Source organism: Phyllobates terribilis, unplaced genomic scaffold, assembly GCF_046119375.1.
Source record: "Phyllobates terribilis strain yellow unplaced genomic scaffold, ASM4611937v1 Scaffold_2__4_contigs__length_985480577, whole genome shotgun sequence".
Taxonomy (NCBI): Eukaryota; Metazoa; Chordata; class Amphibia; order Anura; family Dendrobatidae; genus Phyllobates; species Phyllobates terribilis.
In genome coordinates this window covers 189606015-189678103 of record NW_027362762.1, presented here as the reverse complement: position 1 = coordinate 189678103, position 72089 = coordinate 189606015, and the positions used below count along the sequence as shown (strand labels likewise).

The 72089-nt window shown below is 45.2% G+C and overlaps 2 protein-coding genes across 2 annotated transcripts; one reads left to right on the top strand and one right to left on the bottom strand.

Moving 5' to 3' along the window:
• Positions 1-4430: 4430 nt before the first annotated feature.
• PYM1 (PYM homolog 1, exon junction complex associated factor) lies at positions 4431-17794 on the bottom strand. The gene is made up of 3 exons (XM_073663690.1): positions 17569-17794; positions 11391-11484; positions 4431-7869 (listed from the first exon to the last, which is right to left on the bottom strand). Exons 1-3 carry the CDS (start codon positions 17693-17695, stop codon positions 7413-7415), a joined length of 678 nt encoding a protein of 225 aa, XP_073519791.1. The 5' UTR covers positions 17696-17794; the 3' UTR covers positions 4431-7412.
• Positions 17795-53965: 36171 nt separating this feature from the next.
• Positions 53966-55774, top strand: LOC141245196 (protein FAM200C-like). Its single transcript, XM_073669052.1, has one exon. The coding sequence runs from the start codon at positions 53966-53968 to the stop codon at positions 55772-55774; it is 1809 nt and encodes a 602-aa protein (XP_073525153.1).
• Positions 55775-72089: the final 16315 nt, after the last annotated feature.

Below are 72089 nucleotides of genomic sequence, written 5' to 3'. Positions count from 1 at the left end.
GGTGAAGTGAGAAAAATATATGCATGAATTAAATTTATAGGGTCAAATAACTAAAAATTAGCATGTGCATATGTATTCACCCTTTTTGCGACAAAGCCCCCAAAAATTTCTGGTGCAACCAATTATCTTCATAAGGCACATGCTTAGTGAAAGGAAGTCCACCTGTTGACTTTTGTGTTTTCATTGGTTGCAAGCCATAATCAACAGAAATAAACACTTGAAAGAGATCACTCTGTTTGTAATAACTCAACATGAGTTTCACTTTTTGTATTGATGAACTGAAATAAATTAAATTTTGGATGATATTCTAACTTCGTGAGATGCACCTGTACTTGGTCTTCATGGTGTTGTTCCATTAGTGGAGCCTTTTGCTTAATGGCGTTGTGGCCTCTGCGGCCTTTCAGAAAAGGTAAAGTGTATATACTGACAGACCATGTGACCCTTAGATTGCACACAGGTGGACTTCGTTTCACTAACCATGTGACTTACAAAGGTAATTGCTTGCACCAGAAATTTTTGGGGGCTTCATAGCAAAAAGAGTGAATACAGATGCACATGGTAATTTTTAGTTATTTGATCCTATAAATTTAATTCATATCTATATTTTTCTCACTTCACCAACTTGGACTATTTAGTGCTTATATAAGACCTAATAATGCGGCCGACCAATCACAGTAATAACAGTAGCCAACATGGCTATGGCAGTACCGTGTATGTCAGGCAATCCACACATATTATTGGCTAACCCTACACAAAACATGTGGGGCAGGGCGCTCAAGCACCCCGATGCTCCTGCTCGATACTCGATTGAGCGAGCATGCTCTCATCACTATTGGGGACGTGTTCAATACTTATTTCACCTGCTGTGTACATGCCATTGATTTATGCAACGTTTGATGATTTAACAGTGCCCATTTAGTACTACAAACACACTGTATTCTTACATACAAAAGTCTGAAAAATCTACTGGAAGCTGCAACACTTTCTATGTTGTGGACTACAAATCCAAGTAAAGGTAAAATGGAGACATTTAGTGCATGCATGTTAGCAATGCAGAACCCGCTTATTGATTCTACTTGTTCCCAATGTATTGAACAGATTCACTAGTGCTATAGCATAAAATGCACCTTTCAGACCCCATCTTAACCAGAGCCAGCATGGGTTTGTAACCAATAAGTCATGTCTGACCAACTTAATTTCCTTCTATGACAGGGTGGATCAATGAAACGCAGGAGATATACTATATCTTGACTTCAGCGAAGCATTAGACAAAGTATCTCATACCATCCTTATTGAAAAAAATGACCAACTATGGAATGGACAAGGCAACTGTTAGATGGAGTCATAACTGGCTTAGTGATTGGACCCAAAGAGTGGTCATACATGGTTGCACATCCAGTTGGAAGAATGTCTCAAGTGGGGTACCACATGGCTCTGTCCTGGACCCTGTGTTGTTCAACATCTTTATCAATGATTTAGATGAAGGAATTGAGGGTAAACTGATTAAAATTTCCTGATGACACAAAGCTAGGAGAGATAGCTAATACTAGAGAAGAGAGAGGATTCAAAAAGATCTAAAGAAACTGGATCTGTGGGCAGCAACTAACAATGTTTTTTAACAAGGAGAAATGCAAAGTCCTACATCTGGGCAAGAAAAATGAAAAAAGCATATACAGAATGGGAGGAAAAGGGCTAAGCAACAGCACATGTGAAAAAGACTTGGGTATACTAATAGATCACAGACTGAACATGAGTCAACAGTGTGATGCAGCAGCAAAAAAGGCAAACAGTTCTGGGGTGTATTAAGAGAAGCGTACAGTCTATATGACGTGAAGTAATTATCCCCCTCTACTCTTCTTTGGTCAGACCTCATCTGGAATACTGTGTCCAGTTCTGGGCACCACATCTTAAAAAAAAAAAAAGACATGAAGCAACTGGAGCAAGTTCAGAGAAGAGCGACCAGAATGGTGACCGGTCTGCAAAGTATGTCCTATGAGGAACGGTTAGCTTGCAAAAGAGAAGGGAGAGGAGACTTTTTAGCGGTCTACAAATATCTCAAGGGATGTAACACTGTAGAGGGATCAGCTTTATTCTCATTTGCACACAGAAAGACTAGAAGCAATGGGATGAAACTGAATGGGAGGAGACACAGATTAGATATTAGAAAAAAATCTTTGACAGTGAGGGTGATCAATGAGTAGAACAGGCTGCCACGAGAGGTGGGGAGTTCTCCTTCAATGGAAGTCTTCAAACAGAGGCTGGACAGCCACAAAATCTTTGTAAAGTTTTCACACTATATTGAATCAGTTCCGCAAAAAAAGCGTAGAGCTGCGGGGAGTCATGGCCACACCCGGCCATCAACATGCCAGAAATGCTATTTCAGTCCTCGACTGGGGTAGTATTTCTGGCACATGCCCCTTAGGAAAAGCACCAAATTCATTAAGTGGCATGAGCTTCTTTATGGATTTGACACCTTCTACTCCCACAAGACTGTCCGGATGAATCAGCCTCTATGGGCAGAAGGGTGGCTCAGTGGTTAGCACTGTTGATGTGCAGCCCTGGGTTTAAATCCCACCAAGGAAACATCTGCAAGGAGTTTGTATGTTCTCCCCTTGTTTGTGCGGGTTTCCTATTGGTTCTCCGGTTTCCTCCCACACACCAAAGACATACTGATAGGGAATCTAGATTGTGAGCCCCAATGGGGACAGTGATGATGTCTGTACAGTGCTATGAAATATGAGGTCGCCATATAAATCAAAAGTATAATGTTTTTCTTGCTCTTCCATACTAATCACAACCATACTCCTCAGTACATTATTATGTTTTCTGTATATACGCATTTGTTGTGAGACCTGTAAAACTACTGAAACAAACTCTAGTACAAAGATATACATTGGAGTATTGTCCTGTATTGCTAATTAATTAGGACCATATTAAGGCTATGTTCACATGTTGCCTTTTTGCTTCATTTTCTAATTCAGTCAGAAAAAAAACAAAAAAGAAACCAAGCGTGTGCATAAGATTACTGGTACTGTAAAAAGCGCCTTTTAATTTGCATAAAAAAAAAAAAGGTAGAAATAACTGCAAAAATGCAACGTGTGAACATAGACCAAGGTTTCACATTATAAAAGGGTTTACTGTTCTCTTCTAGAGACTTAAGGAGTTAACCCCCTTCAGAAAATGTTTCCTCGGATGCACAGATTATTTTTTTAAAGCAAAGAACCAAGCTTTACTTACCCTTGTCGGGTCCAGCACGGTTTTCGCTGCTGAGCTTGTCTGTGATGGTTGACTGCAGCAGTGACATGACGCTGGCAGTGCTGCAGCCAATCACCGAGCTCAATGGCTTTGCTGCTATAGATGGTACAAAGTCGCTTAGCTCTGACAAAGAATATCCCATCATCTCGGTAATCAAAGAAAGTCTGCTTTCTCTTGAAGAATAATTATTGAGACCATAGATTTAAGTCTTGTACAAAAAATAAAAAGCAACACCAGGTGTTACACTGAAAAGTAAGCTTTTGTCATAAGATGTTCATAACGAGCATGTAATTAACAATATAGAAAATGAATCAATGCTTGTTAAGGGGAAAAATATATTACCTGGAAGGACCCCTTTAACTTATACAGTACAGACCAAAAGTTTGGACACCTTCTCATTTAAAGATTTTTCTGTATTTTCATGACTTTGAAAATTGTACATTCACACTGAAGGCATCAAAACTAAGTCATGAAAATACAGAAAAATCTTTAAGGCTGTGTGCCCACGTAGCATTTTTCAAGCGTATATGCTGCGGAATTTCCGCAGCGTAAACGCTTGAAAAACGCATGTATATCCGCACCCCATGGTCCCCAATGGGATTCCGCAAGTTCTATGCACATGCTGCGGATTTTTCCGCAGCGTTTATGCCGCGTTCAAAAATCCGCAGCATGTCATTAATTTTGCGTTTCCGCAAGTGGAATTGCCTTTGTCCAATGCATAAAAAACGCAAGGCAATTCCGCATGTGGAAAACGCGTGATAAACGCGCGAAAAATGCGCGATAAACGCGTGCGGAATTCCGCATGCGTTTTTCCGGGAGAGAACTTGCATTTATGCAGCAGAAATTTTCTGCTTCATAAATGCAACGTGGGCACATAGCCTAAATGAGAAGGTGTGTCCAAACTTTTGGTCTGTACTGTAGGTTAATCCTTACAGAGGTTCGATGCACAAAATATGTGATTACAAAAGGACTACTTGGTCGCCGAACAATGATTTGTTGTAACATTTTAAACCGGGCAATGATTGTGAATCGGGTGATTAAGTTCTTTAAGACTATGCAAAACATTTAGCTCCCCCTAGTGCTTAATTATGGTATGTGCAACATAATGAACACTGACAAAACTCTTTGGTGCAACATGATGTTTATTACACCTTCTATATTATAAAAAAATACAACAAACAATAGTAACAAACAGTACAATACAGCTCAAAGAAATGCCACAATGACTCCACCCCCCCAACACAAAAAGAGGGAAATTATGAATGACACAAGAAGATACTAAAGAGGTCTGCACATTATGAAGAAGGTAGAGGATCCTAAATTACTGACACGGCATATGAACTCACATGTACATCACATGATTGTAACTTTACTAAAACATATATATGGACTGTATGTAAAACTTGACTGTCAGTTGCCATCAGCTTCCTAACTCATCGGAAAACCTTTGCTGCGGTCAGGTAGAGCTGCACTTTAAGACTTTGCAGGGTTGTGTGTTCCTGTATTACTGCTGCTGGTAGGAATATATAGGATTGTATGGCCCAGGATCAGGGGCTAGAATGAGTACTACAATCAGATTTCGAATAAGGTTTCCCCATCATAATGGATGAGGTCTGTGCACGTAGCCTCATCACACCTCATTCACAAAGACAAGGGAGGTCGAAGTCCATGACATGTAGTTATATTGCCGACCATGTGTTTTAGGATACATTTTATTGTTACATAACTTACAGAAAAGACATTTTTTAAAAATCATTTTTTTTTAAAAAGGATATTCAGGCGGACATCAACATCCTCGTTATCATGACTCTGGTTCATGTCACCTTTAGTTTGACCTATTATACGAAATCTTTTAAAAAAAAACAATCCCCTCCAAAACCAAATCTCATATGGCCATGCAGGTCTTCGAAATGCTAATCCAGTGACACCTCTATCTTTTCTCCATTGCCCCATTTCTGAGCGATTAGCAGTTTTATTCATAAGTGAGGCTTTAAGTGCTCTGGGCGTGACAGAGCATCTAACAAGCCACTATTCTCCTGAGGCCGTTTCCCTGTCAAGCACCAGCCCTTTTAGACTGATTGCTAGATATCTGTCCAATTTCCTTGCCTGGCAATTGATGTCACACTGACAGTGAGATATCAATCAAGTTGAAGGGACAGGTGCTGGGCAGGCAGTGACTTAAGTGCTTTGTAATGTTTTAAACACAGCCTCAATTGCATAGGAATGAAAATGATAATTACTCGAGGATGCAGCAACAGATAGAATATGTAAAGGTGTCAAAGGATTTACATTTCAAAGCCCTGTTTGCCCATATATTGAGTTTGGGGGAGGGGATGGTGGGAGAGCTGATCTGACAGATTCCCTTTAAAGACATTGTGACATTGCTATTTTGAGCCTTGAAGGCGGTCAGTCATTTTCAACAGTGTGCTCCCAGACTCATACATTGTAAATATTCACATCAATGTAGCCATAGATGGGGTTTTATTTTTAGGTTCCATTTTTGTCATTAACTTTACTTTATGGGTTAGTTGGATTTATTATATTTTGCAAAATTAAACCTTATTTAAAAGGCAATTTATTGTTTTAATCAATATTCAGCTGATATCAATGCCAACTCCAGTGGCCACTGTATTCCCCCCGCCAACTGTAAATGTCCAGAAGATTGCGCTAGTCTTGACACACTTACCGTATATATGGCAAACGTTGACAAGGGGTTAAAGTGGGCAGAACGAAAAGAACGATTTGATATATGAGAACCGGTCATTGCTGCTTATCATCCTTTTGGTGTTTTCTCTGCTATAGACGGATAGCATATCAATAGGAAAACCCAACCTTTGCTTTTAGGATCAGCAGGCGCTCCAAAGGTCGGGCCACCACTGACCATATTCCAGCAACTCGCCATAGCATAAGAATAACCCTTTAGGTATAAGTATTAAACTAGATTATATGAAGACGATTACCTGTGAACAATTTCTCGCTACAAAAAAAAATTAAAATTAAACCCCACAATTTGATAAAAAGCGAAAAAATGAGTACCTGTATACCCATATGATACTTTCATTATTGCTAAAATATATATCCTCTTCGACGTGCCAAGCAGAAGACGTGATTCTTTTTCTGTCAAGGATATTGTTTTTCCCCCTACAATATTCATCCAGAAATATGGTATGGAGGTAAATTGTACATTTTCATTTAGGAGAGATACATAATGTACTTTAACGTAATTATTGCTTTAATCTTGAATAGTGTCCAAAGCACTCTCTGCGATTCAAAGACCTTCTGACAAATCTAGAGAACAATCTTCCACTGGCAAAAGACAAAAAAGAAATGGGCATAAACACAAATTCTGTGTTACCCCGACAGAATTTTGTAGTATGTTCACACTACGTTTTTTTTTGCAGGCTTTTTTTAAGCAAGTTTTTGTGCTGGAAAAAGCTCTCACAAAACTGTGAAAAAAAATAAATAAAAAAGATTTCTATTCATTTCAGTGGAAGAACGACTTGCTGTTCATATGTCCAAGTCTTGAGCATCGTATAACCGCTTCAGGTTTCCAAAAACATCAAAATGGTTAAAAAAAAGTGACCTGGCCATTCTTCTGGTGTTTTCTGCTGGGGGCAGATGCTCCATACTTCACAGTAGAAGCCAATGGGAGGGCTAAAGAAAAAAAGGCCAGGAAAACATCCGGGTGTCAGTTTCATTCCTTGCTTAATAGATGTAAAAAAAAACAAAAAAAAAAACACATTCAAAAAGCGCCCCAAAACCCTTACGGAAAGCACCGATAAAAGTATTAATAAAATGCTTCAAGAGACGTTAACAAAAAGGTTAAATTAAAAAAAGCGCTGGGGTTTCCTGAAGTTTTTTCCGGTTTGCGACCAAAAAAAAAAAAAAAAAAAAAAGCCTCGTGTGAACTTACCCTTACACATGATCTCGTGGTCTTCAGATATCTACATGTGATAGCAGTTTTACATTTGTCTCTGTAGATTGGATCTTTTTCCCTCACCGAAGTGCTAATAAGCTGGAAATTAGATCTCCAATATTAGATGTCCGTACTTTTCCCATGAAACTACAATTGAACGTGGACTGAATGGAAAACAAAGAAAACATGAAACGCCTTGTGTGTCCTCTGGCGGTCTAGCCACTGATGGATGCCGTCTCTTCTACAAGTCCAGTTCCAGGTCCTCGATCTCTTCCTCAAGTGCTTTCCTCCTACCCAGCTTTTCTAGCTGCTCTTTGGAAGCCTGCTTTATCTCCCCAGTATCTATTTTCTGTTGTAGGTCCTCAACCTGACGAAGCTTCTTACGCAGGTTCTTGAGTTTCTTTGCCTTCTCGGCAGCAGCGTTTTCACTATTTGCTGTGTCCTTTTGCGCCTCTGTTTCTGAAATGCTAATCTTCTCCATGTCCTGCCTGGCCTCTTCCACTGCCCCTCGCTCTCCTTTTTCTTGCTTCCTTTTTTCTTTGCGCTTCATATTCCTTTTGGCCGTTTTAGACAAAGGAGTAGTTTCCGTCTCTGGCTTGGTGGACTGTTGAGTTTTGTTAGTCGGTGGTTCAACATGGTTAAGTCCAGGGGGGAGTGAGGGTTTGCTTTTGAAAAACTTGACATACTTGTTTTCATACCTGCAAGAATAAGTACAATAATTAAATTAAGGACTGTTCTCACCGTAGCGGTACACTTTAAGAAATATGTTCTGTAGACGGGGAAATTAGATATTTTTCTACGTACATGGGGGTGGTGGGGGTTTGCACTGTGTGTTTTTTACAAAATGTTTAACGTTTTCAATTAAAGAAAAAATGATTGAATTACACACACAAAAATGCATTTATTGTGTACAAAATTAATAACAGCAGGATGTGGTTATACCCACATGTTCTTTAGGAGTCAATAAAAAAAGTATAAGATGGGGAAAACTTCTAATTTTCTTCATAAACAGTGCCACCTAGAATCCCCTGCCAATCTCCAAGAGTCCTTTTTTGTCGGGAATGGGCAGGTGATGGAGATACTTCCTCTAATTACTAGTTACAGTGGTGATCTACGCATCACCGCTGCAGACAGTGATTGGCTACAGCAGTCAAATGTCCATAAGACGGGAACAAAATGCATAGCCTTCAGTTTCAGGGTGAGTCAGTGTCCTGGAGACATGATACACACCCAGAGGCGCTGCCCCCATGTTGAGTGACTTTGGATGTGGGTTTACTATTGTACCTAAAAATTTCAAGCCACTAATACATAAAAAGAAAACTAATCAAAGACACAAACAAAAGAGATTGAGAACATACATTCTCATTAACCCCTTTACAGCCTGTGCCGTATTAGTACGCACAGGCTGTAATCCCCCAGTTCAGTGAGGGCTCCGGCGCTGAGCCCGCACTGAACAGGGCACACGTCAGCTGATTATTACAGCTGCCATGTACCTGCAACAGCCGCGGGTGGAATCCCGATCCACCCGCGGCTGTTAACATGTTAAATGCCACTGTCAATCTCTGACAGCGGCATTTAACAGCACCGTGCCGGAAGCGCGTCACTTACCCCGCCCATCGGCGACCCCGTCACGTGATCTCGGGTCACCGATGGGTGGTCATGACAACCCTGGGTCTGCAGCAGACAACAGTGGTTGTCATGAGCGGGTCGCTATGAGCGCCACCTAGTGGTCGGCGCTCATAGCACAGGACCATTTCTGCTACATACAGGTGATCTGCTGATCATCTGTATGTAGCAGAGGCGATCAGACAAGTGCTGCTTCTAGTCTCCTATAGAGACTATAGAAGCATGCAAAAAGTGAAAAAAATTTTCTTTTTTTTTTTAAAAAAAAGATAAAAGTTTAAAATCACCCCCCTTTCGCCCCATTCAAAATAAAATAAAAACTCTACATACACATATTTGGTATCGCTGCGTTCAGAATCGCCCGATCAATATAAAAAAGAATTAATCCGATCGGTAAACGGCGTAACGAGAAAAAAAATTCTAAACGCCAGAATTACGTTTTTTGGTCGCCGCAAAATTGCAATAAAATGCAATAATGGGCGATCAAAACATCGGATCTACCCCAAAATGTTATCAATAAAAACCTTCAGCTCGGTGCGCAAAAAATAAGCCCTCACCCAGCCCCAGATCCCGAAAAATGGAGACGCTACAGGTCTTAGAAATTGGCACTATAAAAAACAACTGTGGTATTGCACTTTTTTTGCAATTTCACCGCACTTGGAATTTTTTCCCCATTTTCCCATACACGATATGGTAAAACTAGTAATGGCGTTGAAAACTACAACTTGGCCATATTGACCAAAAAATAAAAACGCTATGGCTCTGGGAACAAGGGGAGCAAAAAAGGAAAATGCAAAATCCCAGGGTTGCGAAGGGGTTAAAAATATTAAACAATTGCTCCGGTCTAAAAGAAAAATAATCTAAACTTTTCAGAAGTCAAGAACTGTCCTAATTGGTACGTTAACAGCAGACAATTATGATACATTCCTGAGTGTTTTGTACCCGTGGATAAACTACGTCCCACCTTCTCATCACAGCAGAAAATTACTTTCAATAAAGGAGAACAACAGAAACATGTATACCCCATCCCCCTGCAGAAGAACAGCCCCCCACCATTACCCACCAGTGTCAACCACAGTTGGTGAATAGCAGCTCATCAGTTCACACCAAACTCCAGCTTGGGGCATTGCTGGTAATTTCAGCTAATTGTTATTTATTTATTTTTTTAATTCCGACTTGACTGTTTTAGGTCACCTTATTTTCCTTCCTTCTATTGTAAAAATGCAAAACTTTAATAAGAATTGATAAAAACAAAAGAACAGATTTTACTGCACTCACTAATAATTCTAGTGCTGCGCATGTGACCTCTGTAAGGGCTCATACCCATCACCGATAAAACAAAACAAAAAAAATGGGTACGATGTTGTTCCTGAAAAGTTAGAGGAGTGTCATACAAGTGTCAATCGAGTACAATGCGATTTTTCTCACCTAGCATCTGAATGCAATCCTATTTTAACATTAGCTTTTACATAGAGTAAATTCTGTATGTCATTTAAAGATTACGTTTTCAAATTAAATATTCTTAAAAACATAGATAGAAATGAGTCAGAGAGATATAAAATATCTATACATACTAGCTGATGTTTTCAGTCCGGGAGGGGGACAATACCCATGGCCCCTTCCTAGCCTTTGCTGGTTATTAATTTTAGAGAGGACCCCACATCTTTTTTTTGGGGGGGTGGGGGGGGGACCACCATTTTAATAATCAGTAAAGGCCAAGTAGACAGCTATGAGCTGATATCAATAGCCTGGGAACCTCCATGTTTATTACCCCCTTACCAGGGTGTAAGCATCAGCAACCGGCTGATGGAGTCCTACGCCATTTTTTTTTCTGTAATTTAAAAATACACATACAGTAAGCTACACACGCACTGTACTAAAATATATATATTATATATATTTCTATTCTGATGGGTCACATTGTGATTTTTCTGTACTCGGCTGATGAAATGTCGGGTTTTCTAGGAGATGGGTGTGTAAAAATTGGATGGCACGCGCATGGTCCGAGTGCCGTGCGATTTATTATTTTTTTTAATCTCACCCATTGACTTGCATTGCCGAGTCTCATCCAATATACGCGGCCACGCGCTGCATGCTGAGATTTTTTTCTCAGTCCACTCTGAGGGAGGGGAACCCAAAAAAACACTTTACTCACCCTCCTCTGGTCCAGAGCAGTCTTCTACACTGCTCCCACCGTCTGCGGTGCAGATGTCAGGTTCACAGCGCTGCAGTCAATCACTGAGCTCAGCGGCTCTAAGTGGGGGATTCAGTCTACTCGGGCAGAGACGCTGAGCTCAGTGATTTGCCGCAGTGTTGGTGACATGACGTCAGCGCTGCAGTCAATTCACCGTGGGAGCAACGGCAGAGACTCAGAGTAAAGCACAATTTTTTTTTACAAAAACCGTGCTAAGGGACCAAGATTTTCTGAAAAGAGAAAACCCCCATAAGGCCTTCTGCCGTACTGCTGTGCCCCTGCTCCATAAGAGACTCTACACACTATTTAGATACATAAGATTGTTTTAACCTTTGTGCACTTTAATTTTTGGTTGCAAATCATACTTTTTGGTATATTGGATAAGGAACGAGCGGTACATACACAGGAACTTCTTCTTGAGGTACATATCCCTCCTTCACTTTTCTCTGCTTCCTCCATGTGCCATCGGGTCGCTGGGTAGCGGCTATGTACTTCCCTTTTATTTAAGAAAATGAAAAACACAAGTATTACACAATGAATAACGCACGTGTATAATTAGTACATTACAACATATATCACATAGATATCAAAAAATATCACTGGCATCCGTCTATTGCAATACATTTAAAGGGATTGTGCAATGTCTTGCAAATTCCACAGATGAGGAATAGACACCCCAAGGGCAAAAAAAAATATGAAAAAGAAAAAAAAAATTCTTCAGCCGAATATGTGAAAAGAGCCTGAATATTTAACCCCTTTAGTGCAAATGGAAATAACTATGTCCCCACTGGGGTCGGCAAGACTGGAGAGGGCTCCGGATCTGAGCCCACTCCACATTTGACAGATGCCGACTGCATTAAACAGACAGCATTTCTCTTAACAGCAGCGAATGGCGTTTACTCCAATTGCCGTCTTACCATCTAGATGCCGCTGTCAATTTCCAATTCTTGCCAGCAGCATTTAAAGAGGACCTGTCACCAACAATGAAACAAAAGTTTATTTTGTTCACTAGATCTTGGAATAATAATAATTTCCACAATTGGATGTGTTAAAACAAATGTTCCTGTCCTGAGATAATCTATAAATGTGTCCCTGCTGTGTACTGTGTAATGTCTGTATCTGACCGTACAGGAACATGGTCTGATCATACCACAGATCCTGGGCAGGGGAGGAAGAGAGTATACTGACATTGCACCAGGGGATCACAGCAGGTTTCTGTGAGGTAAAACATTGTTTAAAAACAGGCAAAGACATGTTTTACCTCACAGAAAATATCAACTGTGATCCCCTGCTGTAATATCTGTATTCTCTTTTGCCTCCTCCCCTGCCCAGGAGCTGTGGTATGATCAGACCATGTTCCTGTACGGTCAGACACAGCCATTACACAGTACACAGCAGGGGCACGTCTATAAGATTATCTCAGCACAGGAACATTTTAAAACTGAAATATGTAAAACCACAATGGTAGAATGGTTGTTTTTCTCCCATTTCATCCCAAAAATAATTAATACGAGTTGGTTAGTAAAAGGTGGCTAGTAAGGTATATGTACCACAAGATAGTGCCACTGATGATAACAAATCACGCCACAAAAACAAGCACTCATACGGTTACTTCAAAAGGAAAATTATAAATATTACGGCTCTGTGAATGCGAGGGGGGGGGGGGGACGGGACTTTGCCCTGAAGGCCCAAAGTTGATGAGACTTGAAAGAGTTAATGGCTAACAAAAATAATAAATTGATGTTTTTCAAGAAAGTTTATCCTAAAACCTCCTGTTAGAGCCTCTTACACAGCCAAACCAGTACTCCTACTTTGCACCGATGAGGCATAAACACGCAGACAAATGGAGCTTCCGGTTTGGCTTTTACCTTTAAGTCAAGTGGCAAGGCTCTTTTGAAGGATCAATACTGACCTACTTCTAATAGATTGCTCTAGGGTTTCTGTCCTTTTCACCATTGAAGAGGATATTTGCATATTCATATTCCCAGAGGAGCACTGAATGGCCTTTAAGTCTCCCTACGCCGACTTGAGGTTCTCCACAAAGAGAAACTTTCCCCTTAGGGTGCATTCATGCTACTTTACAGTACTCGGACCCATAGTCTCACAGATCCATTCACACTTCCGTTACAATGACAGATCCGAGAAGGAGATCTGTGATACTCTGAGCACGTCCTATTCTTATCCGATGTTGAGGATCAGAATAGGATGAACTCAGTGAATCTGTGTGCTGTCAGGTAAAAAAAAGCTTTTGAACAGCTGCTTTGTGTTGGCACAACCTGAAGGCTGTGCTAAAATTCTGCGATTTTTGGTGTTCTCACCCCATTTTCGGCCTGGCTGCGACAAAGTGGGCTGAGCTAGGGTGGAAAAGGGATGTGGCAACAACCACCTGTCAAATTCATAACGAGTGATGGCATTCACTATGCCACAAATCTTACTCTGGCAGGAAATGGAGTAGGATTTGTGCTGAGGCTTACACCACTTGTCTGCCAATCCTGATTCATGAAGAGGCATCTGACACCAGCACATCTCCTCATCAAGACCAGCGTGAACAGTGGTCTTGATGTCTTGGGCATATATTATTTTTTATAAATAATCTTTTCTTTTTTAAAATGCGTTATTTCCCTTGAAATTCAGGAATGTAAAACATCTAATTCCAGAAGTAGATTTTCCAACAGCTTCCTATATAGGAGATGTGTGCGCCTACTATAGAGGTGTCGCTCGACGTGGTAATGAGCTCACACCTCTGTCACATTTCACAAGGAGGTATGAGCATTGGTAGGACACAACGCTGATTTTCCAGAGACAGTTACGGTGGATATCACAGTGCCAGTGACATGGGAAAGGTTGTATCACATGAACAGAAAGCAGTGACGTTGTATAGCTGCCTGTCGTCATTAGCCATCGCTGGGGCTTTATGGATCCGCTTTTACCATTAGCAAGCCATTATTCTCTCTCTGGTCAGGTAAACATTTATTCATTAACTCCAATTTTGAAAAGATGGCGGCAGATGAAAATGCCGAAATTCTGAAGCCTTTGCATCTTTTTCACATTTTAAAGTGTCTGAGAAGACGACCAGATCCATCAGGATTTTCTCCTTATTGATGAACTTATCACAGAAGCGCACTATCCCACCGAGAACAACATCTACCAGGAGTTTGTATGTTCTCCCCGTGTTTGTGTGGGTTTCCTCCGGGTTCTCCGGTTTCCTCCCACGTTCCAAAGACATACTGATAGGGAATGTAGATTGTGAGCCCCAATGGAGACAGTGCCGATGAGGTCTGTAAAGCGCTGTGGAATTAATGGCGCTATATAAGTGATTAAAATAATAATATCACACCAATGTCTGACCCACTTTATGCAGACAAAATGTAGGGAGTCTTCAGCTAAGTTCTCACGATGAGTATTCTGTGCCTTTTTGATGTTGCAGATCTAACCAATTAGTTATATTAAGTTACTTGCTTTTTTTTTTTTATTACGTTCTTCAGCTGCAGTTTTTGTCTTTTTACTATGTGATGCTTTAAATACTGCTGCTGAGTTTTGGATGCTTCTTGTTACTTTGCTTTGATAAATTGTTACTGACAAAGTACCATGCGGATTCCATGCGATTTTAGGGCTAATTCACACAGTTTTTCACAAAAAGCACTCATACCTGTGATAGTCCATGGGGCTGTTCACATGTCAGTGATTTTTTTAGGACAGTTGGTGAGTGCAAAATCGCACAGCCATGTCCAATATTGATCCGACTCGGGAATGAAAGGGTCCGTGGAGGGGGGAGAGAAAAAAAAAACGGATAGCACTTGGTCCAAGCATCTGTCTGCTGTCCATTTTTCACTGACTGATAGGAGGTGAAAATATTTTTTTTTTCTCACCAGGAAAATCACCGACACAGATCGGTACGTTTTTCTCGTATGTAAAGAAAAAAAAGAAAAAAAAAAAGAGAGAGGTCTGAACAGTCTTACTGCGTTTCTGCTGCTGCGAAAATGCAGTTAAAATGCATATACATCTTTTTTATCCGTGGATTTCCCGCATCTGATTCAAGTCTAAGGCCACGGCCCCACTATCAGTATTCGGTCAGTATTTTTTCTCAGGAGTGGGTAATAAATGCAGAATTGGTGACTTGTTTCTATTATACCTTTTCTCTGAATGTTCCTCACCTGGTTTTGTCTCCCACTCCTGAGAAAAAATACTGACCGAATACTGATAGTGGGGCCGTGGCCTAAGGGGAAAATCTGCAAATAAAATGAATATTTACCACAAGAGAAATTGACATGTTGTGGATGTCAAACATGAAAAAAAGGACATGAGAATTAACCTTTAATATAAATATACTTTATGTCCGTATTTTCTGTAAGTTAGCATGTGCGATGTCTCCAGCACACACTCCCTGTAGGTATATCGATTTCTCCATAGCATTGTAGTGTTACACGGACTGAATTTCATTTCATTGAACCTGTCCCTACAAACAACGAGAAGCGCATAATTTATTTATAAGATCCTCAGCACTTTAGCTTGAATGGAACGTGGCGCCGGCTACAAAGACAACAAAATAAAGAAGAAACAGGAACCAATTAAACCTGGGTCATACACGGTAGATAAAGCAGATTGCCGCCAATAACCTAATGTGTAAGGAGACCTCCCAAAGATGATAACGAGATGCAGGTGAAAAAAAAAGATTGGGCATGTTGGATTTCAGCAAGCCCGATCCTTTGTTATCATCAGAGATATGCTGTCACCACAGGTGTCATGTCTGATATATAGATCATTCCATAGAATGACTGGTGTACTCTCACACTGTTATGATGCTATAGGGGAATGTAAAGTGCAAATAGCATCTTATCCAAGTAGGCAGGATTGGTAACCATATAGGATATGCTCACTTGGTGTGATTGTGTGTAACAACCACTATAGGTATCAGCTGCAGCATCCACGGTGAATGAACGTGCCAGGACACCAGGAAAGCGGAATTACTCTGCGCTGCTGAATTTCCAGTCAGTGATCCAGGGACCAAGAAATGTTTCAAAGTCAACAGACTCCTTCAGGACAACCACAAAGTCTGTTGACAATAAACCACTTTTAACATTTCTTGGTCCCTGGATCCTTGACTAGAATTACAGCAGCGCACAGTAAATCCGCTTTCCTGGCGCCCTCTTACACTGTTATTGCACACATGCTGACCCATCAAAGTTTAAAGGAGTTGTCAGAAAGGTTCTTATTTTCTGTACATAAGTTAAAGGGGTTTTCAGGAACTATTTTATTTTTTTATGGGACTAAAGACTTACAGGCAGGTAGTTGATACCTACTCACCTCTTCTGTCCAGAGCAGATCACTGCCGGCTCAGAGCAGTCAGACCGCCCCTGCGGCTTACGGTGACGTCACATCAACAGAGCAGCTGCTTCTCTTCCACTTTGCTCTGTTGACAGAGCAAGACAGCTGATGTCATGTCATGCTGACTGACAGCCGGCTCCCTGCTGCCTAACTGCAGGGAGCCAACTGCCAATCAGCATGGCATCAGCAGAGCAGCCTGGAAGCGGAAGAGCTGCTTTGTTGACATTAAATCAAAGGGAGCTGCACAATCGCCAGCAGGAGAGATCTGTGACTGCTCAGAGTCAGCAGAGATTGGTACCGGGCAAAATTGCCAGGTAGTTTCCAGCCCCATAAGAAAAAAACAAGATAGTACCTAATCCCACCTCGAGTCCCTGACCCCTCCTAGTCTAATACTGATGCCCATCAATGGCTGGATAAAGGTGTGTCCACACTGTCCTGCACTTAACCTACATGTGTACAGTGGAGCTTCTCCCCATATACTGGAATATCGCCATACTGCACTCTCCTACACAGAGGGTTACAGCACCATGATTTATGCCGTTCTCTAGAATAGATCACTATGGTGGACAGACGGCTAGACATTCATCCAGACGGTGGCCACTGCCAGCACATCAGGGCACAAGCGCAGTGTGTACGTGGCCTATCCTGTTTAAAAGGGGTTGTCTCATGAAAACAATCCCGGCTCATCTGCCATGTTAGATCACCAAAGAGACAGCGCTGTCCATGAACATCCCACCATGTAGGACCCCAGGACCACCCTGTAAACATTAGAGGCTTCTCCCATCAAATAATTTGCTGTGACTTTAATGAAGCAGATTGTGAACAAAGCATAGATTTTAATCAAATTTGAGGCAACTCAGACACTTGAGTGCTCTCACTGAGGGGTCAGATCCCCAAATAGTGGACTGTAGGACTGCCCCTCACTGCTGCCAATAGGGGCTGGATGGAGAGCCCTCCATAGATCATCTGCCGACACCAAATCCCTGCAAGGTACAAATGCAATAACACACACACACACACACACACACAAATATCTATACAGGCTGCAGGAGGGGATCGTGCAGATCACAGGGGGCGCCCGGAGCCCCTGCAGCAGCGCCCATTGATGGATGCACAGCAGCTCACCGCACTCCGCCATAAGCGCCATTCATCACACGCTGCAGCGCTACGAGCGAATACTCGTCCTGGAGCTGAACCAGAGACTGAACCAGAGACAGACCCATTCACACCGTCCCTCTCCCGGTGCAGCACTCACCGGACTCATCGGTCACATAGGGAGTCGCCATCTTGGTCCTCTCACCACGTTTCCTTCCGACACCTGCTTGCATGACGTCATCGGGGGGCGGAGGGAGCTGCCGCAGTGGAGTCGGGGCAGGATCCATGGCGGCTTACTACACGGACATTGGGTGATGCTGCAGAGAGCAAAGCAGGACCTGGAACCGGACACGTGATAGGAACAGCTAGCCAGTCAGTACACCGCTCTCTAATAGGAGCCGGCTGTTTACGTCACGTGACCACGCGGCTCTCCGCCCACTAGTACGGAAAGATAAGCCGACCAAGAAGGCTGATTGTGCCGCCATTTTACTTTAGTTACAAGCAGCATGAGAATCTGGAGGTTTTCAATGGTGTTATGAGTGAGAGGAGTCATGTGCAGCTGTGTAGTCCTGTATGATTTCCTGACAGTGATGTTAGCCCTTTAGGACCTGCTTTTAGTCTGTTGTGTGGCGCTACTTTCTTACATCAATGAAATTTTATTTTTGTATCAAACATCGCTGTATTAGGCCAAGAATTATCCCAGAGGAATTGTGGGTTTTATAAGGAGTTTTCTCAGAATCAAAAACTATATTGCTGTCCCACAGAGGTGGTCGTGTGTGCGCCGTTTGTGTGAAGAGGTGGTCGTGTGTGCGCCGTTTGTGTGAAGAGGTGGTCGTGTGTGCGCCGTTTGTGTGAAGAGGTGGTCGTGTGTGTGCAGTTTGTGTGAAGAGGTGGTCGTGTGTGCGCAGTTTGTGTGAAGAGTTGGTCGTGTGTGCGTCTGTCAGGACTGCAAATATTTTTAATTACATTTTGGCCCTTTTTGCCCTCTTTCAAGATGGTGTCTTTTGTCTCATGTGCCCCTTGTATTCCTGCTTTATAACTCCACCCCAGCCTCTAATCAGTGCTAGAGTATTCTGCCTGTGATCTGCTCCAGGTGGTTTCCTAGTTTCCTGCTCTGCCCTGCAGACTAGTTTGGATCTTCTGTTACCTGCTCTCAGAGACTCTGCTGCATTCAGTTTTTACCAGTATTCCTCCTTCTCCTGGCTGCTCATGCTGCTACCTCTGAGCCTCAGTCTTCACCTGCATTCTGCTAACAAGCTGGTTTCTGCTCTGACTCGCCTGCTTTAGATAGCTGCAGAGCACGGGACTGTGCTGCACTATCAGGGACTTCCTACCCAGGCCTCCCTGGATTATCTAAATATTGTATGGACTTCCTTGCATGGACTTGATAAGGACTTCCTTGTTTTCTAGCATCCTCTAGTGTGAACAGTGCTTTACAAACTGCTCTGCTAATTGCATTTCCCCTGAGTGTTTATGGACTTTGTGTTTTCGTCTGCACTTGTTTGAAACACCGTGTGTTTATAATATACACTTTGACACCTATAAGTTGTGTTCTGTTGTATCTTTTGTTCCACGCAAAAAGACTCCTGTGGTATCCATTATAATTATTACAGGATACTCTAGCCCAAAAAATAAGGAGTCTGCTGGAACAATGTCTGCAGAAAGCAAATTAGAGCAGGTGTATTCCGTAATTAGATCTCTTCAGAAGGAGGTGGAAGGTCTGCAAAAGAAACTTGGAGGCATTGAACGTAATGAACAAGCATTTGGACAAACTTTACAGGACTTAAATACCCGATTGGCGGCCCAGGAAAACAAACTTGCGGGCTTGGACTCCCAGTACGGATGGGCTTTCCAGGACATTAGTACTCAAATGGCGGCACAAGTGACTTTACCTTCTGGGATACCGCCACCAGCTAGCCCACCTAAGTTGCCTCCATTCAGATTTAATGGTGAACGTGACAAATTTCGTGGCTTTGTGAATCAGTGTATGCTATATTTTGATGTACATGCTGACCGCTTCCTTACTGATAGATCTAAGGTATTGTGTGTAATTATGCTGCTGACCTCACGAGCACTCGCCTGGGCGAATCCGATGATCGAGTCTCGTGACCCACGGTTAAATAATTTGGATGATTTCTTAGCCGCTATGGCATTAATGTTTGATGACCCTAACCGCCGTGCTACCGCTGAGTCTGCTTTACTATCTTTACGCCAGGGTAAACGTTCTGTTATTGAATATGCTACTGAATTTAGGAGATCAGCGGTAGATACTAACTGGGACAGTTATGCACAATTACCTATTTTTAAGAGAGGTCTCTCTAGCATTGTAAAAGATGAATTGGCCCGCTCTGAGTCACCACAAGAGCTAGAAATGTTTATACAGCATTGTGTACGCATAGACATACGCCTTACTGAACGTAGGCAGGAGAAATTGGCTGTATTCAATTGTATGTCTAACTTTTCCCTTCCTCCCAAAGAGCCTGCAGGTAAAACATCTCGGGAGGTAGAAGAAGCGCCCATGCAAATTGATTCTGTGCAGAGGCGTGAGAGTAATGAGCGCCGGGAGCACCGCCTGCGAGAGAGGCTATGTTTCTACTGTGGCCAATCTGACTACTTTCTAATCAACTGTCCCAAGCAGCCTAACAAGGTGTTAGCAGCGGTAGGAGAGTATGATAACACTGATGATGAATCTGACATATCTGAATGTAGCCTGCCATTAAATGCTGTATTCCATTCTCTCTCTATGACTACACCTCCCAAGGAGTTGAAGGAAAAGAACTCTCATTGTTCACTCCCTATTAAGATCCTCTGTTCAGGGCAGTGGATTTCCAGTGCAGCTATGATTGACTCTGGTGCAGGGGGCAACTTTATGGACATTACATTTGCCCAAAAACATGGTATTGAGATACAGCGAAGAGCCTCTCCAATTACCATGGAAACAGTGGATGGGTCACCTTTAATCTCCGGGCCTGTGGATCAGGAGACTGTACCTCTTAAGATTTTGTTGGAGCCTAATCATCAGGAGCAACTTTCTTTCTTGTTAATTTCTTCTCCTCCTTTCCCTGTGATTTTAGGCATCCCTTGGATGCGTTCTCAGAACCCGACTATCAACTGGGAGACCAAGGAGATTATTCTTCCGACTAGGAGCAACCCAGCGATAACTGAAGCTGTCCCTGAGTCCACGGATACAAAATCTACTGTACAGGTATTCACTTTACCTTCAGCGTATAAAGCATTCTCTGACATCTGTTACAAGAAGAAAGCAGATCAGCTTCCTCCACATAGGCATTATGACTGTCCCATTGAGCTGCTTCCTGGGGCGGCTATTCCTTTTAGCAATGTATATCCTTTAGCAGCACCTGAACTTCAAGCCTTGAAGGAGTATATTGAAGAAAATCTGGCCAAAGGCTTTATACGTCCTTCTTCCTCACCAGCAGGGGCGCCTATATTTTTTGTAAAAAAGAAGGATGGGACCCTAAGACCCTGTATTGACTATCGGGAACTCAATAAGGTAACCATACGGAATCGTTATCCTTTGCCTTTGATTCCAGAATTATTGGAAAGAGTCCGCCATGCCAAGGTGTTCTTTAAACTAGATCTTCGTGGGGCTTATAATTTGGTGCGTATTCGTTCCGGTGATGAATGGAAGACAGCATTCAGATGCCGGTATGGACACTTTGAATATCTGGGGATGCCCTTTGGTCTTTGTAACGCCCCTGCGCCTTTTTAACATCTGGCTAATGACATTTTTAGAGATTTATTGATCAGTTTGTGGTGATTTATTTGGACGATATTTTAATTTTTTCTGACTATCTACATGAACATGAAGAACATGTCAAAACTGTTTTGAAACGTCTGAAAGAGAACCATCTGTATATTAAGCCGGAGAAGTGAGTTCCATCGTTCTGAGATACAGTTTTTAGGTTATGTCATCTCTCCTCAGGGGCTGAACATGGAATCTGGTAAGATTCAAGCAATCCTTGACTGGCCAGTACCCAGGAACGTTAAAGAGGTCCAACGTTTTATTGGTTTTGCAAATTTCTATAGACGTTTTAGTAGAAATTTTTCTGACATTGTCCGTCCCATTACTTCCTTGACAAAGAAGGAAAAGCCCTTTAAGTGGTCATCACAGGCTCAAGAGGCTTTTGATCGACTTAATGTTTGTTTCACCTCAGCACCGCTGTTGATCCACCCAGACCCAGCACTTCCTTTCATTGTGGAGGTGGACGCTTCTGATAATGCTTTAGGGGCCATTCTCTCCCACAGAACTGGAGAGAAGACTCTGCTACACCCTTGTGCTTTTTTTTCCCGTAGACTTACTTCAGCTGAGAAAAACTACGATGTGGGAGACAAGGAACTGCTAGCTATTATTGTAGCTTTCAAAGAATGGAGGCATCATCTGCAAGGAGCCACACAACAGATCGTAGTGCTGACTGACCATCGCAATTTGGAGTTTCTCAGATCCGCTAGATGTCTTTCTCCTCGTCAGGCTCATTGGAACCTATTTTTAAATCAATTTAATTTTGGTATTTCGTACCGTCCAGGTTCTCGTAATGGGAAGGCTGATGCTTTATCCTGAATCCATGCTGCGGATTCCGTATCTGGAGCCCCTTCCAAGACCATTCTATCCGATGCCAACTTCATCGGAGTTATCCACGATCAGCACTTGTGGAAGGAGTTCAAGGAGGCCTATGATGGTGATGTATTTCTGGCCAATCCACCTGTTGATATTAATCTTGTCCTTAAGGGTGGCATGTGGTTCAGGGATCGACGTATCTACGTCCCTGAGGCCGATCCTCAAGTTGGTCCATGACTCCAAGGTGGCTGGTCACAGGGGGGTACAGAAGACACAAGAGTTCCTAAGCCGATTTTTCTGGTGGCCGACTTGCCTGAAGGATACTAAGGACTATGTTCTCTCTTGCGAGGTATGTGCTCGTTATAAGACTCCTCGTATGTCACCTACAGGTCTTCCTCAACCATTACCTGTTCCGTCCCGCCCATGGGGGTCTATCTCAATGGACTTCATTGTGGAGCTGCCTACATCAGGTGGCATGAATACGATCCTGGTGGTAGTGGCTTGCCTGACTAAAGCTGCTCATTTTGTTCCTTGCCCCGGTCTTTCCTCAGCTAAGGATACAGTGAACTTGGTTATACAGAATGTTTTTCGGCTGCATGGGGTCCCGGATGAAATAATCTCTGACCATGGAGTGCAGTTTACCTCAAGATTCTGGAAGGAGTTTTGCTCTGTACTCAATATTAATGTCTGTCTTTCTTCCGCTTATCACCCCCAGACGAACGGTCAAACCGAGCGTACCAACCAGACCTTGGAACAATATCTACGATGCTATGTCAGCCATCTTCAGGATGATTGGTTGGAGTTACTTCCATTAGCTGAATTCTCATTTAACAATTCTCAGAGTGCCTCCACTAAGTTCACACCTTTCTTTGCCAATCTGGGTTACCATCCGAGTATCTTACCTAGGTCTCTGATTAATGTTCCGGTTCCAGCTGTAGAGGAGAGGCTGACTGCGATGAGGCAAAATCTGGAGGTTTTGAAGGAATCTTTGACCTCAGCTCAGGAACGTTACAAGAAATCGGCTGATAGATTTCGTAAACCGGCACCCATGTTCAAGGTAGGAGATTCCGTGTGGTTATCCATTAAAAATCTGAAGTTGAACGTTCCTTCACAGAAACTTGGACAGAAATTCATCGGCCCTTTCAAGATCAACGGTATTGTGAGCTCTGTGGCCTGCTGTCTGAAGTTGCCTAGGACTATGAAGGTACACCCAGTTTTCCATGTTTCTTTACTAAAGTCTGTATCTCCTAATACCTTCCAGGGACGTGTTGTGCCACCTCTGCAGCCTGTGGTGATTGATGGGCAGGAGCAATTTGTGGTGGAAGAGATTATTGATTCTAGGTTTCGCAGGAATCGGCTCCAATATCTGATAAGATGGCAAGGGTATCCCCCTGAAGAAGACTCTTGGGAACCTGTGGAAAACATCAATGCCCAACAGAAGACTTCTCGTTCCATCAGAGATTTCCTGAGAAACCGGGTCCAGGATCGTCCTGAGGCCACTTTTTGCCCTCTTTCAAGATGGTGTCTTTTGTCTCATGTGCCCCTTGTATTCCTGCTTTATAACTCCACCCCAGCCTCTAATCAGTGCTAGAGTATTCTGCCTGTGATCTGCTCCAGGTGGTTTCCTAGTTTCCTGCTCTCCCCTGCAGACTAGTTTGGATCTTCTGTTACCTGCTCTCAGAGACTCTGCTGCATTCAGTTGTTACCAGTATTCCTCCTTCTCCTGGCTGCTCCTTCTGTATGAAGAGGTGGTCGTGTGTGTGCGTCGTTTGTATGAAGAGGTGGTCGTGTGTGCGCCGTTTGTATGAAAGGGTGGTCGTGTGTGCGCAGTTTGTATGAAGAGGTGATCGTGTGTGTCGTTTTTGTATGAAAAGGTGGTCAGGTGGTCGTGTATGCTCCATTTGTATGAAGGGGTGGTCTTGTGTGTGTCATTTGTATGAAGAGGTGGTCAGGTGTGTGTCGTTTGTATGAAGAGGTGGTCCTATGTGTGTCGTTTGTATGAAGAGGTGGTCGTGTGTGCGCAGTTTGCATGAAGAGGTGGTCGTGTGTGCGCAGTTTGCATGAAGAGGTGGTCGTGTGTGCGCAGTTTGCATGAAGAGGTGGTCGTGTGTGCGTCGTTTGTAAGAAGAGGTGGTCGTGTGTGCGTCGTTTGTATGAAGAGGTGGTCGTGTGTGCGTCGTTTGTATGAAGAGGTGGTCGTGTGTGCGTCGTTTGTATGAAGAGGTGGTCGTGTGTGCGTCTGTCAGGACTGCAAATATTTTTAATTACATTTTGGCCCTTTTTGCCCTCTTTCAAGATGGTGTCTTTTGTCTCATGTGCCCCTTGTATTCCTGCTTTATAACTCCACCCCAGCCTCTAATCAGTGCTAGAGTATTCTGCCTGTGATCTGCTCCAGGTGGTTTCCTAGTTTCCTGCTCTGCCCTGCAGACTAGTTTGGATCTTCTGTTACCTGCTCTCAGAGACTCTGCTGCATTCAGTTTTTACCAGTATTCCTCCTTCTCCTGGCTGCCCCTGCTGTATGAAGAGGTGGTCGTGTGTGCGTCGTTTGTATGAAGTGGTCGTCGTGTGTGCGCAGTTTGTATGAAGAGGTGGTCGTGTGTGCGCAGTTTGTATGAAGAGGTGGTCGTGTGGGCGTCGTTTGTATGAAGTGGTCGTGTGGGCGTCGTTTGTATGAAGAGGTGGTCGTGGTCAGGTGTGCGCTGTTTGTATGAAGAGGTGGTCGTGTGTGCGCCGATTGTATGAAGAGGTGGTTGTAACGGGTCCGGGAGGCGGAACCTCTGAGCTACTATACAAGGGGGCGGCCCTTGTACGGGAGCGGGTGGCAGTCTCCGGGTGAACGGACAGGGAGTTACGGCAAGTGATCAAGGCAGTCACCGGGTAAGGGGTAGGTACGACCTGTGATGGCAGAACCTCCGGGTAGGCTAGCAGGCAGATGGTAGACGAGTGCTCCCAGGTGAGCAAGCGAGAGTCTCTGGAATAGCAGGTGGTCACGGCACGTGACGGCGGAACCTCCGGGCTGGCAGGCAGGTAGGTAACGGAGAAGCGCTCCCAGGTGAGCGGGCAAGAGTCTCTGAGATAGCTGGTGGTCACAGCACGTGACAACGGAGCCTCCAGGCTGGCAAGCAGGCAGGTAGCGGAGAAGCGCTCCCAGGTGAGCGGGCAAGCTGGTCCATAGACAGACTGACCGGAGTTGTAAGGCAGACCGTCGGACCTCAGGCAAGCAGGCAGGTAGCTGATGTGCGCTCCCAGGTGAGCGGACAAGTTGGTCCTTAGACAGACTGACCGGAGTTGTAAGGCAGACCGTCGGACCTCAGGCAGGCAGGCAGGTAACGAGTATTCAGGCAGGAATCAGGCAGGTAACTAGCAGGAAACTGGCAGGAAACTGGCAGGTAACTGGCAACGGGACCTGAGGGCTGAAGCACAGGTGAGACACAGGTGCAAACAACATTGCTCGGGCACCTCCATTTTGGAGGAGGTGCCTTATATATGATGAAGTCCTCCGGCCATTGGCCGGGGACTCCTTAGGACGGCGCGCGCGGCCCCTTTAAGAGGAGGGGAGCGCGCGCGCCCTAAGCACAGGGGCCGGGAAGGAGCGCGCGCTGAGAGCAGAGCGGGAGGAGAACGCCGGGAAGGAGCGCGCGCTGACAGCAGAGCGGGGAGAGGACGCCGGGCACGGAACAGAGCGGTGAGGGGAGCAGCGTCCCTGCCTAGCAGAGGGCAGGGACGCCAGCGCTACAGTACCCCCCCCTTTAGGCCCCCCCTTTTTTAGGCCAGACAGAAATTTAGCTAGGATGAGAGGGGCATGGATGTTCTCCCGGGGCTCCCACGTTCTCTCCTCAGGACCAAACCCCTTCCAATCTACTAGAAAAAAGGTCTTTCCTCTTACCCTTTTGGTGGCAAGAATGTTTTCTACCTCAAACTCGTCCTCAGCAGAAACCGGAGCAGGAGGCGTACCTGTAGACTTGGAAAAAGAGTTAAGCACCACAGGTTTGAGGAGAGACACATGGAAGGAGTTAGGGATCCGTAAGTTGGCCGGGAGTTTCAATTTATAGGCCACCGGGTTGATCTGACTGATGACCTCCAGTGGGCCGATGAACCGAGGCCCTAACTTATAGGAAGGGATCTTGAGCCGGACATATTTGGACGAGAGCCAGACTTTATCCCCAGGGCGGAATTGAGGAGGGTCCAGACGTTTTTTGTCAGCGTGTCTTTTCATACGCTCGGAAGACAGAAGGAGTGCGGACCGGGTACTCTCCCATATGGAGGAAAATTTGTTAACAAGAGATTCCGCAGCCGGATTGTCCGCCGAGGTGGAGACGGGAAACGGGATCCGAGGATGCTGACCGTAGACTACAAAAAACGGGGATTTGGAGGAAGACTCGCTCTCGTGATTGTTGTACGAGAATTCGGCCCATGGCAGGAGATCCACCCAGTCAGAATGGTGGGCATTAACGAAGTGCCGAAGGTAACTGGTCAGGTTCTGATTGATCCGCTCCACTTGACCATTAGACTGTGGGTGGTAAGCGGAGGAGAAGTCCAGGGTGACGTCCAGCAATTTACAAGTGGCTCTCCAGAAACGGGAAGTGAACTGTACCCCACGATCTGACACGATGTGACGGGGCAGGCCATGAAGACGGAAGATGTGGCGGATAAAGTCTTTAGCCAGCTCGGGTGCAGACGGAAGACCTGGCAGTGGAATGAAGTGAGCCATCTTGGAGAAGCGGTCAGCGACCACCCAAATGACCGTACAACCGGCAGAGACGGGTAGATCAGTAATGAAGTCCATCGCTATATGCTGCCAGGGGGCAGCAGGTACTGGCAGAGGTAGGAGGCGGCCGGCCGGCAGGTGTCTCGGAACTTTGTTGCGGGCGCAGGACACACAGGCAGAAACAAAGTCTATTACATCCTTGTGCAGGTTAGGCCACCAGTAGTGCCGGGTAATAAGCTGGAGGGTCTTTTTCTGACCGGCTTGGCCAGCTAGTTTAGACGAATGACCCCAGTGTAGGATCTTCTCCCGATCAGGTACAGGTACGAACGTCTTACCAGGAGGAAGACGATTTAGACTCACGGGAGCCACCTGCATTACTCTGGCGGGATCGATGATATGTTTCGGATCCTCCTCGAGATCAGACACCAGAAAGGACCGAGACAAGGCGTCCGCCTTGACGTTTTTGTCAGCCGGGCGAAAATGAAGGACAAAATCAAAACGAGCAAAAAACAAGGACCACCGGGCTTGGCGCGGGTTAAGTCTCTGGGCATGCTGGAGGTAAGCCAAGTTCTTGTGGTCAGTGTAAATTATTACCGGGTGAAGAGCCCCCTCGAGCAGGTAACGCCACTCCTCCAATGCCAGTTTGATGGCCAATAACTCTCGGTCTCCTATGGAATAGTTGCGCTCAGAGGAGGAGAAGAGTTTAGAGAAGAAGCCACAAGTTACCATCCTCCCGGAAGATGATTTTTGAGTAAGTACCGCTCCGGCTCCAGAGGAGGAGGCGTCAACCTCCAGGAAGAACTGTTTGTTGCCATCTGGGCGATGCAGCACCGAGGCGGAAGAGAAGGCCTGTTTAAGGGAAAGAAAGGCCTCCTCTGCTTCGGGTGGCCACTCTTTGGGATTAGTACCTTTACGGGTGAGCGCCGAAATTGGAGCCGTCCGGGAAGAGAAGTGTGGTATGAAGAGGCGGTAGTAGTTGGCGAAGCCCAGGAATCGCTGAATGGCCTTCAACCCCTCCGGTCGGGGCCATTTCTCGATGGCAGACAGTTTCTCAGGATCCATTTGTAGGCCGGTCTGAGAGATAATGTAGCCCAGAAACGGAAGCGAGGTCTGCTCAAAGAGGCACTTCTCAAATTTAGCGTAGAGATGGTTCTGCCTTAGCCTGAGCAGGACCTGACGAACGTCCCTCCGGTGAGTCTGGAGATCCGGAGAGAAGACCAAGATGTCGTCCAGGTACACTACTACGCAGGAGTAGAGAAGGTCCCGGAAGATGTCATTGACCAACTCTTGAAAGACGGCAGGAGCGTTACAGAGACCAAAGGGCATTACCAGGTATTCATAGTGGCCGTCCCGGGTGTTGAATGCCGTCTTCCATTCATCCCCCTGACGAATACGAACCAGGTTGTACGCCCCACGAAGGTCCAGTTTGGTGAAGATCCTAGCCCCCCTCAGGCGATCAAATAATTCTGGAATGAGCGGAAGGGGGTACTTATTCTTCACCGTGATCAGGTTTAGGCCTCTATAGTCTATACAGGGACGGAGAGAGCCGTCCTTCTTTTTGACGAAAAAGAAGCCTGCTCCCGCCGGGGAGGTAGATTTCCGGATGAATCCTCTGGCCAGATTCTCCTCAATATATTCGGACATTGACCGGGTCTCAGCAGCGGATAAAGGATAGATACGCCCACGGGGAGGAGTAGTACCGGGTAGCAGATCGATGGGACAGTCGTATGGTCTATGAGGTGGTAATGTCTCTGCCTCCTTTTTATTAAAGACATCTGCATAAGACCAATAAGGAATCGGAAGTCCAGGTAGATTAGCTGGGGTAGGAGAGGGACGGACGGGATGGACGGGAACCAGGCAGGTTTTATGACAGTCTTGTCCCCAGCGAAGGACCTCTCCGGTTTGCCAGTCTAGCACGGGTGCATGTCTCTGGAGCCAGGGCAGACCTAGCAAGAGGGCGTGAGAGAGTCCAGGCAGAACATGAAAGGAGATACTTTCAGAATGCAGCATTCCCACCTGCAGGGTAATGGATTCGGTGATGAGTTGGATGGGGCGAGGTAAGAGGCCCCCACCCACGGCAGCGACAGACAAGGGTACAGCCAGAGGTTTGGTGGGGATGCGGTATCTCTCAACCAGGGACTGTGAAATAAGGTTCCCGGCTGCTCCAGAGTCAAGTTGGGCTAGTTCGAAATAACAGTTCTCCCCGTAGATGATCGAAACTGACAACAGCAGGGATGGAGAGGATTTATTCTTGTCTAGGTGGACCTCTCTGAGCAAACCTAGACACAGGCGTTTCCCGACCTCTCCGGGCAGGCACGGATCCGGTGCTCCTTACTGCCACAGTAGAAGCAGCTCCCCTCGGCACGGCGTGAGTCCTGACGGGTTTTGACCATCTTGGTCTGGTCGACCTGCATAGGCTCAGGAGAGTGTACCTGGGGAGAGATGGAGGGAATGACGGGTCTCTGGAGAGTAGGAGCTAAACGTGGAATCCTTCTCTCACGGGTGACCTCTTTGGCACGCTCCTGGAACCGTAGGTCAATCCGGGTGGCAAGGGTTATTAGATCATCGAGAGAGGTAGGAATGTCCCGACCAGCAAGTTCATCTTTAATACGACCGGACAGACCCTCCCAGAAGACGGATACCAGAGCGTCGTTATCCCAGGCCAGCTCCGAGGCAAGGGTGCGGAACCGTATGGCATATTGGCCCACGGTGAGACCCTCCTGACGGAGGCGTAGCAGAGAGGATGCGGATGAGGTCTTCCGTCCGGGTTCGTCGAAGACTTTCCGGAAAGCCGAGAGAAAAGCAGGCAAGTTGGACACCAGGGGGTCTCCTCTCTCCCATAGAGGATTTAGCCAGGCCAGGGCCTCCCCGGTGAGATGGGACATGATAAAGGCAATTTTGGCCCGGTCGGAATTAAACTGATGGGACAAAAGTTCAAAGTGCAGGGTGCACTGATTTATGAAGCCCCGAGCCTGGACGGGGTCGCCTCCGAAGCGAGGAGGTGCAGAGAGCCGGGGTAGGATACCATAGTATTAGTGGGCAGCGGAGCTGCCGGTTTGCAAGATATGGCACTGGCGGAGGTTGTTGGTGGATCAGACAGAGTGTTCAGGCGAGTATTAACATTCCGCAGGTGACCCAGGATGGCCTCCTGTTGGGACCTCTGACGGGACAGTTCAAGACAGAGGTCCGAGAGCGAGGGAGCTTGGGTGCCACCGGGTTCCATGGCCCGAGCAAACTGTAACGGGTCCGGGAGGCGGAACCTCTGAGCTACTATACAAGGGGGCGGCCCTTGTACGGGAGCGGGTGGCAGTCTCCGGGTGAACGGACAGGGAGTTACGGCAAGTGATCAAGGCAGTCACCGGGTAAGGGGTAGGTACGACCTGTGATGGCAGAACCTCCGGGTAGGCTAGCAGGCAGATGGTAGACGAGTGCTCCCAGGTGAGCAAGCGAGAGTCTCTGGAATAGCAGGTGGTCACGGCACGTGACGGCGGAACCTCCGGGCTGGCAGGCAGGTAGGTAACGGAGAAGCGCTCCCAGGTGAGCGGGCAAGAGTCTCTGAGATAGCTGGTGGTCACAGCACGTGACAACGGAGCCTCCAGGCTGGCAAGCAGGCAGGTAGCGGAGAAGCGCTCCCAGGTGAGCGGGCAAGCTGGTCCATAGACAGACTGACCGGAGTTGTAAGGCAGACCGTCGGACCTCAGGCAAGCAGGCAGGTAGCTGATGTGCGCTCCCAGGTGAGCGGACAAGTTGGTCCTTAGACAGACTGACCGGAGTTGTAAGGCAGACCGTCGGACCTCAGGCAGGCAGGCAGGTAACGAGTATTCAGGCAGGAATCAGGCAGGTAACTAGCAGGAAACTGGCAGGAAACTGGCAGGTAACTGGCAGGTAACTGGCAACGGGACCTGAGGGCTGAAGCACAGGTGAGACACAGGTGCAAACAACATTGCTCGGGCACCTCCATTTTGGAGGAGGTGCCTTATATATGATGAAGTCCTCCGGCCATTGGCCGGGGACTCCTTAGGACGGCGCGCGCGGCCCCTTTAAGAGGAGGGGAGCGCGCGCGCGCCCTAAGCACAGGGGCCGGGAAGGAGCGCGCGCTGAGAGCAGAGCGGGAGGAGAACGCCGGGAAGGAGCGCGCGCTGACAGCAGAGCGGGGAGAGGACGCCGGGCACGGAACAGAGCGGTGAGGGGAGCAGCGTCCCTGCCTAGCAGAGGGCAGGGACGCCAGCGCTACAGTGGTCAAGTGTACGTCATTTGTATGAAGAGGTGGTCAAGTGTACGTCATTTGTATGAAGAGGTGGTCAAGTGTACGTCATTTGTACGAAGAGGTGGTCAGGTGTGCGTCGTTTGTACGAAGAAGTGATTGTATGTGCGTCATTTGTATGAAGAGGTGGTCAGGTGTACGTCGTTTGTATGAAGAGGTGGTCGTGTGTGCGTCGTTTCTATGAATTGGTCGTGTGTGCGTCGTTTGTATGAAGAGGTGGTCGTATGTGCGCAGTTTGTATGAAGAGGTGATCGTGTGTACTTTGTATGAACTGGTAGTGTGTGCGTCGTTTATATGAAGAGGTGGTTGTGTGTGCGTCGTTGGTATGAAGTGGTCGTGTATGCGTCGTTTGAAGTGGTCATGTGTGCGCAGTTTGTATGAAGGGGTGGTCCCGTGTGTGTCGTTTGTATGAAGAGGTGGTCGTGTGTGTGTCGTTTGTATGAAAAGGTGGTCGTGTGTGCGCAGTTTGTATGAAGAAGTGGTCGTGTGTACGCAGTTTGTATGAAGAGGTGGTCGTGTGTGCGTCATTTATTTGAAGAGGTGGTCGTGTGTGTCGTTTGTATAAAGGGGTGGTCGTGTGTGTGTCGTTTGTATGAAGAGGTGGTCGTGTGTACGTTGTTTGTATGAAAAGGTGGTCGTGTGTACGTTGTTTGTATGAAGAGGTGGTCTTGTGTGTGTCGTTTGTATGAAGAGGTGGTCTTGTGTTTGTCGTTTGTATGAAGAGGTGGTCAGGTGTGCACCGTTTGTGTGAAAGGTGGTAGTGTGTGCGTCGTTTATATGAAGAGGTGGTTGTGTGTGCGTCGTTGGTATGAAGTGTTCGTGTATGCGTCGTTTGAAGTGGTCGTGTGTGCGCAGTTTGTATGAAGGGGTGGTCCTGTGTGTGTCGTTTGTATGAAGAGGTGGTCGTGTGTGTGTCGTTTGTATGAAAAGGTGGTCGTGTGTGCGCAGTTTGTATGAAGAAGTGGTCGTGTGTACGCAGTTTGTATGAAGAGGTGGTCGTGTGTGCGTCATTTATTTGAAGAGGTGGTCGTGTGTGTGTCGTTTGTATGAAGAGGTGGTCGTGTGTACGTTGTTTGTATGAAAAGGTGGTCGTGTGTACGTTGTTTGTATGAAGAGGTGGTCTTGTGTGTGTCGTTTGTATGAAGAGGTGGTCAGGTGTGCACCGTTTGTGTGAAAGATGGTCGTGTGTGCGTCGTTTGTACGAAGTGATCGTGTGTGCGTCGTTTGTACGAAGTGATCGTGTGTGCGTCGTTTGTATGAAGAGGTGGTCATGTGTGTGCGTCGTTTGTATGAAGAGGTGGTCATGTGTGTGCGTCGTTTGTATGAAGAGGTGGTCATGTGTGTGCGTCGTTTGTATGAAGAGATGGTTGTGTGTGCGTCGTTTGTATGAAGAGGTGGTCGTGTGTGCGTCATTTCTATGAAGAGGTGGTCGTGTGTATCCGTCGTTTGTATGAACTGGTCGTGTGTGCGTCGTTTGTATGAAGTGGTCGTGTGTGCGTCATTTGTAGGAAGAGGTGGTCGTGTGTGCGCAGTTTGTATGAAGAGGTGATCGTGTGTGCGTCGTTTGTATGAAGAGGTGGTCGTGTGTGCATCATTTGTATGAGGTGGTCGTGTGTGCGTCATTTGTATGAGGTGGTCGTGTGTGCGCAGTTTGTATGAAGAGGTGGTCGTGTGTGCGTCATTTCTATGAAGAGGTGGTTGTGTGTATCCGTCGTTTGTATGAAGAGGTGGTCGTTTGTGTGTCATTTGTATGAAGAGGTGGTCAGATGTGCGCAGTTTGTATGAAGAGTTGGTCAGGTGTGCGTCGTTTGTATGAAAAGGTGGTCGTGTGTGTCGTTTGTTTGAAGAGGTGGTCGTGTGTGCGCAGTTTGTATGAAGAGGTGGTCGTGTGTGTGTCGTTTGTATGAAGGGGTGGTCGTGTGTGTCATTTGTGTGTTGTTTGTATGAAGAGGTGGTCGTGTGTGCGCCTTTAGTATGATGAGGTGGTCGTGTGTGCGTCGTTTGTATGAAGAGGTGGTCATGTGTGTGTCGTTTGTATGAAGGGGTGGTTGTGTGTGTGTGTCGTTTGTATGAAGAGGTGGTCAGGTATGCGCCGTTTGTGTGAAGTGGTGGTATTGTGTGCGTTTTTTGTATGAAGAGGTGGTCGTGTGTGCGCCGTTTGTATGAAGAGGTGGTCGTGTGTGCGCCGTTTGTATGAAGAGGTGGTCGTGTGTGCGTCGTTTGTATGAAGAGTTGGTCGTGTGTGCGTCGTTTGTATGAAGAGTTGGTCGTGTGTGCGTCGTTTGTATGAAGAGTTGGTCGTGTGTGCGTCGTTTGTATGAAGAGTTGGTCGTGTGTGTGTCGTTTGTATGAAGAGTTGGTCGTGTGTGTATCGTTTGTATGAAGAGGTGGTCAGGTGTGTAATGTTTGTACGAAGAGGTTGTCGTGGTCAGGTGTATGCCGCTTGTATGAAGAGTTGTTCGTGTGTGCACCCTTTGTATGAAGAGGTGGTCGTGTGTGCGCCAATTGTATGAAGAGGTGGTCGTTTGTGTGCCGTTTGTATGAAGAGGTGGTCGTGTGTGTGGTTTGCATGAAGAGGTGGTCGGGTAGGCGCCAGTTTGTATGAAGAGGTGATCGGGTGTGCGCCGTTTGTATGAAGAGGTGGTCGTTTGTGCGCTGATTGTATGAAGAGGTGGTCCTGTGTGCGTCATTTCTATGAAGAGGTGGTCGGGTGTGCATTCTTTGTATGAAGAGGTAGTTGCGTGTGCGCTGATTTATGAATACATGGTCCGGTGTGCCCTGATTGTATGAAGAGGTGGTCGGGTGTGCGCCGTTTGTATGAAGATGTGGTCAAGTGTGCGCTGATTGTATGAAGAGGTAGTTGTGTGTGCGCTGATTTATGAAGAGGTGGTCGGGTATATGCCGTTCAGCATACCCTCAGGTAATTCAAGAGCACTTAGCGGGACCCCGTTCTGTGTGCCTTTTCTGGTCGACTTCCTGCGCTGGCTCTCACCCTCCTGCCCTGTGCCTCACACCCAGTGTCCCAAGCCAGTGACCGCATATCTTGTCGGCGACGTCTTCTCTGTCCCCTGGGTCCTCTATGGCCTCCTTTTTGGCGATTAGGTGTGGCTGTTGGCTGCTGCACCTGAAATGCTACACCCTCCGGTTATCTAGTTGAGACTTGAATAACTCTAGTTTAGGGGCTGGTCCCCTCTCTGCGGCCTGATTCTTCCACTCCTGGTGGGTTCGGGCACATGGGTGGCATTCGCACTGCCCGTGCCCCTGGGATCCTTTCTGTTCTGGAGCCTTCCTTCCTGCTCCTCTCCTCTCTTCAGTCTGTCCTGGGCCTCTCTCATTAGGCCCTTCTCCTGAGCAGAGCTCCTGCTCCTCCTCTGACTGAACACTCTGACTGGACTGACTGACTGACTGACTACTCACCCAAGATGGCTTCCCTTTTTATATCCGCCTTCTCAAATGCTCCCCTGAGCTTCTTCCTCCATCCACACCCACTACATGGTTCTCCCTCTCTTGGTTCCCCCCACTCCAGCCAGTGACAGGGCTCAACAGCGCAGCAGTGCATCTTGCCCCTCCTGCTGGTCTGGAGTAGTGTAGTGTTGGATGCAGGTGTTTGGGTCCTGGGCAGTACTCCATCCTTACCTGAGAGTGGGATACCACACCTCTGGGTGAGATGCAGTACCTCAGTGGCGACTGAACCCGCAGGGGCGCCACATCTACCGTTCCCTCACTCTAACTACTTAATTTTATACAATTTTTTTTTGCTATTTCCATTTTGATGACTCTTCGATTGAGAACACCCAATGCATGCTGCCATGCTCAAATGGGACGTCATCAGGGGACAGAGGCTACAGTTACTGCCACAACCTCAATTGCCACCTTGAAATGAAGAATCATCAGTGATGTCCTTTTCAGGGGCTGGACTAGTCCCTGCTCTACTGAGTGTGCATTGGTTGTCATTTCCAACATATGCTCAGTACGCGCTCCTTTCTTACTGTGCAATATTCTTCTGAGAGCACAGTGACAGTGCACTCCCTCGCCAGCTCTGATGAGAAGTGACAAGTTGGCAAGAGACCTCACTGTGTACACGGGCACGAATACAAGGGCATTCTTCTCATGTGTTGTGGCTGTGTATCAGCCACTATACATGTAGCCGACTAGCCGTGGGTACATGAGCATTTGACTCGAGCACGCTGGCTACTCTATCCGAGTACGCTCGGATAACTCGATATCTGATCATGCTCGCTCATCATTAGTTGGGATCAAAAAAATGTGGTAAATTTTGTTAAAGTGTACATGACAGCTGCTTCATGCTGCCCGGACAACAAGCAGCAAAAATTTGACACTGGCTCTATCATATCAGGCAGGTATGTTTTACTCTGGAACACTGTACATTTAAAAGCCAGACGACCACCAATTTGCTTGGTTGACTAGTCCAAGAGGCCGGACCTCAGCAAATTCTACCCACTCTGTTCCCCTTGAGTGACAGGTCTGTCTATACACACATTACTTGGACTAGCCTCTTTGATAAGTCAACTGTGCAGCATGGTCCCTGGACGTCTTTAGACTCAATATTTTCTCTAAAACACTTCAACGATTCAGAGTATATCATATGTGCCTGAAATTACGGCGCCTGATTCTGCAGGCAGCATGAATTAGCTGTAGGGTTCCCTTTCTGTTAGGTCACATTCACACGTTCAGTATTTAGTCAGTATTTTACATCAGTATTTGTAAGCCAAAACCAGGAATGGGTAAAAAATGCAGAAGTGGAGCACGTGATTCTATTATACTTTTCTCTTATTGTTCCATTTCTGATTTTGGCTTACAAATACTGATGTAAAATACTGACCAAATACTGAACGTGTCCTAACAGTGTCACACATCGCTGGGAGACTCAGAGCTAACGTTGCTGGAATGGCGCCAGCATTAAAGGTGACTGTTATTATTTTACTTGGGGGAAACATGGTAACTCAAAAGGGGTTGTCCGAGTAGTGAAGAACCCCTTTAAATTAAATAGTTTGAGATATAGTATGAAATTTAGTTTGTTTCCCACAACTAAAGTACAGTCATGACTGAAAGTGTTGGCACCCATGAAATTGTTCCAGAAAATTAAGAATTTCTCCTAGAAAATTATTGCAATTACACATGTTTTGTTATACACATGTTTATTTCCTTTGTGTGTATTGGAGCAACTTAAAAAAAAGACAGAGGAAAAAAAGGCAAATTGAACATTATTTCACACAAAACCCCAAAAATGGTCTGGACAAAATTGTTGACACCCTCAACTTAATATTTGGTTATAAACCCTTTGGAATAAATAACTGCAATCAATTACTCCCAAAACGATCAACAAGATTCTTACATTCCTCAACTGGAATTTTCGACCACTTTTCTTTTGCAAAGTGCTCCAGGTCTCTCATATTTGATAGGTGCCTTCTCCCAATAGCAATTTTAAGATCTCTCCACAGATGTTCAATGGGATTTAGATTCAGACTCATTGTTGGCCACTTCAGAACTCTTCATTGCTTTGTTTCCATCCATTTCTGTGTGCCTCTTGAAGTATGTGTAAGTCGTGTACCGGAGTGTGTTCTTCAGGATACAGCGAAATCACGGGCGAGAAAACCGACTCCTACACAGTTCACTCACTGTAATTAAAGTATTTTACTTAGTTATGTGAATGACTCAACCAGAAAATAGAAAACTTTCAAAACATTATACAGACATTCAGCCAGGAGGCTGAGACCCTTGTGCTGTACAGCGTGGCACTCAAACAATCTGTACCTACTATACTTTTTATAAATTTACCGACTGGTGTGCCTGTCTGAACCGGCCACCTGTTAACTGTTTACATCCTGTAAACTCAGACAATTATATAAGTGTAACGTACGGGCTTGCCTGCGGTACAGCACAGCAGTTTACAATCTTACAATCAATTACCTCTATTCCCAACCAATTAATACGTCCTGATGTGACTTCAATGAATAGTATGTCCTCAATTATATCGTAAATACCCTAAGGCTGTGTGCCCACGATGTGTTTTTTAAGCGTTTCCGCAGCGGCAAAAACGCTGCAGAAATGCTTAAAAAATGCATGGTAGAAGGCCTGCCATGTTCCCCAATGCTAATCCGCATGTGCTGTGCACATGCTGCGGAAATTTCCGCTGCGGATTATCATTGCAAAAAAAACCCGCAGCACTACCAATTATTTTGCGGAAGTGCTGCTTTTTCGCCGCCATTGACTTGCATTAGAACGCGTGCATTCCGCTTCACTAGATAAGGACATGCGGAATGCATGCGCTCCAATGTGCGGATGGTACCCAGGTCTAGAGGAGAGGAGACTCTCCTCTGGACCCGGGTACCATAGAAAAAAATGTGAAAAAAAGAATAAAATAAAAAATAAAGATTATTTTTACCTTCTGACGGTCCCCGCTACACTCGTCCTTTCATGCCGGCAGCTAGCGATGGACTGAAGGACCTGCGCTGACGTCATAGTCATGTGACGGGTCACGCAACACTGACGTCGGCAGGTCCTTCAGTGTACTGCTGCCGACAAGGGAGAACGGAGGGAAGCAAGACTGCGGGGGCCATCAGAGGGTAAGTATAGATTTATTTTTTTATTTTTAACCATTCTTTAGGTCACACAATATAAATCCATGCCGTTTGCATGGATTTATATAGTGTGACCAAGTTGACAAGCACTTTCCAAGTGATGCTAAAATCGCTTGGAAAGCGCTTGTCAACCCGCATGCGGAAATGCAAGTGAAGAACGCTTCACTTCCGCATGTCTCTGGCAGGAAAACGCACGTACAATCCGCATGCGTTTTTTTCTGCCAGGGAGATGCAGAAACGCTCAGGAAAAAATCCTGAGCCTTTCTGCATCGTGGGCACATAGCCTAAAAGTTAACCAACTGCGAAAGCTATTTAGCCGTGAACGAAGTCTATCGAAGTTGAACAATTGTCCCGAACTATAATGTTCCACAGAAACTCTCCGCTGAAGCAAAAAGAAGTTCAATATTGGTCTGAGGTCTCTTGCGTGTCATCTCGTCACCTAGATGTGGATTAGGATTCTTAATTACGAAACAAACAGGAAATGTAGCAGCAAATCTGGAAGTTCCGTACCGTGGTTTTGGCAATAAACATGGCCTGAAACAGTCAATATTCCTATCTAACTACAGGCTCTGTCTCAGCCTGTAGTTTTTTGGCGCCAGAATATAGTGAGGTGTGTGCACTGTTATCCACTGTGGCGGCGCAGTGGGCCTTAGTTTTCTTAATGACCCCAGTCTGCTCCGAACACACAATCGTTGTATACGGATGGATGCTGGGCCCCTCCAGCAGGTGGACGGTATCGTTGATGACTGTGGCTTAACTCCTGAGCGGCGTCCAACACCTTTCACACCAGGTCGCAACCTTCTCTGTCTCTCAGGAGTGTTCCTGGCAGAAATTTCCTCACATCTAGACAGGTTTTTGTCACGGACATGATCAGCTCCAATCTGCCGCAGCTTTGGTCTCCGTGGGATGCTTCCATGAGAGGATGTCGGTGGATTCCCCTCTAGCACATTCTCTCCCTGTTCTGAATAACTGCAGACTGTCCTTAAGATGACTGCACTTCCTTGTCCTGTGTTTCACATCACTCAGATTGTAGCCCCGCCTCTGATATTTTGCATGCATCTCACAGTTTTCCAGCAATGCTTAGGTAACAGCGGCATCTTATGACCGAATAACAACATTACTGCAGATAAGCAAATCTATTTACAACAGGTACAGTATTATACTGATGCGAACACAGGTATACACATTTATACCACCCTAGTAAGCCGACACACAACTCACATGCCACTCCACTAGAGGTTGACATCCTTGGCAAGCCTCCCCATACAAATTTGTCTTGCGCATGGCGCTGTGGAAATGCACCAGCGTTAGATCTGGCCATCCCACGCTGAGTCGTAGGATTGGGTACGATGGGCATATATGTTGGGAAAGGAGCTGTGTGGTGCACAACATCCTCCCCGGGTGGTAGCCCAGCAATAACTGGAGTCTGTGTTGATGCCTAGACCATCCACCATTCCTTATCCAAGGAAGGTTCCGCTGGTCTCAAGGTAAGAGTAGGTACCTCCCCATTCTCCCATAGGCTCTTCAAAGGTGCAGCGTCTCAACATGTTACAGTGAAGATTCCGTGAGGGTCCCCCAGTCTCTACCTCATAGACCAGGATGGTCGGGTCTACTCCCCTTTTCACCACATATGGTACTGCCTCCCACCGCCCATCCAACTTACCAGATGGCCTCTTGGCCCTGACCATCACCCGGAACATACTTGTGTTTCCACACGGGCCTTGAGTTGGGGTGCACCACTTGACCCAGATGATCCCCCACAAAATTGTGCACCGCCCTCAGCTGCTGGCGATGCTCTTGTGCCCATGCAGTGGTATTTCTTGGTGGTGGGCCCATTGGATCGGGCATGTGTAGATCCTCGATCTCCTGGCCTGTTCTCCCGAACATGAGCATATACGGTAAGTAGCTGGTTCTGCTGTCTACCCTATTGTTATAGGTCCACATTAATTCTGGTAAGTATTCCGGCCACCGGGCCTTTTGACTATCCTCCAGAGTCCTCAGCATCTGGAGCAGAGTGCGGTCAAACCGCTCGCACACCCCATTTCCTTGGGGGTGGTATGGGGTTGTGCGGGAACGCTCAATGCCATAAAGCTGGTACAGCTCGGTCATCAGGGTGCCCTCGAAGCATGCCCCCTTATCTGAACAAATTGCGGACACCCGAACACTTGTATAAAGTTTTTGCAGACCGCCTCAGTGGCCAACTCTGCTGTCTGGTCTCAGGTGGGTACAGCCACTGCCTATTTTGTGAAATGATCTGTCACGACTAGACGGTACGAGTGTCCTGAGACAGAACACCCAGTCTGTACATAGTCAATCATCAGGATCTCCAGGTGCGCAGACGTTCATATAGTCTGGACAGGAACCGCTGCTCGGGGCTTTCATTCAGCCCGCAAGGCAAGCATCTGAGACATGCCTCAGTTATCATGTCTCTTAAGTCGGGGCAATATACCAGATGCTGGAGCCACATTTACGTCTTATCACTTCCAAAATGGGCGCCCCTCTCATAGGATTCCCGGGTGACCGCTGGCCCCAGTGACATGGGAATGACTAACTGCTGTCGGTACTGCAACTCCGACTTTAAGTAGATTGTTCGATACAGAAGCCTCTGGGTAGCACACAGCTTATCCTACTGCCTCAGCAGCTTCTGGTCCTCTGGGGTCAGACGGGCCTGCTCTTCCGGACGTGGCCAGACCTTGATCCGGACCCACTCTTTCACTCTCTGTTGGTACGGACAGTCATCCTGAACTTTTCCCCAATCAGCCAAGGTCTTCCCTAACACCATCGGCATCCCTGAAGCAATCCCACTTAAATGTGCCAAGTTCCAGAAGGCAGGTACTCGGCTGAGATTTGGGGTTTCAGTGTCCTCCAGCTCCTCATTGACATCGTGAACCGGCGATCCTACAGGAACTCGGGAGAGTGCATCAGCATTGCCTTTCTCTCTTCCCGATCAGAACTGGATACGATATTGGTACCTGGAAAGGTGAGCCATCCACCTCTGTTCCAGAGCTCCTAGTTTGGCATTCTCTAGGTGCGCTAACGGTTTATTGTCCGTCAATATGATCACCACGGCACCTGTGAGGTACTTCACGTTCTTTTCAGTCGTGGCCCATAACAGTGCTAAAAGTTCTAACTTAAAAGAGCTATAGTTGTCGAGGTTGCGCTCCGACTCCCTCAGAGACCGGCTGCCGTAAGCAACCAATCTCTCGTGTACGTCTTGAACTTGAGATAGCACAGCCCCCAGACCATGTAAACTCTAATCAGTGCACAACAAGAATGGAACATCGAACTGCGCATACCCAGAACTGGAGCACTGGTCAGAACCTTCTTCAATACTTCAAAGGCTTCTTGCTGCCGTGGTCCCCATTGGTCGAGTCTTGTGCCCCTCTGCCGTGCCCATCAGTAGATCGTTTATCATGCAAGCCAAATGAGGAAACTTTGATATAAACCTTCAATAGTATCTGGCCAGACCTAAAAAAGCTCACACCTCCGGGAGGGTATTCGGCTGAGGCCACTTCTGGACAACGTCCACCTTGCTGGCACCCCCTCTGGGGTGACCACATGTCCTAAGTACTCTATCTGGTGTTGAAAGAGTTGGCACTTCCTGGGTTTGATCTTGAGGCCGTGGTCTCGTAACCGTCCTAGAACTTGTCGCAGCTTATGTAAGTAACCGTCCTAGAACTTGTCGCAGCTTATGTAAATGTCGAAGGAGGTCCAGAACACCACCATATCGTCCAAGTATATCATTACCAACTCGAAGTTGAGGTCAATTGATGTGGACACAGGTATACACATTTATACCACCCTGGTGAGCCAACACACATCTCCCATATGTTTGGGGTCATTGTCCTGCTGGAAGGACCCATGACCTAGGACGCAATCCCAGCTTTCTGACATTACACTACATTGCAACCCAAAATCCTTTGGTAATCTTCAGATTTCATGATGCCTTTCACACAATCAAGGCACCCAGTGCCAGAGGCAGCAAAACAACCCTAAAACATCTTTGAATCTCCTCCACATTTGAATGTAGGTACTGTGTTGTTTGCGTTGTCAGCCTTATTACATTTTCGGTAAACAGTAGAATGATGCTTTACCGAAAAGCTCTATCTTGGTCTCATCTGTCCACAAGCTTTCCCAGGACGAATTTTGCTTACTCACGTACATTTTGGCAAACTGCAGTCTAGTTTTTTAAGTCTCTGTGTCAGCAGTGGGGTCTCCTTCCATAGCGTTTCATTTCATTCAAATATTGACGGATAGTTTGCACTTACACTGATGCACCCTCAACCTGCCGAACAGCTTGAATTTCTTTGGAACTTGATTGGGACTGCTTATCCACCATCCAGACTATCTAGCATTGCAACCTTTCATCAATTTCTCTCTCCTGTCCACGTCTAGGGAGATTAGCTACAGTGCCATTGGTTGTAAACTTCTTGATTATGTTGCATACCGTGGACAAAGAAACATCAAGATCTCTGGAGATGGACTTGTAACCTTGAGATCGTTGATAGTTTTCAACAATTTTGGTTCTCAAGTCCTCAGACAGTTCCCTTCTGTCCTTTCTATTCTCCATGCTTAGTGTGGCACACACAGACACACAATTCAAAGATTGAGTCAACTTCTCCCCTTTCTATCTGCTTTCAGGTGTGATTTTCATATTGCCCACACTTGTTACTTGCCACAGGTGAGTTTGAACGAGCATCACATGCTTGAAACAGAGTTCTTTACCCACATTTTTGGAAAGGTGCCAACAACTTTGTCCTGCCCATTTTGGGGGTTTTGTGTGAAATTATGTCCAATTCTCCTTTTTTTTCTCAGTTTTTTTTGTGTTGTTCCAATACACACAAAGGAAATAAACATGTGTATAACAAAACATGTGTAACCGTAATAATTTTCTGGGAGAAATACTTCATTTTCTGGAACAATTTCAAGGGTGCCAACACTTTCGGCCATGACTGTGTAAAAGGACTTCATACAACAGAGCATGCTGTGGGTATGATGTTAATTTGTTTCTCTCATAGGCTTCTTTATAGGATTTGAAATCACCAGGAAAAATACATGGAAAAATGTAAAAATTAAATACGCTAAAAAAGATACTTGTAAAATAAAAAATACAAGTTTTAAAAAGTCTTTTTTAAAAATAAAACATGCTGAAAACATTATGTATAATATATATGAAGGAACCATTAAAGGGGTTGCTCGCCTCTTAGAGACACATTTTTTGTTCTACTTAAGTGAGTGTATTTGGGGATGAAAATATTTGCAGTTGGGTCCCATTAAACTTTTTTCAACATTTAGCTTTGACAGTATGTATGAAGGAGCCCTTAAGGTGATCTTTGACTTCTGCAACAATATCAGGTAAGTTGAGAAGGAAGTTGTTTCTTTCACAAGTGGGAAATTAAGGCTTAAACATACAGTATGTAATGTGCATTCTTTAAAATGTTAAAGGGGTTTTCCTGTTTCAGAAAACCCCTATCCCCAGGTGCAGTTTAGTTAAAAATATAAATAAACATTTGCTTTACTCACCCTCCCTGTGTTCAGTGCGGAGTCTCCACCGCTGCTTCTGGTGTCTTTTTATTGCCTGCTGCAGTGAGGCTGCGTGCCCACGTTGCGTATTACAGGCGTATATGCTGCGGAATTTCCGCAGCGTAAACGCTTGTAAAACGCATGTATATCCGCACCCCATGGTCCCCAATGGCATTCCGCAATGTCAATGCCCATGCTGCGGATTTTTCCGCAGCGTATATGCTGCGATCAAAAATCCGCAGCATGTTCATTAATTTTGCGGAAGCGCAGCAGAATCAATGTGCGGATGGTACCCAAGTCTGGATGAGAGGAGACTCTCATCCAGACCAGGGTACCAAAGAACCTGTAAAAAAAAGAAAAAATAAAGTTTATACTTATCTTCTGATGTCTTCCCGGTGTTTTCCCGCCGTTGCGCTGTTGTGTGAAGGACCTGCCACGTCATTGAGTCATGTAACCCATCACATGACTCAATGACGTCACCGCAGGTCCTGCACACAACAGCGTGAGCCGCTCAAGGCTCCGGACGGGGCAGAGAATGCATCGGAAGGTGAGTATAAACTTTATTTTTTTATTTTTTACCATTCTGATTCTTTTTTTTTTTAACTATTACTTGATCACACTATATAAATCCATGCCAGTTGCATGGATTTACATAGTGTGAACAAGTTGTGTAAGCACTTTTCCAAGTGATGCTTAAATCACTTGGAGAAGTGCTTGATAACCCGCATGCGGAAATGCATGCAAAGACGCCTCACAAACGCTTCTACCTGGCGGGAAAACCGCATGTAAAATCCGCATGCGATTTTCCCGCCAGGGAGAAGCGTAAAAAATATGCTTCAGTTCCGCAACGTGGGCACTTAGCCTGACAGCACTTCAGCAGTGCCATAGGCAATTAGTGAACTCATTGGCCTTGAGTGGCTCCTGTTGTCTACTCTGGCAGAGCCGTTGACCTAATTTATTGACTGTGGTGCTGTGATCGCTGCAGACCATAACAAGGAGCTGCAGCAAAAACACAGCACTTGACTTGTGGAGGGGGAGTAAAGGACAGTTTTGTTTTGTTTTTTTTTTGTTTTTAAGACAAACTGAACCTGGGGCCAGGGGTTTTTTGAAAACCGAAAACCCCATTTCACCAACAGTTTTGACATGTTCATAGTTGTTGTCTGTTCTTAAAGGTAATTTATATGCAGGATTTCACCCAAACTATTTATATCCTCATGTAGCTCTTTCCAAGACAAGTCCAGCAATTCTTTAACATCATCAGTCCATTCCTCCATTACTGAAAAATCAGCTTCTGAATTGTTATGCAAATGGCTACAATAGGTCTAAAGCCTATGTCACTCCAGCTCTATTCCCCACCCAGTGCTGCCTCCTCCTGCTGGTTCCTGTGCCTGAAGTCACACACCCTGGGGGCTGTCAGTCAAGTAAGAGGAGGTGGCACTGGGCAGGGAATAGAGCTGGAGTGACATAGACTTCAGATCTCCAAAATAGATCTCTAGCCTCATTTGCATATCAATTCAATCGCTGATTTCTTAGTAATGGAGGAACGGACTGGCCATGTAAATATATTGCTGGACTAGTGTTTGAAAGGGCTACAAATAGTTTGGGGGTGAAATCCTGCTGACAGATTCCCTTCAAACTGCAGAGATATTCCCAGGAAGTTTGTATCTTTGAAAATGTCCATTTTTTCATAATGTTGCAAACTGTTAAATAATAGCTAATAATAACTTAAGAACAAATCTGAAGACACTTGAAGCCTTCAGAATTTTTGCTTCTTAGGCTTGGCTCACACACATACAGTACTATCCTTCGAGCACTGTCGACGTTTCCGTGGAAATCCCCAAAATAACAGGATTCCTATTTATTAATTTTACAGAATTACTTTGGTCACTGTCTGGCCTCTGTCCCGTCAGTGTTCGACTTTTCAGACGTGCAGACCACATTTTTGTGCACGTCTGAAAAAGACAAACACTGCAAGAATGAAGGCTTGGCAGTGCCGAAAGTGATTTTGTATGCTTCGTAATAGTGAATGGCTCTGTCGGTGTTTCCTTTGGAATCCTGTATTTGGGAATTTCGATGGAAACCCTGATGTAGTGTTCAGCACAAGGCTTATACTGCCTTATTTGGGAGTGTTATAAAAGTAGATTCCTTTGTTTCAGAGCTGTATTAGTTTTTTTTTGCAACAGTCTTCATGGAATCTTGGCCATTATGTACACGTATTGTTGAGTCCTTGATATTTATGAGCTATCTTCCTATTTTGTCCCACCGTAGACAGACAGCTATTTCCCAATGGGCAGTATAAAAAGCACGTGTCAATCATGGACACAAGCCCCATCTCATGAATCAAAACAATTGGGAGTAACTATAATAGGTGCAGGGGTTGCAATTGCTTCCGGGTACTGGGACCTTGGGCATCCTAAAAGATCCCTTAGGCCTATAGGAAAAGATGAATACTAATAAAGACCTGTAATAGTTGGGGACTTTCAAGTTAGGCCACTGTAAAGAATCCATTGTTTAAGTAGATATTCAAGGATTTTGTGAAAATAACTGCAAGAAAAAAGTTAGTAACACAGCACTGAAATCAGGGTCTATATCAATGCTTTACGATGCCCACAGTGCAGAAAAACCTAGAGACAGAGAGTCCTAGGAAATAATAATAATCTTTATTTTTATATAGCACTAACATATTCTGCAGCTCTTTACATACATTATCGTCGCTGTCCCCATTGGGGCTCACAATCTAGATTCCCTATCAGTATGTCTTTGGAGTGTAGGAGGAAACTGGAGAACCTGGAGGAAACCCACGCAAACACGGGGAGAACATACAAACTCCTTGCAGATGTTGTCCTTGGTGGGATTTGAACCCAGGACCCCAGCGCTGCAAGGCTGCACTGCTAACCACTGTGCCACCGTGCCACCCATGGAAAGCAACACAATGAAGTAATAATGAATATAAACAGGAGAAAAACTTGCTTGCACAGATTGTTAGCTTTTTTTTCAGTGTTTTCCACAGATGCTAAAATAAAGAAGAGAAATCAGAGAACACAAGTTCAGTTTATTCAGATCTACAGCCATGTTACAGTTGTGTCATGGCCACTACATGCCCTACCCTTATATATTCAACCCAGGGCCACCATCAAGGCATTACTGCCCTTTGTGGCGTATGGGGCCCGTGGAGCAAAAGCGAGGAGGCGGGGCCCGGACCAGACCCCCCTCTTTTTGATTTTACTCACCTGGCCCCAGCGGCAGAGTCCTGTCGGTTCAATAACTGAACGTGCGTCCAAAATCTATTGCTGTGCAGGAATCTGGTGGCTTCCCACATGGTAATAGTCAGCCACCAGCTGACATTGGCGCCCATGTCGCAGGCGTATGACGTCACTGGGGGGGTATGTACAGTCACATGTCAAAATACCGTGCAACACATTATATACTTGCATATTTATTGTAAAAATAAAAAAATATATATTACCCTTAATATTACCCTTTTTATTTTAAATTTCAGCACAATCAAACATATGTTTTTACCCTTCTATTTTACAATAAATATGCAAGTATAAAATGTGTTGCACTGTATTTTGATATGTGACTGTACATACCCCTACCCTTGCTTTTGGCGCCCTTTTTTTTATTTTTTTAATGTATTTAAACCATGTAAATCTCTATTGCCTTGTTATTTATGTATGGTTGTCTTGAAGAAGGTAGTCAATGGACTCGCATTGACAATAAACTTACAATTTTATCATGCCACTAATTGTGTCGTAATCCAGAGAGCACAGAAACACTTACAATCCTGCTTCTGAAATCTACTGTTCATGGAAGCTGCTGCATCTGGTTTTTCAGCCTCTAGAAGTGTTGTGTGTCACACAACCTCTTAAGGTGAGTGGTTCTACCTTTAATCATCAACCTTTTTACGTGGATAAAACTTTATTGTGCTTTTGCATTTTTTTACAACTATACACTATATAGTATTTACAGAGCTCCTGTGTGTAATGTCGCTGGTGATCTCTGCCACTATATACTGTATACTTTGTATAGAGCTCCTGTGTATAATGGCCTTTTTGGAAATATTAGTATTGTGTATTTTTCTGTCTGTATGTGGCAGTAAAATGTGGTCTGGTCATGGTGTGGTGGGATTTATCCCCTTTATGGTGGTATTATTTGGTCACTATGTCATGGTAATATGTGATCTGGTCATGTTATGGTGTGGTGGTGTTTGTCCCTTGTATGTGGTATTATTCAGTTACTATGAGGTGGTAATATGTGGCCCGGCCATGGTGTGGAGGTATTTGTTCCTTGTATGTGGTATTATTTGGTAACTATGTGGTGGTAATATGTGGTCTGGTCGTGGTGTGATATTTGTCCCTTGTATGTGGTATTATTGGTCATTTTAAAAAATGTATGTGACACATTCCCTTAAAGAAAAATAAATAAAAATATACCTAAAAAGAGTAGAGGAGGGCCCGGCCAGAAGAATCTCCTTGTCGTGGTCGCGACTTAAAAAATATTTTGGCCAAAACAAAAGCTGATGGCTATGTATGTTATCTGGTGTACAATGGGAACTGTTAATGTGTGATTGGTGAGGACGGGGTGCAGAAGTGGAGTTTTTCCAAGAGGGGGCAGTGGGACTGTGGAAGGTTCGATTGAGGGAGGTGGAGCTGGGGTGGAGCCTGGGCGGAGAATCAAGGGGGCCCAAAAATTTTGCCAGTGTGGGCCCCTGAAATTCCTGGTGGCAGCCCAGATTCCACCCCTTGACAAATGGTTTAATAAAAAGAAATATAAGGTCCATTCACAGGGACCAATTTTGGCCTGATAATGAGCACCAACCGACTATATGCAAGTCGATTGCTGCTGTTTTATTGGCCTTTTTAAAAGGCCAACGAGCAATGATGGAAGACCAATTGTTAATCGGAGCATTCTGTGACAAAGACCTCATTCACACATCTCTGTTGCACATATGTAGTGTATCCTTTTTTTTTGCTGTATCCATTCATAATCTATGGTGCTATGTACATGTCCTTGTTCCTTCACGGACCATCTGTCTGAGCAAGATACACAGAGAAATGTCCGTTGTCTTCAGGCAGCACGGATGACAAAGGCCAATACAAGTCTATGGGTCAGGGAAAAACGTACAGCACATGAAAGGCTTCAGTTTCAGTGTGTCATCCGTGTGCTCAACGTGTTTAACACTGCAAAGTATAGGAGAAGCTTTGTAATTCATTTATTTCTTTATCCATCCGTGAAAAGCACTGATGACACACTGATGGTAAAAACAGACACACGGATGATGCCGATATAATTTTTCTCCTTCCCCCATGACGGCACCACGGAGAGAGGGGATCCGCCCTTCAAGGACAGGAAACCTACAGATAAAAGGGCGGTGCCTCTCTCCCGCATCAGTTGGTTTCCTGTCCTTGATGGGATCCTACAGTCCGGCATACCTGCGGGGTGCCAGAAGACAGAAGTGGACGTCGTGGGATGCCAGGCCCGGCCACTCCGATCCAGGCAGCGGGAGTCCCCTGCCTCGGCTGGTGCGGTGTCCTGAGGCGCCACCGCTAAGGTCAGTGGGCCTTTAGGGTGTGCGAAGGGAGGTCCAGAGAGGAGTGGATCACGACCTCACCTTAGAGCTATGAACTCTCCTGATGGCCGGTTCTCTGGAAGAGGCTGCCGTGGAACTGCGCCCCTGTCTGGGGTCGGCAGATCCAGCTCTGCACGTCAGTGGGAGAGCAGCTGTGGACCTGCACCCCTGTCTGAGGTCGGCAGCTCCAGTTCCGTGCATCAATGGAGAAGCTGCTGTGGTAACTGCGCCCCTGTCTGGGATCAGCATCTCCAGCTCTGCACATCAGTGAGAGAGCAGCTGTGGACCTGCGCCCCTGTCTGGGGTCGGCAGCTCCAGCTCCGTGCATCAGTGGAGAAGCTTCTGTGGAACTGCGCCGTCTGGGATCAGCAGCTCCAGCTCTGCACATCAATGTGAGCACCTGTTGAGCTGCGCTCCTGCCCGGGGGTAGCAGCTACAGCTTTGATCGGCGCACTATTAAAGGCGCCCCTGCCTGGGACCACCCCAGTATTACTCAGGCATGGACGGAGGGTGAGGAACAGGCCTGTGACTCGTTCCAGCCTCCGATTCCGTACAGCTGGTGGTGAGTGATCTCCGTGAATGTTTACCTTGTTATGGGGCCCTTTCCTTGTTATGGTTACTAGGAAAGGCTGAAGGATGTTAGCGCAAAACTCAAAAGTGGGTGTGGGTGCGCTCTGTAAGAACCCATCTGGGCTAAGGGCATCGTGCTTTAAAAAGTTGCTGGACCTTAGACCTCTAGGCTAAAGTTAGCCACATGTCGGGGCCGCACAGAGCCTCATGATTAGCCTTCAGAATTTACCACAAAAATGAGCCTCAGTCTGCTCAGTAAATGTTAAACTAACACTGAGGTTTTTACTGTTGTCCTCCAGTCTGTTTACTCCATCCATAGGACGGCACATGGTGTTAATACAGCACATGGTCCGTGAATGTCTGCTGTCCAGTGCATCTCATCAGTTGGCTCCTTCGGGTGGGGCTAGTCTGACAATTGAGATTTACCACACAAAGGAAAGGTTTATCCTTCATTCACAGGGATTGCTCTTTTAAATAAAAATCTGAGCGCAGTGCCTTATAAAGCCTCTTTGCGCTTCACAAAGAGCACATCATAGCACTTTATATTACATCATAGAGCCTCACAGATGCCAAATCTTAATGCCTCATAGATGGCGCGTCATAGCATAGCTCGTCATAGCATGGTGCCTCATGGCGCATCATAGCGTGGTGCCTCATGGCACATCATAGCGTGGTGCCTCCTGGCATATCATAGCGTGGTGCCTCACGGCACATCATAGCGTGGTGCCTCACGGCACTTCATAGCGTGGTGCCACATGGCACATCATAGCGTGGTGCCTCATGGCACATCATAGCGTGGTGCCTCATGGCACATCATAGCGTGGTGCCTCATGGCACATCATAGCGCGGTGCCTCGGGGCACATCATAGCGCGGTGCCTCTTGGCACATCATAGCGCGGTGCCTCTTGGCACATCATAGCGCGGTGCCTCTTGGCACATCATAGCGCGGTGCCGCTTGGCACATCATAGCGCGGTGCCTCAGGGCACATCATAGCGCGGTGCCTCAGGGCACATCATAGAGCGGTGCCTCAGGGCACATCATAGCGCGGCGCCTCACGTCACATCATAGCGCGGCGCCTCTTGGCACAGCGCTTCATGTCACCTAATAGTGCCTCGTGGCACATGGCTTAATGCCTCATGGCACATCACAGTGCCTCACGGCACATTATAGTGGCTCTAGGCACATTATAGTGCCTCATAGCGCTTCACAGTGCCTCATGGCACATTGTAGTGTCTCAAAGCACATTGTAGTGCCGTATAGCGTCTTATAGTGCCTCATGGCGTAGTGCCTCAAAGCACTTCATAGCGCCTTATGGCTCTTCATAGCATAACATACCATAGTGACTCATAGCATATCATAGTGCCTTATGATGTATTCATAGTGCCGTATAGCGCCTGTTAGTACCTCATAGCACTTCACAGTGCCTTTTAGTACCTAATGGGACCTCCTAGTGTCTCTCAGTGCTTCAGGGTGCCCCTGTGCCTTGTAGTGCTTTTATACGGTGTCTGTGCCTCATAGTCCCTCTTCGTAAGGGTACTGGTTCCACAACTAAGTTTGTCTGACAAAACCAGGTTCAGCGACTGTAAACTGTGCATGGCAAGCTTACCGAATTCAGGGGGAAAAATATCATAGCCTCTATTTTGAGACTGAGGGTAGCAGTATTCCTGGCTGGTGTTCAGCTGGCTCGGTGAAATGCCGATTGGAGGCGGGTAACAATGAGAGCGTTTCCTTAGTTTTGCAAGCTAATAATGTAAACCTTGTACGTTTTCACCCTTAAAGGTGGGAGGCATCATGTAGTGCTCATACAGCCATTGTGGGTTTGGTCCAATTGAGCGCAGTTTTCTTGCTTTTTACATGTTGCACAGAAGTCGTAAACATTAATATTTCTGGTCTTGTCCAAGTACTGACTAAATAGGACAGACCCTGACTACTCATATACAGCTCAACTAACCCAGCTTGATCAAACAAAACAATATTTATCCAAGGTAACCACTAATTCTGGTGGAGCCTGGCCTGTGTCTCTGATTAGCTCCAAGACACATACCATCTGCTCTGCTCTCCAGCAGTCTGACTAAGGTGAATGCCTAGCCTGCTCTAGTGCTTAGCTCCAGGGGCCCTAATCAAGACTTGTAAAGCTATTATTTAACCCAGTCCTACCTGGGTTTGCTACAACCCGAAGGGGCTGCTGAGATTCCTGAGAGTCAGATCATTGGAAATGGACTCTAGAAGAACTGCTAGTAAATCTGTAGTTCCAGATTGGAATATAGTAGTATAGGCGTTTAAGGAGGTATACAATCAGGTTCCAATTCACATGAAACATCAAATTGCTGAGAATAGTTCTTGGCATAAAATGAGGGTTTAGGCTTTCAGTTTGTGTCCTTCCATTCAGATGTTAATGAGCCTTAAGGCTTTATGGAGGATTATAGTAGTTAAAACAACTCTCATATCAAAGGAAGAGGCATTGACAATAGTTTACCTCAACTATTTCAGGATTATCTGCAGACCATCGAGTGCTGCAAAACTCACTGGGCAGTGAGTAAGAGCTGTAGTCTCCCAAGGTAGAATAAGGAGTCCTGCTATATGTCAAAATTAAAAGCAGTCTGGCCACAACTCTGAACAAGGCAATATTGCTATTAATAAGTAATCTCCTACATTCCAGTAGTAGCATGGTCACAGGTACACACCCATGGGCTGCCTCTAAAGACCTGGTTCCTCTAACCTGAAGAAGCTTTAGGCAGTATATAAGAAAGCTCCATTCATCTATACATGATCTCCATGTAAAGGTTTTGTCATACAATAGAGTAGCTTTATCTTACATAAACCATTATGGAGGAACTCTGCCAAGATCCCTAATGACACTTATGTCTAATCAGTTCAGATGGCGAAGTCTCACCTTTTATCTTTAACAGCACCTCATATAAAGAGGAAGAGAATTGCAAGTGGACCTTTTTAGCCGTGGACTACAGGAGCAGTATCCAACCTTCATTGAATAAGCAAGGAATGTGAAAGTGAGTTTGGATCTAGGCCCATTTTCAGTCCAAAGATGGCACCCTGGGATGTGAATCCAGTGCTTACGGCTGTAACATGCCTTTGCTTGAACCCATGGATTCAGGGTCTTCACAATAAAGACTATTATCCCGGTGGCCCTGACTTCAGCATGGTAAGTTTATGACATCCAAGCTTTTTCGGTTAATCCTTTGTTTATACAGATCCTAGAAGATGGGTCGGTTCCGGAGCTACTTTATCTTCTGAAGATAGCTTCCAATTTCCATAGAAGTTAGGAAATGGTGCACCCTACTTTCTGTGCTAATCCGGGGAATCCATGGCAGAACAATAAGAAGCCTCCTGGGCGGAGTTGGCCGGTGCTACGATAGAGCAGATAAGTAGAGCGGCAACCTGGTCTTCCCCCTCTACCTTCTTTAATCACTACCGGCTAGACTTAACCTCCTTTTCGGACCTTACTTTCTGGAGAAGGGTTCTGGAAGTTGTGGTCCCCCCCTAATGAGTCACTTCTCTGTAATTCTCTCCGTGGTGCCGTCATGGGGGAAGGAGAAAGACGAGTTACTTACCGGTAACGGGATTTCTCAGAGCCCATGACGGCACCCGTACATTCCCTCCCTTCACGTGTGGGTGCGCACACTTGTTAGTTAATTATTGTAGCCACGTGGTGTGTCTGACGAGGTCTTAAATTGTAAAATTTTTTGTTACTAACCTGGTGGTCCTCTCATGCTCTGTAAACAACTGATGCGGGAGAGAGGCACCGCCCTTTTATCTGTAGGTTTCCTGTCCTTGAAGGGCGGATCCCCTCTCTCCGTGGTGCCGTCATGGGTTCTGAGAAATCCCGTTACCGGTAAGTAACTCGTCTTTCAAGTGCGTGTTTAAAAACGGACGTGTGAATGAGGCCTAAACAGCATCATGTGATCGGCATCACATTCCCTGTTTACAACAAATGACTCTCTGCCAATAAGTTCGATAACAATGATTTTTATGGTGCAATAAAAGATCCAATCACCCAATGAAAGAGCACTTTGCGCATTTGTTGGGTGATCGCCAACATGTTTACACTGACAGGTAATCGGGATCGAGCATTCCTACGATCTCTAGTTTGCACATTGTTGGCTCGTCTAAATACAAATAAATTCAAATTACCTGTCAGTGGTTTTAATGACATGGCAGTTCGGCTTTCTTTAATCGGTAGTAGTAGTCCTTGTAATATGCAATCATAAAATTGGCAAATATAGAAACTGCCCCATCATGCTGGTGAAGTAATACAATAACAATGACTGCACACAACATAATATTACTCAGTAAATGGTTACTTGCTTTACTCTAGCACACACCCTTCCCTCTACTCACATGTAAGCAAAACAAGTGCTGTTGCTACATAAACCACAACTATTGATGCAAAATTATTTCTATGCAAATTAAGAGCTAAGTTAAGTAACTGCTATTTACTCTAGTGCAGTGGTTCTTAACCGGGGTTCTATCGAACCCTAGGGGTTCGGTGAGTCGGTCTCAAGGGTTCGGCGGAGCCTCCGCCACGGAGGTCAAGACACACCCGACTCATTAAGTAAATTTGTGATGACACGCCCCGCTTGGCCATCACTTGCTGCAGATGAACACGTTATATTAATTGGCCAATCAGTGCTGCGGGGAATTTAGTGTGCTCAGTAGTCACCGTGTGACTGTCGTAGTTGTACGTTGTGTGGTTTCTTTCTTAATATTTTAATCCATACTAACTATGTCGAGCAAAAAAAGAAAGTGGTCGGACGAATATGTACAACATGGATTCACATGTATCACGGAACGTGATGGGAGTCAGCGTCCTATCTGCATGATTTGCAATGCCAAGTTGAGCAACTCTAGTCTCGTACCGGCAAAACTGAAGGAACACTTCTTGAAGCTGCATGGAGATGGGGAATACAAGAACACAACGCTTGCTGAATTCAAGGTGAAAAGAGCCAGATTCAATGAAAGGGCCACTCTGCCTGCTCTTGGATTTGTACCCGTGAACAAACCGATCCTCACCGCATCGTACGAAGTTGCTTACCTGATCGCAAAGCAGGGCAAGCCGCACACCATCGGTGAAACACTCATAAAACCAGCAGCGTTAAAGATGGCGAATCTGTTACTCGGAACAGCGGCCGAAGGTAAATTATCCCAAATTCCTCTTTCAAATGACACCATCAGTGACAGAATAGAGTGCATGAGTAAAGACATCTTGGCTCAAGTAGTCACAGATCTAATTTCAAGCCCGGCAAAATTCAGCCTTCAACTCGACGAGACCACAGACGTTTCTAATCTAAGCCAGCTTGCTGTTTTCGTGCGCTATGTGAAAGACAACATGACAAAAGAAGAGTTTTTATTTTGTAAGCCTCTTACAACAACAACTAAGGCAGCCGATGTGAAGAAGCTTGTGGATGACTTCCTCAGAGACAACAATCTTTCATGGGATATGGTTTCTGCAGTTTGTACGGACGGAGCTCCAGTCATGCTGGGAAGAAAGTCTGGTTTTGGTGCGCTAGTAAAAGCCGATGCACCACACATCATTGTTACGCATTGTATTCTGCACAGGCATGCGTTGGCAACAAAAACCTTGCCTCCAAAAATGGCAGAAGTTTTAAAAACTGTAGTGGAATGTGTGAACTATGTGCGAAATAGTGCTCTGAGGCACCGCATCTTCAGTGAGCTGTGTAAAGAAATAGGCTCTGAATTCGAGGTACTCCTATACCATTCTAATGTTCAGTGGTTATCCCGGGGACAGATGCTGAATAGTGTTTTTGCCATGCGTGTGGAATTAGCCCTGTTTTTGCAAGAGCACCAACATTGTCATGCAGATTGCTTCAAAATTCCTGAGTTCATTCTCATTTTAGCGTACATGGCTGATATATTTGCAGCTCTAAATCATCTCAATCAGCAGATGCAGGGTGGTGGAGTCAACATCATGGAAGCAGAAGAAAACCTGAAGTCTTTTAAAAAAAAACTACCATTATGGAAACCACAAACAGAGAACAATAACTTCGCAAACTTTCCCCTTCTGGACGACTGTATAAGTAAGATCGAAGATGTATCTGGAATCGGAGACATTTCTGTATCCATGGAACTGAAGCAAACAATTGCCACGCACTTAGATGAGCTTGCAAAGTCTCTCAACGGATATTTCCCTACAAGAGAGTCACATCCAGCATGGGTGAGACAGCCGTTCACGTTTGCTGTTGAGACAGCAGATGTCAATTATGAATACCTCGACGAAATCATTGAAATTCAGCAGAGCCAGGTTCAACAGCAACTCTTCAGAACAACAACACTCTCAACGTTTTGGTGTAGACAGTTGGAAAAGTACCCAATTATTGCTAAGAAAGCCCTGGAATTTTTTATACCATTTGTTACAACATATCTCTGCGAACAATCCTTTTCGAGGATGTTGGACATAAAAACAAAGAAAAGGAAAAGACTTTGCTGTGAAAATTACATTAGAGTAGCACTTGCCAAGGTGAAGCCACGCATATCTGAACTGGTCTCTCAGAAACAGCAGCAGAAGTTACACTGACTTGCAGGTATGTAATTTGTTGTGAGTTCATGCACTGTGTTGGTTTTGTTCTTTGATCAAGGTGATGTTCAGGCTATGTGCCCACGATGCAGAAATGAAGCAGAAAATTTCTGCAGCATTTCTGCATCTCCCTGGCAGAAAAAACGCATGCAGATTGTGCATGCGTTTTTCCTGCAGAATACATGCGGATCCACATGCGGATTCACATGCGTTTCCGCATGCAGATTGACAAGCGCTTTCCAGGCGATAGCATCACTTGGAAAGTGCTTGACAACTAGGTCACACTATATAAATCCATGCAAACGGCATGGATTTATACAGTGTAAACCGTAAAAATTAAAACAAATAAAGCTATACTCACCCCCGAGGCCCCGGTGTGTGCAGCAGCGCTCGTTCCTGTCTGGTTCCCGGCTGCCGGCATATCGCGAGACAGAGCGGTGAAGGGCCTGCGGTCACATGACTGTGACGTCACCGCAGGTCCTCAAGCGATGCCGGCATTCAGAGAGAAGACGCCGGACAGGTGAATATAACTTTATTTGTTATTTTATTCTTTTTTTACAGGTAGAATGGTACCCAGGTCTGGATGAGAGTCTCCTCTCCTCCAGAACTGGGTACCATCCGCACATAGAGACGCATAGAAGCCGCTTGTACAAATGTACAGTCGCGGTTTCTATGCGTTTCAATGCAAGTCAATGGCGGGTGTTCTGCTGCTCTTCCGCAAAATTAAATGAGATGCTGCGGATTTTTGTACGCAGCATAAACGCTGCGGAAAAATCCACAGCATGTGCATAGAACATGCGGAATCCCATTGGGGACCATGGGGTGCGGATTACCTAGCGTTTAACAAGCGTTTACGCTGCGGAAATTACGCAGCATAAACGCTTGAAAAACGCTACGTGGGCACCCAGCCTCATGCACGGTTCATTTTGTGTACCAGTAAAAAACATATACCTATGTCTTGAATTTGGAAAAAAATCATATTTGATTTATCACTAAAGAAGGGTTCGGTGAATGTGCATTTGAAAATGGTGGGTTCGGTACCTCAAACAAGGTTAAGATTAAGAACCACTGCTCTAGTGTGATACAACAGCCTAGGGGCTTGTGCAGAAGTACGTATAAATTGGACATGTGCGGTCTGACTTTTTTCATGCACCCATAGACTTGCATTGTCGATTTTGATCCAACACTCGTATAAAAAACGGACATGTCTCTGATTTTTTACGTGGGTCTGAGGAGAAGAATTAGACATGTGCACAGCCCCATAGAATATCATAGGTATAGCACTCGTCTGATAAAATCGGTCGTGTGCACGAGCCCATAATGTGTATAGGTGCGTTAAAGCTCCTAAATGGAGAAAAAGAGAACACAATAGGCCTAAGGCACATAGAAAAATGTTAGCCAAAGGAGAATGCAATGTGGTGCAATACAACTGACATAAAGGGTCTCTCTCCAAGCAAAGTTGGAAGAGTGAGTATAATGTACCTATGGAAAAAAACAGCATTTTGATAAGTGGAAACATGACCTTACCACTAGGTTTCTACTTAGGTTACAGCCAATTATGGTTACAGTAAGGAGATGTACAGTATATTAAGAGTTTTGTCAAAGAAGTTTTTTGAGGCTCAGGTTAAGTTCACACGATGCGGTCGTGATGCGAATTCGCAGCGTTTTCCTGCTGCGAAAACGCTTGTTAATAGGTCTGCCAGATATAGTAATGCGAATCCGGATGTGCTGTGTAAATTTCTGTTCCGGATTCGCATTGCGGTAAAAACCACAGCATGACTATTGTTTGGGCGTTTCCATCGCAAATTCGCACCCATTGACTTGCATTGAATCGCAGCAAACGCGTTGGTATAATATCTATACCTGCAGATATGCTGCGTTTCAATGAAAGTTAATGGCCGCAAAATCGCACCGGAAACGCGCTGCAGATGGTACCTGGGTCTGGAGAGTAAGACTACATCTCCTCTCATCTAACCGCCGCTCTTGCTGATAACAGCGAGAGTGGCGTGGATGGGAGGATCAGTAGTCTGCTTTGCCCAGCCCACGTGCCCGCTGTAAAAAAAAAAAATAAAGTAAAAATAAAAAAAATATACCTCTGTACTCACCTGTCTGGCGGCCCCCAGTGGCGATCCTCTCCCCCCGGCGGCCGGCGGTATACTGCGATCAGCTGATGGTCACGTGACCATCAGCTAATTGGTGACGCCCTCGATCAGCTGATCGGTCACGTGACCAATCAGCTGATGCTCAGCTGACCCTGGGAACATTCGCAAGAATGTTTCCAGGGTGGTAAGCTCACCGGGGCTAATCAGCTGATCTTCACCTGATCAACCCCAGTGACCTCCTGCAGCATGTATACTGATAGGGGTGATTTTATACCCGTCAGTATACAGTGCTGTCTTCTACAGCAGTGACATCAGTGATGACTGATGCCACTGCTGTAGAAGTGACACGGATCATTGTGGGACAATCGGTGGCAGTACGTGGACTGCGTCGTTGATGGCAGACAGGTGAGGCATATGGTTGTTTGTTATTTTACTTTTTCTTCAGGAGATCGATGGCTTCGCGGACGGAGTGCAATAAAAAATTTTGTAGAACCGTGTGTTTTTTATTTCATTAAAATTCTTTATTCTGGCCTTGTTTTTTATTAAAAAAGCGGCGACCATTTTACTATGCAGTTAGTAAAGGGGCCGTCTTATAGACGACCTCCATTACTAACCTGGGCTTCACGTCAGCCGCCAATGCAAGGCTGACGTGAACACCAACCCCATTACCCCACTCACCACCGCTACAGGGTACAGTGGGAAGTGCAGAGGCTAAGTGCCAGATTTGGCGCATCTTATGGGTGCGCCATTTCGGGGACTGCTGAGGGGTGATATTAATAGCCATGGAGGGGGCTAGTATCCATGGCCCATTCCCTGGCTATTAATATCAGCCCGCAGCTGTCTAGTTTAGCCTTTGCTGGTTAGATTTTATAGCGGGACCCCACATCAATTTTTTTCTGGGGTCCTCCTGTAATCTAGCCAGTAAAGACTAAACAAACAGCTGTGGGCTGATATTAATAGCCAGGGAACATTATTAGCTAATGGCCCCTCCCCCGGCTACTAATATCAGCCCCCAGCGGTTGGCTTTCCCTCTGCTGGTTATAAAATTGACGCGGGAGCCCACGCCATTTTTTTTTTACATTTTAGGCTCTGTACCCACGATCCGGACATAGCAGCGCTTGGACGCATATTTTTTGCTGCGTCCAAAACGTTGCATTTTATTGAACGCAGGTAAATCCACATGTGTTCACTGAACCATGCGGATGTACCGCATTCAAAACATTCCAGTGGTCAAATTTCTGTTGCGGAGACTAGCAACTCCGCAAGAGAATTTGACATGCTGCGATCCTGAAAGACGCGCTGCATGTCAGTGTCCATGGTTGATTTGCAGCCTCTGATGCACGCATAGGTAACATGGGATTTCCAGCTGTGAGATGTTATTTAATGGCCAGGGACCATGTTTGCAAATGGCACCTACCTAGACTAAAAATACTGGCTCTCCGCAGCCGCATAAATTACATGAATAGAAATGCTAATGAAGATTGGGTGAATGGGACTAGCTGACACCCAGCTCTTTTGTTTGTTGATGACAAGGATGACAAGGTGTCAATCAGACCTTTTCATGACCAAAACTAATTAAAATAAAGTAAAAAGTTAAATAAACACACATACAGAGCAAACACTTTATTTGAAATACAACAGACACATTCTTTAATCATTTAAATTACCCAATATACTCACCCCAGTTCTGCTGTTAATCCAAGGGTTTAAGCAATGTCCCACCAAATAACTTTATTTAGCTCCAAAAAGCATTAATTGATGTACAAAAACGCTTCAAAAACCGCATCAAAAACACGTAAAAAATACCCAGCGTTTTCCCTGCCAAGGAGATGCAGAAACACTCAGGAAATTTCTCCTTAAAATCCTGATCGTGTGCACATCAGTCTCCACAAAGTGTAAACTCTGCTTTTTTTCTGCATGGTTTCCACATGTGCTTGCATTCTAAAATACTATTGCAAATTTAGATGCACTTTCCAGGATCCTCATAGAAGTCTAAGTGGAAAAGATGCACCAAAAATGTAAACCATGGGAACAATGGCTTCACAAGGGGTTGTCCAAACTGGAAAACCCCTTTAAGTTTTGCTATGAGCTATGTAATTCTTGTGCTTCCTCGATTGTAAGCACATGGATAGGCTCTTATCCACCGCCTGTTACCTATTCTTTAGAGTTTAATGGACAGTCCTACTCCATTATTGACAACTATCTTATACTGGACTCCTAAGCCTTGATCTATTACTAGCTGCTCAGAAGTAGAGCAGATGATTACCATGATTACACATGATTACCATGACGGGTAAGCGGTAAGATGGACACTATTTCAAGAGGTTTCTGCATTAATATGAATATATTATTTTTGAAATTCGATATCTATAGGATAGGGGGTATATTTCTGATTGCTGGGACCCCAGAGATCTGTGAAAATGGGGCTCTAGGAAGAAGGCTCGGCAAAGACAGAGATGCACATGCTTGTCATCCTGCTCCATTCATTATCTATAGGATTGCTGGACATAGCCGAGCATTAAACACACATTTTTCCAGCAGTCTTATAGACAATGAATGGAGTTGGTCAAGCAAGCTCATCTCCACTCTAATCATGATGGGGCTTTGCAGAACCTGGTTCCCCAGTTGCTGGAGCTCCATTCTCCCAATCACTGTGGGTCCTATAGATAAGGGATAACTTACTATGTTGGGTATAAACCTTTAAATTAAGAAATGGCTTCAAAAAGTAATGACAAAGTCATGTTACAGGCTGGAGTCCATTGATTAGATCCTAACATGTCAATGGAATATCTTAAAGAGAACCAGAGGAGATTTTTGTGAAATTTGATGTGGCTTAAAGCAATTCTCCGATTTGATGTCAGATTGAAATGCTATCAAGGGATTGCTCAGTAAAGTTTTCTGGTGCCATCCATTTGAGTGCTTCTCCCGCCAATGCCTGGGCCTCTCTTCTGTCATCCAACTTAGCCTGCAAACTTTGGTAAAGGAATACGTACAGACGGGTCAACAAGTTTTTCAAAATTTCTTTGTCATCCAAGTCATAAAAAACATGTAAATGTGCTATCAGGAGTTACATCATTAAGCTCTTTAAATAAAAAAGAAGTACGTGATGAAAGGCATGTTTACAACACACACATCTCACATTTCACTAGTTTCATAAATATCAGTAACGGGCGTACATCGAAAACATGGGGCCCCATAGCAAAAGTTCTAATTGCCCCCCCCAAAAAAAAAAAATTAATATTTGACTGGGTCACAGAAGAGCATATCTCACAAATCTGCAGCCTTTACAAACTAATTTCCCTCCTACTGGAAGCCCTAAATTCTCCTTTCATTGCAGTCATAAATTATGATGCCAACAAAAGTGCCACACAAACACAGTATGATACCCCCACGGTGAATTCCTCCACATTACCTTCCACATGCACATTATGATGACCCTACTGTACTCCACCTTAACTGGCAAAGTATGGCGACCCCCAACACAGTATGATCCCCCAATTGTGACCCCATACACAGCCCTCCATGCAGTATAACGGGCCTACATATAGTATAATGGCCCCACACCTCATCAAACTAGCCCTCCAAACAGTATGATGGACTCCATACAAACCTTCATACTGTATAATTGCTTGCATAGAGTATAATGGCCCTCACATAGACTTCAAAATATTATAATGGCCCACACACAACCTCCAAATATTATAATGCCCCCCGGATAGCCCTCCTAATATTATAATGGCCCCCACATAGCCCTCCAAATATTATAATGGCCCCCACATAGCCCTCCAAATATTATAATAGCCCTTCATATAGTATATAGTATAATGGGCCCGATAGTCCTCCATATAGTATAATGCACTTCTCATAGTCCTCCATATAGTATACTGCACTCCCCATATACCTCCATATAGTATAATGCACACACAATAATCCTCCATATAGTATAATATACACCCCATAGTTCCCCATACAGTATGGTGCACTCACCACAGTCCTCAATATAGTATAATGCACTATCCATAGTCCTCAATATAGTATTATATACTCCCCATAGTCCTCAATATAGTATAACTAGATGGTTGCCCGATTCTAACGTATCGGGTATTCTAGAATATGTATGCGGCCGACCGGGTGCAATCAGCAGAGCGTTGTTTAAATTTGGCGCCAAAATCGCTGATTGGTCGCGGCCGGCGACCGCGACCAATCAGCAAAGCAGTGTTTAAATTTGGCGCCAATATCGCTGATTGGTCGCGGCCGGCGGTTGCGACCAATCAGCGGAGCGGTCTTTAAATTTGGCGCCAATATTGCTGATTGGTCGCGACCGCCGACCGCGACCAATCAGCAAAGCGCTGTTTAAATTTGGCGTCAAAATCGCTGATTGGTCGCGGACGGCGACCGCAACCAATCAGCGAACTGTGTTAGTGAAGACCGGAGAGCGTGTTTAAATTTGGCGCCAAAATTGCTGATTGGTCGTGGTCGCCGGCCGCGACCAATCAGCAGAGCAGTCTTTAAATTTGGCGCCAATATTGCTGATCGGTCTCGACCGCCGACCGAGACCAATCAGCAAAGCGGTTTTTAAATTTGGCGCCAAAATCGCTGATTGGTTGCGACCGGCGACCGCGACCAATCAGCCAAGCGGTGTTTAAATTTGGCGCCAAAATCGCTGATTGGTCGCGGCTGGCGACCGCGACCAATCAGCCAAGTGGTGTTTAAATTTTGCGCCGCTGCGGGAGATGACCAGCGGCGCCACTCCCCGGTCCTCCCTTCACACTTGCCGTCGGGAGATCAGTGGCCCTAGCCGCTGATCTCCCGACGGTAGCCGCATGGAGGTCAGCGGCGCCGCTGGTCGGTTTACCGCGACCAATCAGTGAACCGTGTTAGTGAGGACCGGAGAGCGTGTTTAAATTTGGCGCCAAAGTCGCTGATTGGTCGTGGCCGCCGGCCGCGACCAATCAGCGAATCGTATTAATGAGGACCGGGGAGCGGCGCTGCCTGTGCGGGTACTTCCGCTGCGAGTAGCTAGGAGATGACCGTCTGCTCGCAGCAGAAGTATCCTGACCGGCGGCGCCGCTCCCCTGTCCTCCCTTCAAACTTGCCGTCAGGAGATCAGCGGCCCGCTGATCTCCCAATGGTAGCCGCATGGAGGTCAGCGACGCCGCCAGTCGGGGTCCTTCTGCTGCGAGCAGCCGGGAGATGACCGGCTAGCGCCGGTCATCTCCCGGCTGCATAGCCGCTGACCTCCGTGCGGCAGATGAGCTGATAACGGCCGCCATCCTTTTCTGAAATCCCGCGTCGCTGATTGGTCCGGCCGCGGCCAATCAGCGACGCGGGATTTCCTGTACAGAAGGACAGACAGACGGACGGGATAAGACGATTATACAGTGGTGGCCAAAAGTATTGGCACCCCTGCAATTCTGTCAGATAATACTCAGTTTCTTCCTGAAAATGATTGCAATCACAAATTCTTTGGTATTATTATCTTCATTTAATTTGTCTTCAATGATAAAAAACAAAAGAATTGTCCTAAAGCCAAATTGGATATAATTCCACACCAAACCTAAAAAAGGGGGTGGACAAAAGTATTAGCACTGTTTGAAAAATCATGTGATGCTTCTCTAATTCGTGTAATTAACAGCACCTGTAACTTACCTGTGGCACCTAACAGGTGTTGGCAATAACTAAATCACACTTGCAGCCAGTTAACATGGATTAAGGTTGACTCAACCTCTGTCCTGTGTCCTTGTGTGTACCACATTGAGCATGGAGAAAAGAAAGAAGACCAAAGAACTGTCTGAGGACTTGAGAAACCAAATTGTGAGGAAGCATGAGCAATCTCAAGGCTACAAGTCCATCTCCAAAGACCTGAATGTTCCTGTATCTTCCCTGTGCAGTGTCATCAAGAAGTTTAAAGCCAATGGCACTGTAGCTAACCTCCCTAGATGTGGACGGAAAAGAAAAATTGACGAGAGATTTCAACGCAAGATTGTGCGGATGGTGGATAAAGAACCTCGACTAACATCCAAACAAGTTCAAGCTGCCCTGCAGTCCGAGGGTACAACAGTGTCAACCCATACTATCCGTCGGAGTCTGAATGAAAAGGGACTGTATGGTAGGATACCCAGGAAGACCCCACTTCTTACCCCGAGACATAAAAAAGCCAGGCTGGAGTTTGCCAAAACTTACCTGAGAAAGCCAAAAACGTTTTGGAAGAATGTTCTCTGGTCAGATGAGACAAAAGTAGAGCTTTTTGGGAAAAAGCATCAACAGAGAGTGTACAGGAAAAAAACAAGAGGCATTCAAAGAAAAGAACACGGTCCCTACAGTCAAACATGGCGGAGGTTCCCTGATGTTTTGGGGTTGCTTTGCTGCCTCTGGCACTGGACTGCTTGACCGTGTGCATGGCATTATGAAGTCTGAAGACTACCAACAAATTTTGCAGCATAATGTAGGGCCCAGTGTGAGAAAGCTGGGTCTCCCTCAGAGGTCATGGGTCTTCCAGCAGGACAATGACCCAAAACACACTTCCAAAAGCACTATAAAATGGTTTGAGAGAAAGCACTGGAGACTTCTAAGGTGGCCAGCAATGAGTCCAGACCTGAATCCCATAGAACACCTGTGGAGAAATCTCAAAATGGCAGTTTGGAGAAGGCACCCTTCAAATATCAGGGACCTGGAGCAGTTTGCCAAAGAAGAATGGTCTACAATTCCAGCAGAGCATTGTAAGAAACTCATTGATGGTTACCGGAAGCGGCTGTTCGCAGTTATTTTGGCTAAAGGTTGTGCAACCAAGTATTAGGCTGAGGGTGCCAATACTTTTGTCTGGCCCATTTTTGGAGTTTTGTGTGAAATGATCAATGATTTGATTTTTACTTCATTCTTTTTTGTGTTTTTTCCTTGCAAGCAAATTAAATGAAGATAATAAGACCAAAGAATTTGTGATTGCAATCATTTTCAGGAAGAAACTGAGTATTATCTGACAGAATTGCAGGGGTGCCAATACTTTTGGCCACCACTGTATATATTAGATGTACCCCTATAGTCCTCCATGCAGTATATTGCACTCCCATAGTCCTCCTTATAGTATAATGCACCCCCCAGAGTCCTCCATACACCACGTGCAGAATTATTAGGCAAATGAGTATTTTGATCACATGATATTTTTTATACATGTTGTCCTACTCCAAGCTGCATAGGCTTGAGAACCAACTACCAATTAAGTAAATCTGGTGATGTGCATCTCTGTAATGAGGAGGGGTGTTGACTAATGACATCAACACCCTATATAAGGTGTGCTTAATTATTAGGCAACTTCTTTTCCTTTGGCAAAATGGGTCAGAATAGAGATTTGATGGGCTCTGAAAAGTCCAAAATTTTGAGATGTCTTGCAGAGGGATGCAGCAGTCTTGAAATTTCCAAACTTTTGAAGCGTGATCCCCAAACAATCAAGCATTTCATGGCAAATAGACAACAGGGTCGCAAGAAGCATGTTGGCCAAAAAAGGCGCAAAATAACTGCCCATGAATTGAGGAAAATCAAGCGTGAAGCTGCCAAGATGCCATTCGCCACCAGTTTTGTCATATTTCAGAGCTGCAACGTTACTGGAGTATCAGAAAGCACAAGGTGTGCGATACTCAGGGACATGGCCAAGGTAAGGAAGGCTGAAAAACGAACACCTTTGAATAAGAAACATAAAATAAAACGTCAAGAATGGGACAAGAAATATCTTAAGACTGATTTTTCAAAGGTTTTATGGACTGATGAAATGAGAGTGACTCTTGATGGGCCAGATGGATTGGCCAGAGGCTGGATCAGTAAAGGGCAGAGAGCTACACTCTGACTCAGACGCCAGCAAGGTGGAGGTGGGGTACTGGTATGGGCTGGTATCATCAAAGATGAACTTGTGGGACCTTTTCGGGTTGAGGATGGAGTGAAGCTCAACTCCCAGACCTACTGCCAGTTTCTGGAAGACAACTTCTTCAAGCAGTGGTACATGAAGAAGTCGGTATCGTTCAAGAAAAAGATGATTTTCATGCAGGACAATGCTCCATCACATGCATCCAACTACTCCACAGCGTGGCTAGCCAGTAAAGGTCTAAAAGAAGAAAAAATAATGACATGGCCCCCTTGTTCACCTGATCTGAACCCCATAGAGAACCTGTGGTCCATCATAAAATGTGAGATCTACAGGGAGGGAAAACAGTACACCTCTCGGAACAGTGTCTGGGAGGCTGTGGTGGCTGCTGCACGCAATGTTGATCGAAAACAGATCAAGCAACTGCCAGAATCTATGGATGGAAGGCTGTTGAGTGTCATCATAAAGAAAGGTGGCTATATTCATCACTAATTTTTTTTGTTTTTGTTTTTGCATGTCAGAAATGTTTATTTTTAAATTTTGTGCACTGATATTGGTTTGCCTGGTGAAAATAAACAAGTGAGATGGGATTATATTTGGTTTTTATTAAGTTGCCTAATAATTCTGCACAGTAATAGTTACCTGCACAAACAGATATCCTCCTAAGATAGCTAAATCGAAAAAAAGCCCACTCCAACTTCCAAAAATATTAAGCTTGGATATTTATGAGTCTTTTGGGTTGATTGAGAACATAGCAAACCAGGGGAGGAGTCCTGAGGAGATAATTTGCATATTCCCACTGCATTTTGGGGTAAGTGAAGAGTCTCCGCGAGCTCAAAGAACACTGGATTTTGGCTGTTGGAGCTGAAAAGAGGACATCGGTAAACCAGGGGAGGAGTCCTGAGGAGATAATTTGCATATTCCCACTGCATTTTGGGGCAAGTGAAGAGTCTCCGCGAGCTCAAAGAACACTGGATTTTGGCTGTTGGAGCTGAAAAGAGGACATCGGTAAACCAGGGGAGGAGTCCTGAGGAGATAATTTGCATATTCCCACTGCATTTTGGGGTAAGTGAAGAGTCTCCGCGAGCTCAAAGAACACTGGATTTTGGCTGTTGGAGCTGAAAAGAGGACATCGGTAAACCGCGCGCCTGCCGGCGCGCGCATTTTGAAGCTTTTTTTTAAGCTTTTTTCACTGTTTTCAGAACATTAACAATAAGAACATGGAAGAGTCCAGGAGCCATTTGGTGAGCTGCATATCCTGCTACATGTTCACAGACTTGCCAGTGGAAAAGCCAAACTTCACATGCCAGAAATGCAAGCTTGTGTCCCTGTTGGAGGAAAAGTTGCGAAATCTAGAAGAGAGGTTAACTACCTTGAAAATCATTAAGGAAGGTGAAGAGTTCTTAGACAGAGCAGAATTATCTCTTCATGATTCAGAAAGAGAAGAAATTCGAACTGCACCTGACGAAACAGAGGAATGGAAGCATGTGACCCACAGAAGCAGGAGGATCGAGAGGCAGTCAGCACCCATACTGCTCAGGAACCAGTACCAGGCTCTCACGCAGGAGAACCAGGAAGAAATACAGCAAAATAAGACTTTGCCAGCAATGAATAACCTTGTAAGCCCTCAGAATCCTCCTGGATGGAGAAAGAAGAATGTTGTGAAGAAAAAACGGAGAGTGGTGGTCATGGGGGATTCCCTGTTAAGAGGAACAGAGGCCGCTATCTGCAGACCAGACATAACCTCAAGAGAAATGTGCTGTCTTCCAGGAGCAAAAATTAAAGATGTGTCTGACAGGATATCAAGACTCTTCAGACCTACAGATCACTACCCATTCCTGCTAATACATGTGGGGAAAAATGACACCGCAAGAAAGGACCTGGAAACCATCTGCAGTGACTTTGAAGACTTAGGCAAGAAAGTGAAAGAATTGGGAGCGCAGGTGGTCTTCTCATCCATCCTCCCAGTGGATGGCCATGGAACAATGAGGTGGAATAAGATTCTACAGGTGAACAACTGGCTACGTCGATGGTGCCGTCAACAAGGATTTGGATTTCTGGATCACGGAATGAATTACCTATACGATGGACTACTTGCTAGAGATGGGGTGCACCTTACGAAGACTGGAAAACATGTATTTGGAAGTCGCCTTGCTACACTCATCAGGAGAGCTTTAAACTAGAACAATGTGGGAAGGGAAACAAAAAGCCAGAAAAAGCCATACAGCTGACAAATACTATTGAGATCTCTGCTACTGGAAGTGGAAAGGAAGAACAAAGACAAAACAATTTAAATAATAAAAATATGGGAGGAAGAGAAACCAATCACAAACTAAAATGTTTTTATACAAATGCACAAAGCATGGGCAACAAACAAGGAGAATTGGAACTACTAATGCAGGAAAAGGAATATGATGTAATTGGAATCACTGAAACTTGGTGGGACGATACACATGATTGGAATAAAAGGCTAAAAGGATACAACTTATTTGCAAGAAACAGACTTGATAAACGAGGAGGAGGTGTTGCATTGTATGTTAGAAAAGCGTATATCTGCACAGAGATTGAAGCTTCAGAGACTGGGAGTTCTGTGGAAACTGTTTGGGTAAGAATACAAGGAGAGAACAACGGAAAGGACACCATTGTAGGCATTTACTACAGGCCACCTGGGCAAGCTGAAGATATGGATGAACTCTTTATGTATCAAATGACCAAGTTCTCCAAAAAATATGACGTAGTGGTCATGGGAGATTTCAACTATCCAGACATTTGTTGGGAATCTCTCTCAAGTAAAACTAACAGGTCAAGCAAATTCTTATCCTCTCTTGCTGACAACTTTATCTTCCAAAAGGTAGGGGAGAAAACAAGGGGATCTGCTACTTTGGATCTAATCCTTATAAACAGGGAGGAAATGGTTGAGGAGGTAAAAGTGGCTGGGACCCTAGGAGGCAGCGACCATGGTATTATAGAATTTTGGATAACTAGAGGAGGAAGACATGTGAAGACTCAAACTTCAAGGTTAGATTTTAGAAAGGCAGATTTTAAGAGACTCAGAAAGAGAATAGGAGGGATCCAATGGCTGGATGTCCTTAAGGACAAAAATGTCCAGGAAGGATGGGAAATTTTTAAAAATGAGATTCTCAAAGCACAATCGTTAACAATCCCGAAAAGTAGAAAGAATGGGAAGCATTTAAGGAAACCAGGATGGATGAACACAGAACCTAAACACATGCTAAAAAGAAAGAAAGAAATGTTTATTAAATGGAAAGAGGGAGGCATATCTAAAAAAGATTATAATGCAGTCTGCAGATCCTGCAGGGCACGTATCAGGTTAGCTAAAGCTGACAATGAATTAAGGCTTGCAAGAGATGTCAAAAGCAATAGAAAAGGATTTTGGGGGTATGTCAAAAGTAAAAGAAAAGTCAAAGATGCTATAGGATTTTTACAGGATGAAAATGGAGAAATGGTAAGAGAGGATGTTGAGAAGGCCGAACTTTTTAATTCCTATTTTGCATCTGTTTTCTCTCAGAAAGAAAATGTAACATCAACTGATCTTCACTGTCCTTTTAAAGGAATAGAGGAATCCAAGTTATCTGTAAACCGAAAGATTGTGAGTGAATATTTAGCTAACATAAATGAGTTCAAGTCTCCAGGTCCAGATGAATTACACCCCAGAGTACTGAAGGAGATCGTAGAAGAAATTTTAGAACCACTCTCCATAATCTTTGAAAATTCTTGGAGAACAGGAGAAGTCCCAGAAGACTGGAGAAGAGCAAATGTTGTTCCTATCTTCAAAAAGGGGAAGAAGGTGGACCCAGGGAACTATAGGCCGGTGAGTCTGACTTCTATACCAGGAAAGATCTTTGAACAAATTATTAAACAACATGTATGTAAGTACATGGATAAGAATGAAGTGATTAACCAGAGTCAGCATGGGTTTGTAACTAACAAGTCATGTCAGACTAACTTAATTTCCTTCTATGACAGAATCACTGACTGGGTGGATCAGGGAAATGCTGTAGATATAGTATATCTTGACTTCAGCAAAGCATTTGACAAAGTATCTCACACCATCCTTATTGAAAAAATGACCAAGTATGCAATGGACCAGGCAACTGTTAGGTGGATTCATAACTGGCTTAGTGATCGGACTCAAAGGGTGGTTGTAAATGGCTTCACATCCAGCTGGATGAATGTCTCAAGTGGGGTACCACAGGGCTCCGTCCTGGGACCTGTATTGTTCAACATCTTTATCAATGATTTAGATGAAGGAATTGAGGGTAAGCTGATTAAATTTGCTGATGACACAAAGCTAGGAGGGATAGCTAATACTAGAGAAGAGAGAGAGAGGATTCAAAAAGACCTAAATAAACTGGAGCAGTGGGCAGCAACCAACAGAATGGTTTTTAACAGGGAAAAATGCAAAGTACTACATCTGGGCAATAAAAATGAAAAAAGCATATACAGAATGGGAGGAATAGAGCTAAGCAACAGTACATGTGAAAAAAGACTTAGGTATACTAATAGATCATAGACTGAACATGAGTCAACAGTGTGATGCAGCAGCAAAAAAGGCAAATACAATTCTGGGATGTATTAACAGAAGCATACAGTCTAGATCACGTGAAGTCATTATCGGTCTTTACTCCTCTTTGGTCAGACCTCATCTGGAATACTGTGTACAGTTTTGGGCACCACATTTTAAAAAAGACATAGACAAACTGGAGCAAGTTCAGAGAAGAGCGACCAGAATGGTGACTGGTCTGCAAACCATGTCCTATGAGGAACGGTTGCAGGATTTGGGAATGTTTAGCTTGCAAAAAAGAAGACTGAGAGGAGACTTAATAGCTGTCTACAAATATGTCAAGGGCTGTCACATTGTAGAAGGATCATCTTTATTCTCATTTGCACAAGGAAAGACTAGAAGCAATGGGATGAAACTAAATGGGAGGAGACACAGATTAGATATTAGAAAAAACTTTTTGACAGTTAGGGTGATTAATGAGTGGAACAGGCTGCCACGAGAGGTGGTGAGTTCCCCTTCAATGGACGTCTTCAAACAGAGGCTGGACAGACATCTGTCTGAGATGATCTAGTGAATCCTGCTTTGAGCAGGGGGTTGGACCAGATGACCCAGGAGGTCCCTTCCAACTCTACCATTCTATGATTCTAACTATGTTCTCAATCAACCCAAAAGACTCATAAATATCCAAGCTTAATATTTTTGGAAGTTAAAAAATTAGTGATCAATATAGCCACCTTTCTTTATGATGACACTCAACAGCCTTCCATTCATAGATTCTGTCAATTGCTTGATCTGTTTGCGATCAACATTGCGTGCAGCAGCCACCACAGCCTCCCAGACACTGTTCCGAGAGGTGTACTGTTTTCCCTCCCTGTAGATCTCACATTTTATGATGGACCACAGGTTCTCTATGGGGTTCAGATCAGGTGAACAAGGGGGCCATGTCATTATTTTTTCTTCTTTTAGACCTTTACTGGCCAGCCACGCTGTGGAGTAGTTGGATGCATGTGATGGAGCATTGTCCTGCATGAAAATCATGTTTTTCTTGAACGATACCGACTTCTTCCTGTACCACTGCTTGAAGAAGTTGTCTTCCAGAAACTGGCAGTAGGTCTGGGAGTTGAGCTTCACTCCATCCTCAACCCAAAAAGGTCCCACAAGTTCATCTTTGATGATACCAGCCCATATCAGTACCCTACCTCCACCTTGCTGGCATCTGAGTCGGAGTGGAGCTCTCTGCCCTTTACTGATCCAGCCTCTGGCCCATCCATCTGGCCCATCAAGAGTCACTCTCATTTCATCAGTCCATAAAACCTTTGAAAAATCAGTCTTAAGATATTTCTTGGCCCATTCTTGACGTTTTATCTTATGCTTCTTGTTCAAAGGGGGTCGTTTTTCAGCCTTCCTTACCTTGGCCATGTCCCTGAGTATCGCACACCTTGTGCTTTTTGATACTCCAATAACGTTGCAGCTCTGAAATATGGCAAAACTGGTGGCGAATGGCATCTTGGCAGCTTCACGCTTCATTTTCCTCAATTCATGGGCAGTTATTTTGCACCTTTTTTGGCCAACACGCTTCTTGCAACCCTGTTGGCTATTTGCCATGAAAAGCTTAATTGTTCGGTGATCACGCTTCAAAAGTTTGGAAATTTCAAGACTGCTGCATCCCTCTGCAAGACATCTCACAATTTTGGACTTTTCAGAGCCCATCAAATCTCTCTTCTGACCCATTTTGCCAAAGGAAAGGAAGTTGCCTAATAATTAAGCACACCATATATAGGGTGTTGATGTCATTAGTCAACACCTCTCCTCATTACAGAGATGCACATCACCAGA

What these genes read in the sequence shown, in the direction of transcription:
- PYM1 (XM_073663690.1), bottom strand. Translation starts at nt 17,695, where the DNA reads ATGGATCCTGCCCCGACTCCACTGCGGCAGCTCCCTCCGCCCCCCGAT. An exon ending in CTATGTGACCGATGAGTCCG is followed by an intron (nt 11,485 to 17,568) that starts GTGAGTGCTGCA and finishes CTTAAATAAAAG; the next exon opens with GGAAGTACATAGCCGCTACC. An exon ending in CCTCAAGAAGAAGTTCCTGT is followed by an intron (nt 7,870 to 11,390) that starts GTATGTACCGCT and finishes TTATTCTTGCAG; the next exon opens with GTATGAAAACAAGTATGTCA.
- LOC141245196 (XM_073669052.1), top strand. Translation starts at nt 53,966, where the DNA reads ATGTCGAGCAAAAAAAGAAAGTGGTCGGACGAATATGTACAACATGGA.